Source organism: Thamnophis sirtalis, unplaced genomic scaffold (assembly GCF_051295495.1).
Source record: "Thamnophis sirtalis isolate CommonGarterSnake01/CBP01778 unplaced genomic scaffold, rThaSir2_p1.2 scaffold_1, whole genome shotgun sequence".
NCBI classification, from domain to species: Eukaryota; Metazoa; Chordata; class Lepidosauria; order Squamata; family Natricidae; genus Thamnophis; species Thamnophis sirtalis.
Window position 1 is genome coordinate 89,770,385 of NW_028261381.1, and position 72,089 is coordinate 89,842,473.

The 72,089-nt window shown below is 38.7% G+C and overlaps 2 protein-coding genes across 3 annotated transcripts; both read right to left on the reverse strand.

The window, feature by feature from the left end:
- Positions 1-407: 407 nt before the first annotated feature.
- ARL14EP (ARF like GTPase 14 effector protein) lies at positions 408-12,018 on the reverse strand. Of its 2 annotated transcripts, none has more exons than XM_014056707.2 (4): positions 11,811-12,018; positions 6,573-7,074; positions 3,995-4,119; positions 408-1,641 (listed from the first exon to the last, which is right to left on the reverse strand). In XM_014056707.2, exons 2-4 carry the CDS (start codon positions 6,993-6,995, stop codon positions 1,413-1,415), a joined length of 777 nt encoding a protein of 258 aa, XP_013912182.1. In that variant the 5' UTR covers positions 6,996-7,074; positions 11,811-12,018; the 3' UTR covers positions 408-1,412. The 2 variants fall into 2 exon arrangements, with proteins under 2 accessions (XP_013912182.1, XP_087574912.1); XM_087718786.1 differs by lacking the exon at positions 11,811-12,018 and adding an exon at positions 11,244-11,749.
- Positions 12,019-69,484: 57,466 nt separating this feature from the next.
- On the reverse strand, positions 69,485-70,844 carry FSHB (follicle stimulating hormone subunit beta). The gene is made up of 2 exons (XM_014056721.2): positions 70,683-70,844; positions 69,485-69,721 (listed from the first exon to the last, which is right to left on the reverse strand). Exons 1-2 carry the CDS (start codon positions 70,842-70,844, stop codon positions 69,485-69,487), a joined length of 399 nt encoding a protein of 132 aa, XP_013912196.1.
- Positions 70,845-72,089: the final 1,245 nt, after the last annotated feature.

Genomic DNA, 72,089 nt, shown 5'->3' on the forward strand with positions numbered 1-72,089 from the left:
GTGCTCTGGGGCCGTTTTTTGGCTGATTTCTGCCCTCCCCAGCCTCCAGGAGCTCTCTGAAAGCCTCCTACAAGCTATGTATGGCCATTTTTGCGAATGGGGTAGAATCTCAGGAGGCAAAAAATGCTGTATTCTGTGTATAAGACGCACCCAGATTTTCAGCCTCTTTTTTGAGGGAAAAAGGTGTGTCTTATACTTTGAAAAATACGGTACTTGATGGAATCCTTATTTTAAATTTTAGTATTTTTGGCCATGACTGTATGCAGAAATTGCATGTTCTAGTAATTGAATAAAATTTTATATAATGGTACCATAATACAATTCCTTAATTATTTAGATCCTCTTTTCTTTCTGAATTAGGCCACATTTAATCACATATAGTAACAGAATAAATAATAAAACAGATATTTTGATGAAAATCAATTCTTTATTAATATCGGCATATTAATAACACTACCTTTTCAGTTTTTAAAAAACAAAATCTAAAGATATTTGGCATGCCTTTAAAAATATCTCTAATACAAACAATATCTTTTCTGATAAATCCTGAACCTCACATTTCTATAACATGCACTATCTGTATCAGACTAAGTGTACAGGCATTTTACCTGAGGTACATGGGCTAATTATCTGAGTAGATTACAAGCATTACCTATTACTTAGAAAGACCATAAATGTCTCATCATACTTATGTTTGTATAATTCCATCAAATACATTGTGTATTTATTAAAGCTAAGGTGACAAGGTGTCACTTTCCAGCCACACATTCTCCATCAATCTATGGATTCAGGTATAAAGTCTCCAAGCAAGATATTCATAACAAAAAATATTGCCAGAGGCTGTAACTTTGGTGACTTCCTTTCCACCAGCAGCAAAATACTGTTGAAGGCATAATATAATTCCTTCTTCACATGGCAACTCTTGTTTGCAAAAAGGTAAAGGTATTCCATCTTCTTGAAAATCTTAGTCTGACCTCTGTGTTTTCTGTTTATCATGCAACAACCTTCTCAAGTCACCCATTTCCCACAAGTAATACTGCTTATGCTGCTAGTACTTAAAATATCAATACCATGGTCCAGAACAAGAAAATACCAATACCATGGTCCAGAACAAGAAAATACTCAAAAAGATTTCCTATAAAGGGCACAATAATGATCTGGAGAAAAAAAAGTACCACATGAAGCACACAATAAGTATCAGCCAACGCCCACTCTTATTAGCTTGTCAGTTAAAAAATTCAAAAATACTTAAGACAATCTTCTAATTTTTCTTCTGTACAGATGACACAAATATAAAACTTCCCTTTACCTATTGCTTGTTTGCACAACACTGAATCTTAACTGGAAATATGAACCGATTACATTTTATGAACAACCTTCCTGTGGCTCAGCAATGAAATGCAGAGCCCAGGCTATATCACATGCTTATTACGTATAATTTCCCCCCCTTCTATCTCGATTTGCTCATAAAGCCACTTGCGATCACAACGGCATTCAGGTCCACACTTGCGGGAGCCGCACTTGGAGCAGGCATAGAAACACCCAAGGCAGTCTTCATCAAGGCAGTCACACAGGTCTATCCCGCTGAAAAGCAGAAAGCCTTGGCCGTCATATACCTTGCTCTTTGCTGCTATTAATTGCCTGGAGGGAAAAATACAAGCAATCCACAATTAACAACGATTTGTAATACTAGACACTCTGTTTTAAATAATAGACAATTCAGTTTAAAACTCCTGACAGGTGAATTTCTCTGGTTTGTTGTACTAAGGAGCAGCAGATATAAACTAATATGACATAGAGCTGTCCTTGAAAAGTTTATGGAAACTTCAATTAGTTCAAAATACACTGGCTTGAATGGTTTTATGCAAGTCTAGATTGGTCCCTCTCTTCCAAGAGCTGCATTGGCTCCTGATTTGCTTCCGGGTCTAATTCAAAGTGCTGGTTGTGGCACCTTTAAGCTCTACATGGCCAGGGGCCAGGATGTTTGAAGATCATCTTTTTTCAATTACATGTAGCTTACCCACCGGAGTGGGTAGGCAGTCTGGTCTACCAAGTTGGTTCTTCTAATGGGACAAGAAGAAAGCAGTGGTGACATTCAAAAAATTTCCCTACCGGTTCTGTGGGTGTGGCTTGGTGGCTTGGGGTCATGTGATGGGTGGGCATGGCCAACTTAAAAAAAAATTAAAGCATTTTTTAACTACTGGTTCAGGAGAACCGGTAGTTAAAAAATGCTAAAAAAAGTACCTACCTACCTACACATTCTCCCTCCCTTCCTCCCGTATTTCTTTTTCTCTATTTCTCTCTCTCTCTATCCCTTTATCTACCTACCTATCTACCTTCTCTCCCTCCCTCTCTCCCTACTCTCTCTCTCCCTCCTTCCCTCCCTTTCTCTACATAGACCAATGAAGTATTTTAAGTTTTAACATTCCCCTTAGGCAGGGTTTCGATGTTCTGCAATCCAGACAAAAATAAAACTGAGCTTGGTTTCTTCATTGTCAATTCAAAGTTTTAAAGGGACTTTAAAGTAAAATGGAGAGATTCAACAAGAAAGGTAATACAAATAGGATTTAAATCCAGCTACGGCAACGTGGTGCATTCCAGATACCTTGGTCCACAAATTTCAGTTTCTTGCTACAGTCCATATAGTTAGGGATGATAAGACATAACGTGACAAATTTGGCATTAGCTCTTTATAATATCTGTACATAGTTTGCAAACATACTGTAGAAGAAATCTGGCTCACTTTAATTAGATCATCTTAGATATAAGCATTTTTAGGCCTAAGAAGTTTTATTTAGCTATGCTTGCATTGCTGCCTTACTGAGATAGCTTTGAATTTGAACATTCAGTCTTACAGAACCCAAAGACCCCAAGCAGAAAAAAATATGGGGGGGGAGGTAACTAACTACGATCAGCTAGCATTAATCTAGGATATAAAAAAATCCACTGCCACAAATTTCAAGTACTTCTTCCAGAGCACTTTGATTGCTGCTGTCCTGAAGCTGCTATGAAATATAAAATGTTTTATAAAAACTCAACGGCTAACTAACAGTAATGAAGAAGACTGGAACAATCCAAGGTTTTAGCTGGAAGAAGTCACAAATACCTATCTTCTATGACAAGTACCGTGTTTCCCTGAAAATAAGACAAGGTCTTATTTTCTTTGGACCCCCGAAATAAGTGCTTGGCCTTATTTTCAGGGAGGTCTTATTATTTTTGAGGTGCAGAAGGCCCCTTAACCGCGGCCTGCGGCCCACAGATCAGCTGATTCAGAGATGGCCGGAAGTTCCGTCTGTTTCTGGCATGCTCTTGCCAGCCCTAGCGTTGCTCTTTTTGCAGCTGTCACTAAGAGATGGGGCGCAGTAGCTAGGGTTTGCGGGAGTGGCCTCCGCGAGGCTGTTCCATGTAGATGGCAGGTGCATGTGGGGCATGTTCCCCCCCAAGGATATGGTGGGGAAAGCTGTGCATGCGTTTAAATATTTTAGGGGAGGGCTTATTTTGGGGGGAGGGCTTATTTTAGCACATACACTCAAAAGCCCGATTGGGGTTATTATCTGGGAAGGTCTTATTTTGCGGGAAACAGGGTAGCAAAAAGGAAGGTAATGTGTGCTTCTAATCAGCTTTCTTCTGCTTTCTCAGTAAATAAATCCTATTTTTCTTAGTGCAATCTGTATTGCACCAAAAAGACAAAAACTTCCAAGAAGAATTTATTGTTTTTGTCTCGGGACAATAAAGAAATAAATAAGTAAATAAATAAATTGCACCAAGAACATTTCCCCTAATCTGAGAAAAATCATGGATACCACAACTGCAGTGATTTTCCACTTTTCAAGCAGCTTTATAATAATTGGACAATGCAACTTATTTTATTCCTATGCACAAACATGGGGAAAAATCATGCATTTAAGCAGTTCTAAATTATAATTTATATGTAAGTAGAACAATTTTCCCTGAAAGTGAAAAAGCAAAGGCAATCAATCCATAAACAGTCTACCTGTCTGAATTAACGGATGTACTTTTCATTTGTAGTTTTCTTTTTTCTCTTTTGTTTGCTGCTTCTGGAGGAAATCCAGTATGCCGTCCTGGATTAGCAAACTTCAAGGCTTTAGTTGTACGCCCCTGAATAAATACAGACAATTTCATTTTAAAAAATTCAAAGCATTTCTAATTAAGTGATATCATATTTCAGCTAAGAGACAAACATTGAAGCTGAAGCCAAATATACACTTCTCTTTTTATTTATGGTATCAACTGTGCTCTAAGTTGCTTATGAGATATCTCAATGAACAAAAGTAATAGTAATATTAATAGTCAAAATAAAGCAAAGATAATAAATCGGTCAGGAATATACCCTTAGAGATGCATGTTAATGGAAACAGGAAGAGTTACTTTAATTATCAGGGTAAATTCTTCACTTTCCTTTTTATTTCCCACTAGCTGATAACCTGGCGTTGCACAGGTATTTATTTATCCCAATCCTGTATTAGACAGGAAAAGGAATTAATTATATCTATAGTGTCAAATCAAAGTACCATTTCCATTTTTCTGATGATAATACTTGCATACTGCAAGTAATCTTTATGCGGATCATAGTGGAATCCTTCCAATGCTAAGCTAAAATGTTGCGGAGTCCGTGATCATCTGGATCTATCTCTCATTTCCTGTAGTCGGGCTTCATGCTGCTGTACTGTCTCTGAAATTCTAGAGGTAGCAGCTCTTTCGCACTGCAGCACAAGTCTAATATCCCTCTCCTCGGGAGTTTCTTGTCTAAGCTGTTGTTTCATTTTTTTAGCCTTTGATTGCACTTGGCCAATCGCCTGACATTTCCTTGGAGGTATTGTTAAAGCAATGAAATCTATTATTATGGAATACAATAAAATAAATGTAATAAAAAGACATTTGGGCCTGGACCTGTTACCAGTTGTTGAAGAAAGCTGCCTCAACCACTGTTGTGAGAATTAGAGACCTAATTGCACTGGCCAACAACCTGGGAAAAATTCTACAGGGAACAGTCTTTGAGGTGATTATCTGCATTAGCAGGCACTTTCCCCGACAACTTGCCCTCTCTCCTTGAAGCTGAGGGCCTAGGGTATTTTTTTTAAAGAATCAATCCCCCTTACCAGAGGGATTCTCTCTTGTGGCTTAAAGTGAAGCTATCATCATGGCAACTCCACTGTGCTGTACAATAGAAGCCATTTTAAGGCACAAAAGGCTGTATCCTAACAGAACTTGAATCCAAACTGCACACTATCACTGTCAAAAGTACTGTGATTTGACACTATAGATATAAATCACTCCTTTTCATTTCAGTGGCTCAGGCGTTCCAGAGTCATGCTGGAACACACACACACACACACACACACACACACACACACACACCCTGAGAGGAGCTACAGGTGTCTTACCCCCACAGTATTTTTTTCCAGAGAGTAAGTCATCTGTGTACCAAGTTTGGTTGAAATTGCTCAAGGCGTTCCAGAGTTATGCTGGAACACACACAAACACACACACTCCAAAATAGGAAATAACTGTAGCATGTCTTCATTAACTGTGCAAAGCTGGATACCAAGTTCAGTTTTAAAGATGAAAGTCTTCCATCACGATGCTCCTTATTGCTTGGAACAGAAAGCTTCCTCTATCTATCATTTAAGTGCTCTAAGGAGTATGCAGTTTCAGACTGCAGATAGTAATTCAATTTTCAAATGTTCCCCTTAGTGAAATATACCTTGCAGGAAAAGCATTAAAAAAAGTAGGGAGATGTTAGAATCTCTCTTCATTGTGCTTCTCCCTACCCTGTTTCTTATTTGCAGAGTATTTTACATAGGGGATTTGTAAAAGTGTAGTCTACCATCAGTCTGAAGTAGCACATCCCATTCTAGTATCTTAAATTGTTTTAAATCTCAAGGTATGCAGTGTGTTGATAAAACTTTACTGCTTACACAAATTATATGGTCTCATCCTGACTAATTTGCCTTTAAGTATTATAAAAAAGTTAAGATCATATCATCATACAAACCAGGAAAATATCGCTAACATATTCATGAAGTCACTTTATTAAAACAGCTCTTTAAATTTTGCTTCCTGGTTTAAATAAAACAGAAATTTGTTTGACTGAGTTGAAAGTTATGGGAAAAGCTTATGCATATTGCAGTTTCAAGAGTTGAACAGTTATTTTCTCCCTGTTCCCATGAAATGATTTGGTCTTTTTTCCCCTTAAAAGGATTAGAGCTCATTCATACATACAATCCATACAAAGATTCAACTGAGAAATTGCAATTTTACATGAAAACGCCATTTCTGATGTTTAAACTGTGATGGCATTTTCTTCATACAGTGCTTATCCAGTAAGAGTCATACATTCAGGGACTGTACAGAACTGAGTGTACTCTTGGTATTTTAAGAGAGGGGATTGATGCTATTCTTTTCATACTCTTAAACCTGTCTCCTATGGCACATATATTTAGAGGTACCACTTTTTTTTTCAGTAGGTGGGATTTACTATCACATAACTGCAAAAGTTACAGCTTTAGTCCAGTACTTAGATAGTTGAAAAAATGGTCCCATATACATACGTCTGAATCAAGTCTCCTTCGTTGACGATCTTCAGACTCAACCTCTGCATTTCCATTTATTATCTGTGTACATTTGGGGCAAAGCTTCCAGCCTGGTATAAATTGACGTCCAAACTTGGCACTTAGAAAAGATGAATCATCTATGTCAATTGCATGCAAGTTTTTCCTGGAGAGCTTTTTGTGCATATTGAAAGGATCGCAACATGACTTTTGCAAGTCTTCATACCTATCAAGGTAAACTTTAGCGTGGTGGAAGCAGATTGTATGAGTCTCTGAAAGTGTTATCCCAGTTCTAAGCTGAAGAAGTAACAGATCAGTTGTTGATAAATCTTGCTTAGTCTTGAAGCCAGTTTGAGAAGTAAAGTATGCTTTATGACAATCGCTGCTAGCTTGCAGCTGATTTCCAATTGAACATGGATCCATTTTACTTGATCAGTAAAATATAGTTCAGTATTTAAATTGTATCGTTTGTCGTCTTTTAACAGCTGTTACGAGGATTATCCTGGAGAAAGCAGTGAAGGAAGTAAGATTTGTGATGCATAAGTTTATTTTTAACTAGAGCCAAAACAAAATCAACTCAGAAAAGTGTTCTGTACTCTGATATTTTTTTTAAGGATGAAGTGGAATCATAAAATAGGCATTTTTGCAGGCAATGCCAGTTTCTCGGTTTTCCAGCAATTTGCCTACCATTAAATTTAGGCACGAAAGTACCATGTTGCAACTAGAGTACATTTATATGCCAGCTTTTATCAATTCTGTATATAAAATAACCGCCATTTCATGAATAAGTTTTCATAGATTAAAATAATATTGTAGACTGGTACAAGTAGTTTTAAGAATTGGAAGGAATAACCTAGTTGGGAACTAAAATAGTATTGGTTTCTATTCCAAAATGAAGGATTGCTCTACAATAACAAAATCATTTTTTTTTCCAGAATACTCATTGTGGAAAAGATGCCGAAATAATAATAGATACTTATATTAGGTATTTGACATTAAGAATCTCAAATAATAATAATAGTAATTTAAAAAAACAGGCCAGCTTGTTAAGCCGTTAATAAATTCCAAAAAATGCAAGTGTTTTACTTATGCAGAAAAATCCTGCAACAGATCTGATGGCAAGTTGTAAGACTTTTGTACTCGTTAGATTATTTGATAAAGTTGAAAGTTAACTCAATTAGAACTCTCAGACAAAGTAGGCTAAGGAAAGGACCACCTTTAATTATTTTCCAAGCACATAATTTATGATTCATGTACAGAAGCAGCTTGCAACATGACGCTTTTGTACCTTGGGAATATACATCTTGTCCAAACTGCAGGATCTGCTAGCAAAACGTGCACCAGATTATTTCTTGAGAAATGTATGATGCCACTTCCAATATATGTCTTAACAGTGGAAAGAAGCCTTAAGACATCCGAATTAATATTTCCTAATGGCACTTTAATTAAAGAGTGCAAGGCAGGAGGTTGCAAGAATGACGGCGGAAGCAAAGCCAATGTGAAGAAGCTATTAAGCTGCAAGCAATATAATGAAGAGACTAAATGGTCGACAACAAAATCAGACAAGGAAAAAAACTTGCAACTTGTAGCTTTTTTCCTCAATGAATCAAAAGTCACATGCGTGCCCAGTCCAGATTGACATTTTATCAGATTAGGATTAAATTTTTTTTAGGATCACCAAAATCATGAGTATTTTTTTCAAACACTTGCAGAGGTCAGGATCCAAAAAAATTCACATAATGCATGTTAAGTGCTTCTACATATGAAATTTTCTTTATCCAAGTTTCCTTCCAAATAAAGTGTTCTGGGCTTGCATGGGATGCCCCATAATCTTCCACATCATCATTTCAGAAGGGAGGACAAAGGGCTAGTTGAAGATGTCCCCAAAAGTCCAGATTTGCATGTAGAGACTTGTAAGCAGCAACTGGGATCTTATAATGAGTCTCACTATTTAGCCTAATTGTCTTGTCTTCATGAATTATTTATTTTAGAATCTGAAACAAAAATTCATATGAGGACCCGTGTCTTGGAATAGTTTAACTCTTTGCCTTTTTTTCACACAGTATTATACTTTACATCCTCTATTCTGCTCCAAGTTAGTTATCACTCCAAAAGACATAGATTTCAGTTTGACATCAAATATTTGACTGTGTTCTATAAACACAGGTGTACTTTTACAACTCAACTTTTTGTTTGTATTTTTTTTGTTTGCTGTTATGTAAACAAACATTATGACCCCCCCTTCACATTTCTTGTATTGTTTAATTATTTTAGCCAAGAGATCTAAGGTCCTGCTCATAATTTAAACTCTTTCGTAACAGAAAAGAGATACATAAAATTACATCAGCTCCGAAACTCAACTTAAAATGACAAGAATAAGGTTTTTAATTATTGTTGGTATAAAATATTGCCAATAATGAGTGTTGAAACATACAAAGCTTCAGTTTTGCTTTGCTGTGATTAAAAAATTTAGGTGATGTATGAGTGGGCAAATTTTAGAAAGAGCAGAAGATGTCAAGGATAATGCACTAATTTTATGCAGAAGTGAATCATTGAAAATAAATAGCTGATACTGCATGATAAGGGGGTAGGTAATGTTAGAAAGGAGGCAAGAACAACTGCTGATAATTACATTCAAAAAGTAACAGAAAGAAAAGCCAAGACATGGAAAGAAAAGAAAACAAAAGGAATAACTTCAACATATTTGCTATTATCAAAGCATGCATATTATTCTTAAAAACTTTAACTGTCTCTGTAGTTGACTGATTATTCAGTGTCTGAGATTCTTAATAGTATGTGAACTGGATTGTCTTGAATGAAGAATCTGTTCGCACAATACTGGAAGTGTTCAGCTTTGTCAACACATCGGGGCATTTTAATTAGCATTTCAGCACCATGTAACTCAAGAGTGAGGAATGTGAAGCATTCCATTACTGAACCACAATTCCCAGCATCCTTTGTCACTGCTGTAATGAAAATTATAGTTCTGTAATGGAACTGAAGCTACTCAATGCTATGTCCAGCAGTGTCTGGAGGAATGCAAGTTATATTTCTCTGAATTATCTGATGCTAAAGCAGTCACAGAAATAATTCAATCATGTTGGTATATGTGAGCATCTTTATAAATGTTGACTTGCTGAAGTGCTAGAGAAAGGACCCTAACAAAAGCTTCTATTTCCAGAAATCTGTTATGCTACAATTCAAATTATTCTTAATCAACTGACCAAGCAGCAAATAATTTAAAATTTGCTGCAACAGTTTCTAAGTGTGAGAACTGGTTGTAAGTTAGGTTTTTTTTTTTAGCATTGATATAACTTTGAATGGCACTAAATAAATGGCTGTAGTTGAGGACTTTCTGTTTCTATAAAAAGAGACACTCTGCATATCCTCATAATCACTTTGAATATATTTTGCTGGTAGTAAATTCTATATTTATGCAGTCCAGCTGAAATACCCAAAAATCCTGCTAAAGAGTGGGAGAGAAAGTGAAGGCTAACAATGGACAAATCCAGCAAATGTTTTTGTAACAGAAATCACATTGGGGGGGGGGAGAGGAAAAAAGAAACCCAGCATCCCTAATAGTAATCCTAGGTATTACATATCAATTTGAACTTAATCTGGAAACAGTCTGTTGCAGCATATGCACTATGTAAAATATATAGAGCAAAGCAAAGCAAGCCATGGCTGAGCTTGTGTAACAATTTGTAGAAAGGCAGAAAGTATACAAATCACATTTTGTAAAAGTTATTAACAGATTATGTACTTTATTGCTCAAACATTGCAATGACAGTCATTGCTATTTTGAATGATCAAAGAACTGGTCCTGATTTTGCATCAGCACTTGCTAAGAAAGAAAATATAGTATGAATGGGGGAGAAAAGGCCCTCAGAACCAAAAACTTGATTCCCTAATTTATCAATTGACATAAACCATACACTGAAAAAAAGATGCAGCCAATCAAACCTCACACATAACATATTTTAAAGTGTATCTAACAATGTAATGCATAAAGTGGCACATTGTTTCCATTGCATAAAATCAAATGATAAAGCTAATTAAATCAGATTATAGCAATTTTAGTTACTTAGTTATTTAGATTTACATGCAACCACCTTTTTCCACTTTAAGAGTTAAAGGTACATACATTTGAAAATACCTTTATTTTTTAAACTAGGGAGACACAAGATTGCCATACCTGAAATATATACTATTACATAAAATAACATAAATCCAGAATCAGACAAAAATCTAAACACATACATAGAGCAAGACCTTATCCAATGTATGATTTAGTATCTGAAATTATTAAATGGGTCTATGCCTCATGGGCATTTATAGTAAGTTGAAATATAATCCACACCATTTTTTACTATTTTTGTTTGTAGGCAAATATGTATATAAACATTTCACTCTCTCTTACGCACACAGGAAATGTCAGGGTGTTAACTTTGGCAACAATTCAACTGTAATGCTGGTTAGAAGTCTCTATAAGCAGCTGTTCCCCTCTCAACTGTAGCCTCAGATCAGGCTACAGTGACTTCCTTAGATATGATTGATAAAATTCTTCTGTATGACATAAAACATTTCCATAAGTGACTGACTTAGCCAAGTTTTTAAAAAGCCATATAAGCTCATCCAATGTTGTCTATCCATTTTTGTTTTCAAGCTTACCTCATGAGAGTGGGTGTGTCAAGACCAGAAGAGAGAAAATTCCTATACAGGTAGTTCTCGACTTACAACCATAATTGACCCCAAAATTTCTGTTGTTAAGTGAAACCTTTGTTAAGTAAGTTTTGCCCTATTTTACAACCTTCCTTGCCATAGTGGTTAAGTTGCAGTTGATAAGTCAGTAACCTGGTTGTTAAGTGAATCTCCCTTCCCAAATGATTTTGCTTGCGAGAAGGTCGAAAAAGGTGATCACATGACCTTGGGACACAGCAATGATCATAAACACGAAACCATTTGCCAAGCATCTGAATATTGATCACACGATGATTGGGAGATGCTGGAAAGGTGGTAACTGTGAAAAACGGTCACAAGTCACATTTTTCCTCCCCGTTGTAACTTTGTGCCAGGCTTTCTCCATCCACATCGGCCTTCCGGACATGGACCTCGACTCCCATAATCCAGCGAGACGGGGATCATGGAAGTGCGAGTGCAATGAACCGGGGTTGGGCAGCCTAAACTGCGTTCCGTGGAGGGCAACTCCGCTCACACAGCCTCCCCGCGGCTCCTCACCTTGCTGTGGGCTTTCCTTCGTCCGAGCCCCGCTGCCGCTGCTGCAGACACCAATCCCGCGTCGCCCGCCTCGGCCACGGCTGCCATGAAGCCGACCGCTTCCTCGTCGTAGGGCGAGAACAGCTGCGAGGCGCAGGAGCAAGGACGGCAAATCTATTGGCCCACTCGCCGCACTTCCGGCTCCGATGGCTTCGTAGAGACCCACGGCAGGAAGAGCAAAGCCGGCGTTGGGACCGGTCGTTCCTGCATCTGCTTCCCTCGCACGATTCCCACCCACCCCAAGATCGTCCTACTTTCTGTTCCGGGTTGTTGAGACAGAACCCGTAGCCCCCCCCCCCAAAAAAAAAATTTACAGGCAGAAGTTCAACAGAATAAGCCAGTGACTGTTGTACGAGGAGAAACCGATGCGGAGGGTTGCGTCTTTTCGATCACCGAGGACTGAGGGTTAAATCTGGCTAAATCAGTTTCGCCCTGATAGAGAACCTTCACGCCCTCTAAAAAAGGATTAGTGCATCAAACCGTGTATTTATTTATGCACATGCCTTATTTGCACCCTTCTGTGTCACCTTTATTTCGTATAATTCTCCCCCCCCCCCGTCGCATTTGTCACTTTTGCTTTCGATAATTTGTGTAATGCCCTTCCCCATACATAAAAGGCAGGAGCAGGGCCGCCGAGAGGATTTAAATGCTGGAACAAGACTAATGTGGGCGCCTCACCTACACATGGACACACGTTTCTGTTTTTCCTTGCATGTTTGAGCTCCAGATTTTTGAGATGACATTTCATAACCATTCATAAACTGAAATGAAATATAAAATATATTCCTAAATGAAATGAAAGTAAACTTGCACATTTAAATAAGTAATGAAATTAAAGTTCAATAAATTACATAAATAGCACTTCACTGAGTTTCACATTAATAAAGGTTGTCAAACAAGGCTGCAAGGTGGTTTTGCTATACATACGAAGTATAGAGTATGAAGTATATATATCCAATATTGTTTTTCTTTTTAAAAATATTTTTTTTGTAATTTTTTTTAAAAAATTCCCCTTCATGGACTGCCTTTGAACTCCATGGGCCTTGGAACAATGTACTGGCTATACCCTCTTCTCCTCAGACCTGGACATAAGTACCTGAAGAAGAGCTACAAATTACAAAAAAAAAAGAAAGAAAAAAAAGTTATTTCTAGACTAGAGGAATTCACAAATTGCATCAATAATGCAACTGATTTTTTAAAATAACTTTCTTTGCATAGCACCTGAAGAGCATATATCATTTATTTACAAGAAAGTAGACCCACATAGGATCTGGACTAAAGAAGGGCTTGTTTGTGGATGTACCATACCAGGATTCTAATTATATAAAGATTCTGACTTTGTGAAGCCTGTGTATAAACATTGCTCCCATAGCTGCCTTAGAATAGAATAGAATAGAATAGAATAGATCTGGAAGGGAGCTCCTCAAGCAGAGATCCTATACTGTTTCAGACAAGTGGCTGTCTAGTCTCTTCTCTTGCCTTTGATACACTGGACAACTCAACTCAGTAAATGAATTGGCAAAGGAAGTTTCTATTGGATGCATTCTGTTTTCTATAGCTGTGCCAAAATTCAAGATAATTCTAAATAAGTAGATGTTTCATAATTTTAAATTACAATAGTTTTAATAAAGTATTATTAAATGAATGTATAACTAAATACAGGTCAAGGATAATTCTATATCATATTACAATGAATTGTAAAGTCACAGTATGAAATAGGGAGTTGTAGACTAAGTCATTCAATTGTGGTTGTAAGCTGAGGACTATTATAACCCAGAATTTTCTTGCATCACATATGAGCTCTGTAATGAAATGTACAGGGCTGGATTCCCAGGAGAGAAAGGTGCATTCCAAAGGAATTCAGTTCAGATAGTTTGTGTGAGAGAAAGAGGGTAAAGACAGGACCTTCATAATAGTTCTCAGAATATATGCTTGATGTAGATAATAAGAGTGCTTCAGTTTGGCAAGATTTTGTCTATAGGCAAGGAACAATAAAGGAACCTACATGGAAACATCACCATGTGTCTTTCTTGTTTTTTTTGGGGGGGGGGGAGGGCTGACATTCTCAGCTTGAAAGTTCAGTTTCAATTGTTTTTAAAGGCATAGAAAACTCACATAGCAGTCCAAAGCAAAATATTGGCAGACCACTCAGAAGCTGCAGATGGTTCAATATGCAATAGCAGTAAAAGGCACTTTCCAGAATGCCTGTGCGTCACCACTGCTAGATGAGCAGCATTGGTTGTCAGTCAGTTTCTGAGTAGAATTCAAGGTGCTAGTCATCACTTATAAAGCTTTGTGTGGCATAGTATCTGAGGACCCACTTGTCTCTGTTGTCTAAATGTTTTTATATACTCATATTTGTCTGTTCGTGATATACATATACATACATATACATATACATATACATACATATACATATACATATACATATACATATACATATACATATACATATACATATACATATACATATACATATACATATACATATACATATACATATACATATACATATACATATATATAACTATATATAGTTACAACCTCCGGTATGCCCAAATATGGGAGGAAGTTCACTACTTCCATTCTCTGTCCATCGGCTCGTCACAAGAGACCATCCAGACAGAAACCCAATATTTTTACTGTTGCCTTTTTTACATTTTGTGTTGTATTTGTGCTGATAAATAAATAAAGGGAGACTAGTATAGATCTATTTCAAGCTATTTAGCTCTCATCAGCTAGCCATACCCTTACTGGGATTCGAACCTGTGCTATATTGCATCTTAGGCAGATGTGTTTACCATTAAGCCACAGAGTTCGACTCCTTATCAGCTAAGCCAGGGTGATAGGTATCTATTTAGAGTTACAACCCTACATTTATCCTTAACCCTTATTTATCAGCACAAATACAACAGGGCTATTACTCCTGAGGACGTGGACAAGGCCATGAGAGCTGTAGGAGCCTCCAAATGTGTGCTGGACCCGTGCCCCTCCTGGCTGGTTGTCAACAGCAGGGAGGTGACACGGGGCTGGATCCAGGCGGTTGTTGCCGCCTCCTTACGGGAGGGGGTCTTTCCCCCCGCTTTAAAGGCGGCGGTGGTGAGACCCCTCCTGAAGAAACCATCTTTGGATCCAGCCGTTCTAAACAACTATCGTCCAGTCTCCAACCTCCCCTTTGTGGGGAAGGTTGTTGAGAAGGTGGTGGCCTTTCAGCTCCAGCAGTCCTTGGAGGAACCCAGTTATCTTGATCCATTCCAGTCAGGCTTCAGGCCTGGCTACAGCACAGAAACCGCTTTGGTCGCATTGACCGATGATCTCTGGAGAGCCAGGGATGGAGGCCACGCCTCCATCCTGGTACTCCTTGACCTTTCTGTGGCTTTCGATACCATCAACCATGGTATCCTTCTGCGACGACTGCGGGAGGTGGGGGTGGGAGGCACTGTTTTACGGTGGTTCTCCTCTTACCTCTCGGACAGGTCACAGTCGGTGTTAGTTGGAGGGCAGAGATCGACCCCAAGGCCCCTAACATATGGGGTGCCGCAGTGTTCGGTCCTGTCCCCCCTTCTTTTTAACATCTACATGAAACCGCTGGGCGAGATCATTCGACGGCACGGGATAAAATACCATCAATACGCGGACGATACACAGTTGTATCTGTCCGCCCCGTGCCAACTCAATGAAGCGATGGACGTGATGAGCCAGGGCCTTGAAGCCGTTAGAGACTGAATGGGGGTTAACAAGCTTGTACTCAATCCAGATAAAACCGAGTGGCTGCTGTGCTTCCCTCCCACTAATTGGTCAAGTGTTCCATCCCTCAGGCTGGGGGGTCAAATATTACGCCCCTCAGATAGGGTCCGCAACTTGGGAGTCCTCCTGGACCCACAGCTGACTTTTGACCACCATTTGTCGGCTGTGACCAGGGGGGCATTTGCCCAGGTTCGCCTGGTGCACCAGTTGCGGCCCTACCTGAACTGGGAGGCTCTCACAACAGTGACTCGTGCCCTTGTGACCTCTAGGCTGGAATACTGCAATGTGCTCTACATGGGGCTGCCCTTGAAGAGTATTCGGCGACTTCAGCTGGTCCAGAATGCGGCCACGCGAGCGATCGTGGGTGCACCTCGTTTCACCCACGTAACACCTATCCTGGCTGTCCCGACAGGCCTGGGGCTAAAGATTTTAACCCCACTCGAATTGTATGACTGTTGTGTTTTTAATGATGTATTGTTTTCTCATGTTTGTGACTTGTTTGTCCTCCCTCCCCTTGAGTTGTGAGCCGCCCTGAGTCCCCCCAGGGAAAAGGGCGGCATACAAATAAAGCATCTCAATCTCAATCTCAATCTCAACACAAAATGTAACAAAGGCAACAGTAAAAATATTGGGTTTCTGTCTGGATGGTCTCTTGTGACGAGCCAATGGACAGAGAATGGAAGTAGTGAACTTCCTCCCATATTTGAGCATACCAGGGGTTGTAACTCTAAATAGATACCTATCACCCTGGCTTAGCTGATAAGGAGTCAAACTCTGTGGCTTAATGGTTAACACATCTGCCTAAGATGCAATGTAGCACAGGTTCGAATCCCAGTAAGGGTTTTAGCTGATGAGAGCTAAATGGCTTGAAATAGATCTATACTAGTCTCCCTTTATTTATTTATCAGCACAAATACAACATTATATATATATATATATATATATATATATATATATATATATATATATATATATATATATATATATATATATATATATATATATATATATATATATATCACAGAAGTTTTGTATATATAACACAGAAGTTTGTGCTCTTCTTATTGAATTGTATCTAATTGGTTTCAGTCCAGAATTTCAGCTTTTCCAATTCACTCTGATTATTGAAACCATGCTATTTAAGAATTGGTCCCCACATACTTTGAATTGATGAAAGAAATGTTCTTCTGGGTTTGGCTCCAAGTGGGGAAAAAGACACTGGAGACATGGAGGCTGCTTGGAAAGATGGTTTATTGGTGGATAGGACCACATGGCTTGAGCCTTGAACAGAAAAAGTGATCACATGCTTCAATGTTGGTGGAGAAGAAGAGAAGGGCTGAGGGAGGGGCTTGCTAGGCTTTTTATAACCTGTTCAGTCTCACCTCTCTGTTTCCTGTTCCTGTGTAAGAAATGTATTCTGATTGGTTGTCAGACTCACATGGGCCCATGCAGGGGCAACTCTCTAGGCTGTGTTTTGAATCCAGGTTTGGTTGAGTTCTCAGATGCCATGTGGTGAGTTGTGGCCAATATTATCATGCTTTTATCCCATCCCCCTGGAGCTGAAGTGGAAAAGTCTTTATTGTGTAAAGTGGACTAGTTTGGCCTTCTTAATGGCCCATTGACAAAGTGGGGATGGGCAGGAAGCTATTCTGTCTTTTAAAACATGTTTCTTTCTTTTCACATCCAGAGAAATATTCTGCCTTTTCAATATTTCCTAGGATATTTCATTTTTCTGGGAGAGGGCTGGGTGATAACTTCCTACAGAATGATTGGCAGATTTGTTAACTCTGGTAAATTATCAAAACAGAGATGCAGGAATGATATTTCTATAATATTCTGTGTATGATATTTTCATATAAAACCATTCAGTTGAGCAGCTAGGCATGAAGTTGTGTATCATTTTCTAAACACAATTCCTACCTAAAAGCAGAGTTTAGTACTGTGGAAAAGCCAGCAGAGGGCACACAAAGTCTTAATTTGGATTTCTTTGCCCAAGGAATAATCTTTAAAAAGCATCATGAAATACGTGTGTGTGTGTGTGTGTGTGTGTAGTGAAGATTGGTTCATATTTCATGTGAAAACTGGGCTGACTTCATGTAATAAATGGGAAATTGAAGATATAAAGGGAAATTTAATATTTAAATATATAATGATTTTATATTTTATGTATATGTATGTCCCTTTACACACCCACAAATAAATTGTAGGCATTTCTCTGTATTAAAGCCATTTTAGGCTTTTGCAGAATCTGCATTTATGTATAGTCTAGTCCAGGGGTGTCAAACTGGTGGCCCACGGACTGGATGCCTCACATGCAGGTCACGCTTCGCAAATGGAAAAACCGTCATAATATGTCACGTGACAACAATGTAATGCCCCAAGTTTGACACCCTAGTCAATGGTCTAGTCAATGTCAAGGGTTATTTTAGATATATCCTTAAGAAAAGATTATCTGTGAAAAACCGTTCAAATATTTCATCTCCTCAATTTTTTTTCTTACTTAAAGTAAGGGTAAAGGTTCCCCTCATACATATGTACTAGTCGTTCCCAACTCTAGGGGGTGATGCTCATCTTCATTTCAAAGCCGAAGAGCCAGCGCTGTCCGAAGACATCTCTGTGGTCATGTGGCCGGCATGACTAAATGTCGAAGGTGCACAGAATGCTGTTACCTTCCAACCAAAGGTAGTCCCTATTTTTCTACTTGCATTTTTATATGCTTTCAAACTGCTAGGTTGGCAGATCCTGGGACAAGTAATGGGAGCTCACACTGTTATGCAGTGCTAGGGATTCAAACCGCTGATCTGCTGACTTTTCTGATCAACAAGCTCAGGAGTCCTCCGGGATTGGGTGGCCTATAAATTTAATAAATAGAATAGAATAGAATCTTAGCCACTGAGCCACTGTGTCGCTCACCTTCTTTACTTAAACATGTGATAATATTAACACACCCAGTAATAATTCTTACTATTTAAGGAAACTGATGAAATAACTCTTCATTTTGAAATGCCTCAAAATGTTAATTATTTTTTTCTTGGGTGCCACAGGTCTCATTATCTAATATAAGGACTAAGATCTAGGAGAGCTACTTTATTACTTGAAGATTGCAGTATTCTCTCCTTCATATGGTGGTCTTTACCACTGAAAGGGAAATGTAAGTATTCCTTAACTTTGCTTTCCTATTATTCAGTATCCTGCTTGTAAAGTAGGCCCACAACTGTTGCAATAAACATTTCTCTTTCTCTTCAGTGCTGTGTACTTTTGAATTTTCCACCATACTTTTTGCTTGTTCCATACAAGGAATGGAAAAAAGAGACAGGGCACTTTGAGTGAGTTACTTAGAGATGATCAGTCCTAACTTTTTAATTATCTCTTTCTAGGGCTTTGTATGAAATTAAAAAAGCAGCTGTGTTTGCCAATCATGGAAGGAAATTATTTAATTAATTAGGACATAATAAGTAAATGAAGACTCAATCATTTAGGCCAAAAGTATTTTAAAAGGTTAAATTATGACAAAAGTTTATTTAATAAACTTTGGTCCAGTTGCCACGATTTCACCTTTTTCTATAATTATTTAGAACACTTGTATAATATGGTCACCCAACTCAAGCGGTATTCTGGGAAGCAAACCAACATGATAAAGAAAAGTAACACATGCTATTAAACAGATGTTAGAACTAAAGTCTACAACACCTCACTCTTTGTGTATGCTATTCATCCTGTTCCAGGTGTCCAGCGAATGTTCCAGGTCTTTTTAAGGTCTGTAGAGATCAGAATAAGCTTGAAGGAGGCATTAGCATTAGGCAGTGTTAAAATATTATGGTCCCTACTCTTTCAAAACAGCTGACTAGGCCTGCTTTCCATCAATTCTGTATTTCTAGCTTTTTTCAGATTGAGTCCTGACTCTGCATCCTTAAAAACTCTGTAGAGTCATGAAGCAAAATTAAATCAATGAAAAATATTTTAGATTAATATATTAAATTGGTCAAGCAATGATCTCCTATGATTAAATGCAGAGAAAGTAACGAGTTACTATGCTAAAAGTAAAGGAATATGAAACTGATTAATATGATTAGCTTAAAATACAGTAAATGTTCTTTCTAATAACTTAGCAGACTTTTGTTACTTAATATTGAATAATGAGGCTTTATAATTTGTTTATGTATAAGAGATGAGATACAGGAAGAAGAGATCTTAAGTTGAAATGTTAGAGTGATATAAGTTATTGAAATTATTTGTACTTGTCTTGATAAAGAAGAATGGGAAAGTCGTTTCATTTTTCATATATTTTATGAAAAATATTATAACAAATAGATAACATTTCCCTTTATTTACAAGCAATGCATTTCCTGGAATAACCTGTTTGTGGTACTCTTTCCTTTTCTATGTCATGCTTGTTTTCCTTTTTATGGTGTTCCAGAATCAATGCTCTGGAAAGCATTCCTTTGTCACAGAAGCAGAATAGTTAGGAGTGAAAAATAAAATTAGTTATGAAACAGAAAGAAACATGATAAAGAGCCATTGTGAAGGGGGGGGGCATAAAATTAAATAAATAATAAAGCAATCATAATTTAGTTAAAGTTAAGCAACTATATGTTCGGTAATCTTGTATTTATCAGATCCCAAATATAGAATGTTGATTTGATTTATTCTAGTTTTTAAACAATTAATTTCAGTGATAGAAAATTTAGCAAACACAATGTAAATTTATACATACTTTGAATGAGCCAAATAAACCAAGCAAAATTGTTAGCAGGTGGGTAACAGCCAGCCTCCTGCCCCCTGTGCAACAGAGTTAATGTGGAACATGAAAGCAGCTGACACCCTGTACTTATGCTGAATAAATTAGCAATGCCATTACTTTGATGGACAGCTTCAGTTAAGCGCTTAAGACAGCCTCAGATCGGTTGAGGAAAATAGCTCTGATAGATATGGGTATCCACAGAAGGATAAAAAAAATCAAGATGCAGGCTTCAATCATGCCATAAAAACACTGTCCTTTGCATGGTTGAGACCGTCATCATAATTTACAGACCCCACCTATATCAGTTGTTTAGAATTTAAAAAACTGAAACGGTATTTAACTAAGCTAAAATTGTCTAAAGGTAAAGATATTGTAAAACGAGGATATACAATATTTCCGACTGATGTGCAAATCAAAGAATAATGAGAAAAAATCTTTGAGGTGTGGAAGAAAAGAGAACACTAAAGTCACGAAGACAGAGAACTAGACCTGGCTGAAGGTGCTATTTACAAGAATGATTAGAGGAGGCAGAATTGTGTCATGTAGAAGAGTTTCTGGCTATGAGGTCTGGAGTGGTGGACTCTTCCAGGGACGTGTCTGTCAATTCCAGAAAAAGACTCTGCCATTTAGAATCTAGTTACTGTACAAAACGGAGGAGAAAATGAAATAGAACTGAGATGGCCTTCCTACATCTGTTTGGGAGACGATGGAGATTATTAAAAGTGGGGCCATGATGGAGAGCCTGGAAGTAAAGAAGTTCTAAACTAGATTGGTTGAATTTGTACCAATATATCTTAATTGCAAAATCTGCCCATGTGACTCCTATGGTTTAGATATGGGCTTATCAACTAGGAGTAGTGGACATAGGGCAGGAATGACAATTCCATGAGAGATGGGAAATGAAAGTGTAGATCACTTCCTTGGAATAAGACAAGGAAGGTAACATATCTGACATTCATTTTTCTCATTTTATCCCATTACAACAATCCTACTGGGTAGATTGTTTTGTGAGAGAGATTGGTCCAAAGTTACCTAGTAAGCATCTATGGCTGAGTGTGGATTTGAACTTGTATGTTCGCAGTACTAGTCAAACATCTTAAATCACAATATTTCAATAAATTTATAGCATTTCTGAATAAATACTATTTGCCAATAGCACATTTTTCATCCTTTCATGCTTTCAGAAGAGCAGAAAGTCAAAACTGATTAAATTTATTCAGAGGAGAAGTGACTGAAAATACACTGAGAAATTCCAGGACTCAGTTGCTTTTTTATTAATTTTCTGGATGGAACACTTCAATTTTCGTATAAATACTCATGGATGATTTGCAATAGACTACTGAATTTTTTAAGTCACTTGTAATGATAATCGTATGTTAATCATTCTGTATTTATAACATTAAAATATTGCCCATTGATTCAGGTAGAAGAGAAGAATGTTCGTGAAAGGCTTAATTTTGTGCATAATTAATCTCCAGAAGCTATTTGTGTCCACTGTCCAGTATCTTTAGCCAGCATAGGTTTTGAAATCCACTACATACTAGGGTGGATGTGGAGGTGTGTTGTTTCACAATTCAGCGTGCTGTGTTGCACCATAGTACAGTAATCTGTGTCTAAGAGATATGTTAGGAGTCTCTGAGTGCAGCTGATAAGGAAATAATCTGGAAATGTGTTTTCCATGTAATATCACAGCCGTATAGGTTACACATTTTTTAAAGGGATCCAGTTAATATTTCACAGACAAGAAGGCAGGCAGCACAAAAATCTTGCTACCTACCAATGGAAAGTGTAGGCATGTACAGCAGGCACTAGATACAGTCCTTTTTCATGTTTATGTGTACAAAATTTGTACTCTCTAAATACACCACCAATGAAATGCTCATAACAAGCATATGAGACAGTGAGCTTTTCAGCATAAGCAGCTTTTGCAAACCTTAAAGGCAATGCATTATCCATCTGGATGGTGGGAAGACATGTCCCTGTCCTACCAATTAAATCTCTACTTCCTGAACCTTTTGGAAAAGAATAAAACAAAGTGCACATTGTGCAATACTACCAGCTGTCTCTAGACTTCCTCTATAAGGAATCAGTGTTGTTATTTGCTGTTAATTTTGGCATGCATAAACTTACCAGTGTCAAGCCGATAGATGCTTTAGGTACAAATGGAAGCAAAGCAGCTCAGCTGTTAATATTAACAAGCACACACAAAAAGATTTGCTACTATACAAATACCTGTTGCCTAAAGATAAAATGTATTGTCTGTGTTTTAACATAGAGCATTGATTGCAAACATTTGCTGGTACCGTATACCAATTTGTGACATTCTGGTAAGATTTTTACTTCTATAGTTGTCAAGATACTTTTATAAACAAGTTCTGTGGCAAAGAACCTACTACTCTATGATGTGATATTAATGAACTATTGCATGATGATGTAATAACAGTGAAGGTGTAGTCATACTTTTTCTCCTGGTCAGTTGCTGTTCAGATTATAGCTGGTGACTTTGATTTGGGAGAAAAATATAGAGATTAATTTCTAGTGAATTTGGAAATGGATGCTTCATCATGGCCAGCAGTTTCTAATCACATTGTGACACGAACAAGACATTATATTGATTGCATTAACTATTCTGCACAGGGCAATTGTGAGTTTACAACAGCTTTTTTGTGATAAATCATCTCAAAAGGCAAAGTAATGGGTCTGTGATAAAAGTGTTGCATGACTGGGTTCTGGGATTATCAAAACAAACTTCAAGTTTTCTGATTTTGTGAAATGCTGTAGATCATTTCCGGAATGTGCAGTTGACCTGCAGGAAATTAGTCTGGATACCTGCCAGGCTTGTGCTCTGCCGGTAGGAGCTGAGAAATGTTTGATTGGCAGCTTAAATTTAAAAAGGTAAAAAGCTGAAAATGTTGAAATGGTGTGATCAGAGAATAGTGGGCAACTATCTAACCACTGTACCACCAATGTACTTTTTTATGATATGAATCAAATCTAATCTGTCCCTACATCTGGCAATTAAGCAGTTATTTAAAATATCACAAATCTTCTGTCCTCCACAAATAATTGAATATACAGGAGCATCTTTGAACCTATCACAAAGCAAGTTCAATTACTACAAAGTGTTGGGGATAATATCAGTGTTTACTGAGAATAAAATGTTATGCCAGTGATTGAGCCAGAATAAAGAAATTAAGAGCAACAATCCAATCAGAAACTGCCTCATCTTAAAAAATAAGTGAAGATTATCAGGATGATTCTGAAAATCATGGAAACCTCTCAGTATCTGCCAACGTAGAAGCAAGATCTGTCACATTAAGAGACAACGGTCTTATCAAAACAGAAGGTGCAAGAAGTTAAAGCTACAGTGAGATTATCTTGCTCTGTTACCTATTACTGAGAGCAAGGTAGACATTTCAAGGAGTTAGGGTGAAACTTAATAGCAGCTCCCAAGAATTTCTTGCAATAATGACATAGTTGATGCCTTCCCTCCATATTTGTTTTACAAAACAAACAAACAAGTTGAAAAGGGACAGATTTATCATACAACATGTATAAAAGTTTAGAAAGGATATATATTTTAAAAAAATAATTAAGAATAATTAGCAATGGCAAAGTGTTAGGGAAAAGAATGACTTCAGTAATTGCATTCCAAATAAATCATTGCAACTTTAAAAAAAAAGAGGTTGAAAAAGAAAAAAAAACATTTAAAAGATAATGGAGAGACAGTTTGGTATTCAGTTAAGACACCAGCTAGAAAGTAGGAGATTGTGAGTTCCAGTCCTATCATAGCCACAAGACCATCTGAGGAGCATTGAGGGAGTATCTCTCTCTCTCTCTCTCTCTCTCTCTCTCTCTCTCCCTCTCTCTCTCAATCTCCCTCCCTCTCTCTCTTTCTCTCTCTTAGTCCTAGGAAGGAGTCCCTGGGAAAATTGCAGGAACTTACCTGGCCCCGGAGGAGGAGGAGGAGGAGAAGGAGGAGGAGGAGGAGGAGGAGGAGGAGGAGGAGGAGGAGGAGGAAGAGTAGTAGTAGTAGTAGTAGTGGTAGTGGTGGTGGTGGTGGTGGTGAAGGAGGAGGCAGAGGAGGAGGAAGGTAAGGAAGAAGAATAAATAGTTCTTCTGATGCCTTTATAAATACAGCGGCAGTTAAATTATCGAAATGTGCAAAATGGTTTCAAGCTAAATCATCATATGTATGAAATGTTGTGCTTTGATCTCCCTGGCAGTGAGCTACCATCATTTCCAGGGTTGTTACTGGAGGGATCTGACCTCAAAGCAAGCGATCCACTCTGCTAGCTGTGAAAAGTTGAAATGGACCACCAAAGAAAAGCCTTATTTCAGCCAACTCTATATGAAACCAAGATGCATGTAAATGGTCACTTATTGGGGGAAATGGGCAGTATATAATGGGGCTGTTTCTGAAGCTAAATATCCCCTTTCCCAGGATCAGGTGGCATTTGTGATGCCAAGAATTATACAAGACATTTCAGTGGAGCTTCCTTTTTCTTTTCAAGGTGTAGCGACTGTTGTGTGGCTGTCTTCTTTTAATCTTTTATCTTCTTTTAATGTAAGGAGATTTCATGTCACAGGACATTAACTGGGAAAGCAGAGACTATTAACTATGTCTTCTCGCTTAACTGCATAAATATTCGAAAGCATTTTTTTCTGACAAATTGCAAGAGAAACAATGGGCAGGAGTGAAAACTCTGAAAAACATTTAACCTCATTTGTAGGGGAAGAATGTTCCCTAGATGTAATAATTAACATTAAAATGTTGTTGTTACTGTCAGAAAAGTGACTAGATAAAAATGTCACCTTCCCACTCAATATATATCTGCCCCCATGTGCATTTGAGTCATCATCTCATTTGACTGAGAAAAACAGTTTAACTCTTTAAGTACTAGGGTTTTACACTCTGAGAAAGAAGGGACTTGAAGGTTCTGCCTTTTTATCTTACACATAGGTAGAATGAATCATCTCTCTCTCTCTTTCTCTCTCTCTCTCCCCCTCCCTCCCTCCCTCTCTCTCTCTCTTATCTGAAATATTTTCCCCATCTTAGTGTACTGAAAAATCAAAAAACACACAAAGATGAGCATAAGTTAATGATGAAAAAATTGACTGGGTCAGAAATATTTAACATTTAACAGGATAGGGTTTGAGAAAATTTGCAAAGAGGATGAAGATAAATGAAAAGGAGGAACTTAGTTTTAACTTGGTAGCTGCTTTATTTTGACAATTTTTTTTTAAAAAATAACTGTTCTTGCTATAGAATTCTGTGTAATAGTCTGGGTGGCTTAGCATATTACCATGAGAATTCTAAACATTCTATGAACCCATGGCATTATTGACTGAAAATCTCCCTCATCTATTTGTGCATGTCTGTCTGTCTATGTGGTGTAGCTGTTAAGGCACTCATCTGGAAGGCGTGAGTCATTAGTCATGGAAGCTGATCATGTGATTTTCAGCCTGTTATTCTCTCCTAAACCTAGAATGGGACCTAAAAACACTCTTGTAAATTGTGGGTACTATTTCTCCAATAGACTTATGGAAATGCTGTCCTTATGTTTTCATGTAGAAAGTGTGTGTAATACACAAACACACACTAAAATTGGTTTTTATGTGATTCCTATAAACATACTGCTGTGAATGTGGTAGTAATATAGCAAAGCAATCTATTTTCAATTTTTTACACACAATGTTGTAGAAGTTTCATTGAATTTAATTTTCTAATAATACTTTTTACTATATAAAGGAACATTTTAATATTTCTTTGGATTAATATTTTTGCATATTCAGTTGCAAGTACATATATTATAATGCTTGTTATTCATTATAAAATACAGGGTTTTGTCCTATTATTTTAAGGCAACATTGTGATCAAGGTTCCAAGTTGTAGTTTTTAAACATTTTAGAGATACTTGTCCCTATGAAGTTTGCTTTTATAAAATTTTGAAATGTTCAAATGTTACATTTTTAGATATTGCTTTCATAGCTATTTGTTTCTGTGCTCACTGACAAGCAGTGGTGGGTTTCAATTTTTTTTGGAACCTTCTGTAGGTGTGGCCTGCTTTGTGGGACTGGCTTGCCGGCCATGTAACCAGGTGGGAGTGGCTGGCCATGTGACCGGGTGGGAGTGGCTTGCTGACCATGTGACTGGGTGGGAGTGGCTTGGGAGTCATGTGACTGGATGGGAATGGCTTGGCAGTCATGTGACCGGGTGGGAGTGGCCAAGATGATGTCACTGAATTCCTTGCCCCAATGGATGATCTACAAAAAGATATAAAAAAGAAACTTTATTATTTTGTGTACTTACTACTTAAATAAGATTAAAATAAGTACACACAACAATACAAGAACTACTTACAGAAGGAAGATGACTGTCCTTGCCAGTCTTCAATATCACTGACTCCAATGAATGGCCTGCACAAAGAAGAGACACAGAAATGAACTCTTTCATTGCATGCACTGCATTAGGATGAAACCACCACACAAAATAATAGAAAAGGAAGATTACTGTCCTTTTGTGTGTTGAAGTCACCCACTGACCACCTTGCTCCAATGAATGGCCTGCACAAAGAGATAAAGAAAGGAAGACTTTAATTGCTTGCACTACTATATTAAGGATGAAACAAGCACACAAAGCAATAAAACAGCTACCTATATAGGAAAGATGACTGTCCTAGCAGTCATACTCTGTTGCCTCTTCATCCTGTTAAATAATACTAACTGCAGAAGAAATAAAACAATATTGGACTTGATTGTGGTTGTAAGCTGAGGACTACACTACAGGTAACAGAAGGGACCTCTGTTTTCACCCAACAATGTACAGTCTTTTCAGGAAGGATGTCCCCCAACAAACAGGAACAATATAGTTTTTCATTTAAGAAGTTAGATCAAGAATGAATATCATAGGTAGATTCACAGAGCAATACAGATTTCTTTTTCTGAAATTTATTCCTCAGTTCAAAAAACAGGAATATATGAATTAGGTTCATTACTTAGGACAGACCAAGTATTTAAGAGTTAGTGGTGTCATGGTTAGAAGCAATGGTAAAGCAAGATATGGATTTAAAACCAGTAATATTTGGTTGGGCATTTCAAAGGGAATACAATACATATTTAATTTTTTATTTTACACAGCTGCTGGAATTGTGTTTGCACAACAGTGGAAAAACAAATATATGAAAATGAATAAATATTAGAATGTGCAGGAATGAATAAATTGACAATTAAAATCAAGAAGGCTTCGAATACTTTTTCACGTGAGATTTGTTTTATCAATTGCTAATTAACAGAAACAGAAATTAGAAATCTAAAAGTATGGAAGAAAACACCAATTATGTAAGGAAAGGTCACTAAAATGTATAAGGAAATATTATTAGCACTTGATCATTATTAATGTGTAGATAACTGCGGGACATTACAGACACACACAAACTACGACAGTGCCAGGAAAACATCAAAAAATAACAATTTCCCCCCAAAAGACTGCAGATGAAACCAGTTTTTTCCCCAACCCTAAGGACAGGAAAGACAAATAAACCTAGTTAAAAGTATTCCACACACAATAAATTAAAACACTAGCTTCCCGCTGCATACGCTAGCTTCCTGCTGCCGCTGCGCCCCTTTCGGCCACGTGGCGTATGCCAGCCCGTGGCTTTTGCGACGGAAGGCCTGAAGGCCTTCCCACGCAAAAGCTGTAAGCTGGTATATGCTAGCTTCCCCCCGCCGCCACCCACCCTTGTGCTTAGTTGCTTACCTGAGGGAAGCAGCAAGCTGCTGGAAGGCGAAGTGAAGGGAGGACCCAATCAGCAAGCACAATGTGATAGGTGCTCGGGAATGCTAAAGACTCTCGTTGGCCATTGGTGCCATGCTTTTAAATGGGTGTTAGAGGTGGGCGGGTCTACTCCAGCCAGCTCACTGATTGGCTAGATGCCAACCAAACAGTGAGCGGCGGGCTAGGCTAGTTTAGTGTGAATGGGCGGAGGAGCGAGCGAGCTGTGATGGAATGGGCGGGGCAAGTGAGCAACAGGGCCGGGGCAGGCATTCCGGAACTTATTTCTGGGTCCTTTTCTAACCGGTACGGTAGATTTGACAAACCTCTTTAACCAAACCGGTTAGAACCAGCAGGAACCCACCTCTGCTGACAAGACTAAATACAACTATGATAAAATGCATGGAAGCCATCCAGTTAAAATAATCCTAGATAGATGTTTAATAGGAAAAACAGCTGGAACACAGTTATTGATGAACAGGATATTTAGATTGAATGGCCCATATTTCACAACTATGGACTCTTACATGGAACAAGAAGAGTAATGCTTGAATTATTACATTAGACCATAAAGGTGGACAGGATCAGAGGTAGATTCCTATTGGTTCAGATCGGTTCGGTAGTGGTTTGGTGGCCCGGGCCACTTGAACCGGCAGCAACCCAGGCCTACCATGCCTGAACTGGTTCTCCTACAGGGTCACCATCTTGATTTTTGGTTCTGCGCACGCGCAGAAGAATTATAATGGCATACATTTATTTTCTTTTTTTAATGTTTTGCACAAGCGCAGACCTATTGTTGTGCAAATGAGTTTATGTGTGGAGCATTGTCTGGCATGCACGTGAGCACAAAATTTTTGCATGTGCCAAACTGGCAGTAATACTGGGAGCAACCCACCCTTGGACAGGATGACCTGGTTTCGGAAATGTTAGGCTACCAAATGATTTATTTGCAATAATTTTCAAATCTAGCGACTGTGGTTGATAAACCATATCCCTTTCTTGGGAAGGCTTCCAGTAGTATCATAAGCAAACCATGATGAGACAGCAATGATAAGGTGCAAATGGTGATTTGTAACCCAATGCCACCATTATATCTCCTTCCTAAATTCCTGACACAAGTGCAGCATAATAAACAAAGATATTGATGTTTTGTGAAAAGAAATAAGGAAAATACTATGGTGTTGAAAATAGTTATATTTTTAAAAGGATCAGAGAACCCTGGAGGAACTGAATACTATAAAAGACCTAAATACTTGTTTTTGATGACAAATTTAATTATTTCTGCCCTCAGCTTTCTGTAAATGGATGTATGTTAAGCCCAGACTGCCTTTCTTACTAATTAGCAGTTATGCCTGGAATCTTCAACTGCTTAATATTAATTGCTTTCAAATTTTCTAACCTCTATAATTTGCTTATAATTAAGCATTTTGCTTATTTATAGATAGTAATCTATAATAAATAAGTTTCTATTTTTTTAAATATTCTGCATACTTTTTATGTTTTAATTTACAACACCTCATAATCTGACACAAGCAAAATGTTTGGGTATCATAAACTCTTTTACAATCCTATTAATGCCAGGAGTCCTTAATTCATTTTCTTCCTGAAGTTATATTTCTAAAAAGGATTCAAAGCATTGAAGTACATTGAAGGAGAGTGCAAAAGTTGGCTTGAAACTCAACATTAAGAAACTGAGTTCAGGGCGTCCGGCCCTCTCAATTCCTAGCAAATAGATGGGGAAGAAATGGAGGTAGTGACAGATTTCGTTTTCCTGGGCTCCAAGATCACCACAGATGGGGACTGCAGCCAAGAGATTAAGACACTTCCTCCTGGGGAGGAAAGCTATAGCAAATCTAGATAGCATACTAAAAAACAGACACATCAACCTGCCAACAAAAGTGTGTATAGTCAAGGCTATGGTTTCCCCAGTTGCAATGTATGGCTGTGAAAGTTGGATCATAAGAAAGGCTGAATGCCAAAGAATTGAGGCCTTTGAACTATAATGCTGGAGAAGACTTCTGCGAGTCCCTTGGGCTGCAAGGCGATCAAATCGGTCAGTCCTGGAGAAGATCAACCCTGACTGCTCTTCAGAAGGCCAGATCCTGAAGATGAAACTCAAATACTTTGACCACCTAATGAGAAGAAAGGACTCACTGGAGAAGAGCCCAATGCTGGGAAAGATTGAGGGCAAAAGAAGAAGGGGACAACAGAGAATGAGCTGGCTGGCTGGAGTCACTGAAGCAGTAGGTGTGTGCTTAAATGGACTCCATAGGATGGTAAAGGACAGGAAGCCCTGGAGGAACATTGTCCATGGGGTCCTGATGGGTCGGACATGACTTCTCAACTAACAACAAAACTCTTTTACAATCCTATCAATGCCAAGAGTCCTTAATTCATTTTCTTTCTGAAGATAGATTTCTAAAAAGGATTCAAAGCATTGAAGTACTATTGGTTTCTTAGCCTGAAAATATATGGAATAGGAGATAAATATTACCTGGCTGAAAAATAAATGAATTTTGTATGTATTTTCTGAGCACATCCATATAAATGGCTTGCTTTTTAAAATTTAGAGGCTGGATTGGAAAGAGAAGACTATTGAGTACTTATCTCTTTCACTCTTTTCACTTGAAGGATTGCAAAGAGGCAGTTAAAGAGAAAATATTCCCCAATTTATTTCATCATGCCAACAACCCTGTTCAGCTAAGATATTGTATGATTCACTCAAAGGAGACCATTCAGTGAATGTCATTATTGAGCAAGATTATGACCTGATATTTTTTATGGCAACTAATACTACGTTAGTTTAATGCAAAGTACTGTATCACTTACTATAATAATAATAATGTAGCCATAGGCTTAATTTAAGTAAGGAGTTTGTATGCTTAAATCAAGGACTCAGTAAACAAGTCCTTTTCTTCATGTTAATCATTTCCTTCAAGAGTTATACCTTTACTCTCACATTATCCCATATAAAGTTGATTGTGTCTAGATTGTGTCTAGTCTTTAATGGGCTAGGATTATATATTGGACCATTGATTTAAAAAGAGATCCAAACATAGACTTAGTTAACAAAATGAGAGAAGAAATGTTCCTAGGGTAACCTCTTAACTGCATATCCAATCCAAAGAAATGCTTTCGAGGAGGGTTTTTATGCACAGTTAGTTGGAGACAAGAAACCTTTTCCTAATGAACAAAATGTCTTGCTGTTGTTAATTTATTGCATTGATAATTTTGTTAGGAGACAATTAACAATACTTCTTAAGGCTTTAGAAAGTAAAAAAAAATGATGCTTCAAAGATAGATAGAAATAGAAATAAAATCTTCCTTGGCTCAAGTTTAGTTCCTGGAGATTACATGATAGTTTTTATGTTATTTCCAGTAACAATACAGAAGTTGTTTGCCATTCTTTCTCCAGATTTTTTTTTCTAAACAATTTCTCTGTGTACTCTACAATCCTGGGATTTCCTAAGAACTTCCTGCTTTGGACCAGACTGGCATTGCCTAATTTTCTTTCCCCATCAGTACCCTATTGTACTGGAGCCAATTCTAGTTCTGTTGTGGTTTCATGCTTAAAAGGAAGCAACCTCTCTATTACTTTACTTACTAAGATCAACAACTGCCTGGAGTCATTACAATTGGATCTTTTGATCTACTTTGTTAAGAACTTTTAAATGTGTGCACCTTAATGTAACTCCCAATTTCATCCTTTATTATATTATCTGTTATGCAACTTTTACCCAACATGGTCCAGGGCTTTAATTCCCCGTGGCTTCCTGCATACAGCAACTGATCTTTCCAAACCTGTCAGCCTTAGGCAGAGAATTGATTTGACATTTATTTGAACAGTGGACATTTTCTACCTAGCCAAAATAAATGATTTATATGGATTACTTTATGAGACCTTGGGACTTTATTTGAGCTTGTTTAGATGCGGTAGTGTTTTGGAAATGAAAAGTGATACAGGGGAAACCCTGAAGGTATATGAGTTGGTGTACATCACATCTCAGATTGTAAACTATGAACCAAGAAGCTTATACCACTAGCATAAGTGGCTTTAGGAAATCCCCTGGCCTTGGCGTCCACAATGTGGAAATAATTATTCTGATCATTTTAAAAAGCTTTTATAACTAATGCAGCAACAGCAAATGTGCTATGTAATAATTGATACGATCTAAGAGTGCTTGCGTCAGGTAACCTCCTTGGAAAATGCTTGATGTTTTTAGCTCTCCTATTTACAGTTTTTAACCCTTTTAATCCCATCCATTTCCTCTCTGTTATGGACTTTAGAATAGAATAGAATAGAATAGAATAGAGTTGGAAGGGATCTTGGAGGTCTTCTAGTCCAACTCCCTGCTTAGGCGGAAAACCTTACACCGCTTCAGACAAATGGTTATCCAACATCATCTTAAAAACTTCCAGTGTTGGAGCATTCACATCTTCTGGAGGCAAGTTGTTCCACTGATTAATTGTTCTAACGGTCAGGAAATTTATCCTTAGTTCTAAGTTGCTTAGAACTCCTTGATTAGTTTCCACCCATTGCTTCTTGTCCTACCCTCAGATGCTTTGGCGAATAGCCTGACTCCCTCTTCTTTGTGGCAGCCCCTGAGATATTGGAACACTGCTATCATATCTCCCCTAGTCCTTCTTTTCATTAGACATAGCCAGACCCTGCAACCGTTCTTCATACATTTTAGCCTCTAATCCCCTAATCATTTTTGTTGCTCTTCTCTGCAGTCTTTCTAGAGTCTTAACATCTTTTTTACATAGTGGTGACTAAAACTGGATGCAGTATTCCAAGTGCTGGCCCACTTTCATCCAAAGCTTGTGAGTTTTTGCTTGCTGATTATCATAACAGTCAGACATAATTAGCTTCTGGGCTGATTCTTCTTAGAATTTATGGTACCAGTTTCCAGATTCTTCTCATTTTTTTGAGAGACAGACTGTTCTAACTGAACATTACCATTGGAAAGACAATTGCTTTAACTATTCTGAACTTTGCCATTATAAAATTCACTTTTTCTTCATGGCTTGTCTAGGTTCATCACTGCTTTCTTCCCAAGGACTGATCTATTTGAATTTCCAACATACTCTCCATTGTTACCTGTGCTTGAACCCAAGAAAAATTTTTATGGACCTAATTATATTAAGTTCAGGTTGACCAAACATGCTGATTGACATAAACTTTCTTTTCATCATTTTAACATTAATCCAGATGTTCACTTTCTGTGTTCATTTTAATGACTTCTCCTAAGTCTTTTTGACTTTGTGCTAATGAAATGGCATCATCTGTTTATTGCAAATTAGTAGTGTTTTCAGCTTTTGTTTCTTCCAAGGCTACCCATGTTTTTAATATATTTGCTGTGTAAATATAATAGAAATGGTAAAAATATGCATCTTCCCACATTTTAAAATCATTTTTCCTCCAAATTAAGTACTTACAACATTTTTTCACTATGAAAAATCTTCATAATAGTCAGATACTGTGACAATACAGTATCTGTTAGCCTTAAGAGCCGAGGTGACGCAGTGGTTAGGGTGCAGTACTGCAGGCCACTTCAGCTGACTGTTATCTGCAGTTCAGCGGTTCTAATCTCACCGTCTCAAGGTTGACTCAGCCTTCCATCCTTCCGAGGTGGGTGAAATGAGGACCCAGACTGTGGGGGCAATATGGTGACTCTGTAAACTGCTTAGAGAGGGCTGAAAGCCCTATGAAGCCGTATATAAGTCTAACTGCTATTGCTATTGCTATTAATATTTTTTTTATTCTGGTATGCTATTTACAATCAAGGCCCTTGCTGCAGATAATGATGTAAAGGCAACCCAGTTCTTATGCTGTCTTGATTTTGTACATTGTGCATTCTTTGTGAGCTATCTGATCTCATGTCTCTGCCTTTTTTGAAACGGTTGGAAGTGCTCTGTTTAACAGCTGTTCTATTGCATGCCATACCTCTGGAATCAATTCCTGTGTGTATGTTCTCTCTGCAAGTGCTTTTGCCATTTTATAACATGATTTGTTAAAAGTTTCAGTATAGTACTTCTGTCTTTCTTTAATCTCATTTGCCTTTATTAAATGTCTTCCATGATTATTCTTGCCTGAGTCTCACAGGCATTTTTTATTTTGGCTGTATGTTTATGACATCAAAACTTGCTGGCACACCTCTATTTATCTTTTTATGTTTAATTTGTATATTTAAAAGCAAAATTTAATTATCTGTCCATAGGCTCCACCCGAAAGGGTTCTGGCTTCTCCACCAATTGTTTTTAGTGTGTATTACTTTGATTAAGGTTATCTCTGTAGTGTGATCACCAAGAGGGAATCTGCTTTTATATTGTTGCAACATGCATTGACAAGGGGAGGGGAAGCTCTTCCTGTTTTATTATTTTGCATTATTGCATTTATCCAATCTAATTTATCTGGTAATTCTTCAATTTCTCCAGGTTTTGCATTTTAATCACTCATTTGTAGTACTATGGCCTTTCATTCTTCCTGTACTTTTCTTTTAAGTAATATTTTTAATTTGCATTAATATGCATAGTATATTCCTTTATACTATTTTACAGTGCTGTTTTCCTGGTCTTTAAATCTAACTGAGTAGGATTTGCAACTGAGCTTTCTTTCTGTTACGTCCCTATGTGTCCCGCCCCTCCTGTCAATCAGGCATGGTGTTAGCTGATTGGACTATTTACAGTTGCATTCAGGCAGGAGATTTGGCATGTTGTTATTGGTTAATGCTCTGACAGCTGGGAGTATAAAAGATCTGTCAGAGCGCAATTTGTTATCTTTGTTCTGGTTGCTGTTTGCAACTAAACCTGTTGCATGAACGCAGGTCTCCTCATTACCTCAGACGCTAAGTACATTTTACCTGGTGATGAGGATGGGATACTGAGGAAAAGGTCCCCCCTCAAATAATAGTGTCAATCCTATAATTCTTTAAAATACTTGAATTTAGCTATATTATGGTGACTACTGCCCCGTTCGCTGCCTTCATGCCTGAGAGAGAATCTTGGGAGTCATTTATTGAAAGGTTCAAATGCTTCCTGTTCGCAAATGACTTTAAAGATATATCAGATGAACGACGTCCGGGGTATTTTCTTAATTCTTGTGGGCCTGAGATGTTTGCTACTGCCTGAGCTCTAGCCACACCAGCCCAAGTTTTTACTGGACCTTGGGACACTCTCTTAGCAAAGCTAAAAGGCCACTATGCTCCAAAACCTTCCCATTTCGCAAGGCAGTACACTTTCCGCCAGTGTATTCAAGGGGAGACAGAGACGGTGAGCCAATATGTGGCTTTAAGAAATGCTGCCATCCATTGCAAATTCCCCAATCTGGATGACGCGCTGTTAAAGCAGTTAATTTGCGGCGTAAAAGACCCCGTTTACAATGACACTTACTGGCTCATTCTGACTTAAATCTATCAATAGCCATGGATGAAGCAAGAGCAGCCGAACAGTCAGATCGATCGGTTGCTGAGATTAAAAGAGATCAATCCTTCCATAACCACTGTTGCCTCTTCTGTGGTGAATCAACAAGAAGTAGAAGGGAATGAAGATCTATGGCTACCTGAAGAAGTGAACCAGATAAACCGCTACAAGGAGAAGAATCCCCGCTGATTTACCTCAGGCAGGTTGCCTCAGATGCAGAGACAATCACTTACACTCAACCTGCAGTTTCAAGACAACGGTGTGCCGGTATTGCGGCAAAATGTGGCACCTGGCCTATGTGTGTAGGGCTACCCAGCCCTCTTCTGATGCTGCTGCTAAACCTTTCAATTGTACAAGTGGCAGACCTGTTAATCGCTGGGCATTTCGAGTCTCAGATGACTACTATGCTATTGACCCAAAGAGGGAAGAAGATGAAGCCATCAACCCAGCATCAGCCACTAGGGGGAGCCGGAAGAAGAAATACATCACCGTCCAAATTGAGGGGGCCTCTTGCGAGATGGAGATCGACACTGGCTCTGCAAAATTCATTATCGCATGGCACACCCTCGAGTGCCTGATACCGAGGTTTCTGGAAGGGTGACTAGCGAAATGCAATTACATCTTAAAAGATAATCAAAATAATCCATTTCCTCCTAAAGGAAGTGGAAAATTTTGTGTGGAACGTGGCCAATTTAAAAGGAAACCACCTTTGGTCATAGTGGCAAATCCTTTAGCCACTTTATTAGGGCTAGATTGGTTCAAAGCATTAGTGTTAGAGATAACAGGAGTCCACACTATGATGGATTCTGGTGAATTTGAGGAGCTCACCAAAGAATATTGTGAGCTATTTAATGATTCTTTAGGGACTTATAAGGGGTGTCCAATTTCTTTTAATTTAGATCTAAGCATAACGCCAATCCGTCTTAAGGCGAGAAGAGTCCCTTTTGCATTACAAGCTAAAGTAGATGCAGAGCTTGACAAATTGATATAGAAAGGAGTATTAGAGCCCGTTGATTATTCTAGGTGGGAGACCCCTATAGTAATACCGATCAAGTTGGATGGATCCATTAGGATCTGCGCTGACTATAAGGCAACAATCAATAAAGCCCTGCAAGCGCACCCTTATCCGGTTCCTGTGGTGCAGCATCTGCTGCACTCCCTTGGCAAAGGGAACATTTTCACTAAGCTTGACCTAGCTCAATCTTATCAGCAGTTGATGGTGGACGATGCAACCGCGGACACTCAAACAATCGTCACTCATCGTGGAGTGTTTCATTGCCGCAGGCTCCAATTTGGAGTCTGCGTGGCACCCGGCATTTTCCATAGTATTATGGAAAGGACTCTGCATGGGATTCCCAGGGTTTTACCCTACTTTGATGATGTACTTATAGCTGCCAATACCAAGCAAGAACTGCTTCAAAAGTTAAGAGCCGTTCTTCAGCGTTTTAGGGAGAAGGGGTTAAAGTTAAAAAAATCCAAATGTCATTTCAGAGTATCATCTGTAGAGTTCTTAGGGTTCCATATCAATGCTCCTGGCATCCATCCCTCTCAGGCCAAATTAGAAGCCATAAAAAATGCTCCGGCTCCCACTAACAGAGCTGAATTACAAGCTTTTCTGGGTTTCAGGCATGGTGTTAGCTGATTGGACTATTTACAGTTGCATTCAGGTGGGAGATTTGGCGTGTTGTTATTGGTTAACGCTCTGACAGCTGGGAGTATAAAAGAGCTGTCAGAGCACAATTTGTTGTCTTTGTTCTGGTTGCTGTTTGAAAGTAAACCTGTTGCATGAACACAGGTCTCCTCATTACTTCAGACGCTACGTACATTTTACTTTCTTTAAGAACATATTCTTCTTTGCCAAAGATCTGATAATAAACTAGATGATTTTTTAAAAATTCAATTGTTAGCGGTCATTGATCTGCTGGTTAGTGCTGTTTGGTGCTGGAATTAAAAAGCCAAAATAAGAGCAAAATCAATGAAACATTTGGAAAGTCTGCCTCCTAAAGCAACTTACTTCTCTTTCAAATAGCACCTGCCATCATTTCTGATTGTTGCGATGGTCTAAAAGCCAACCACCTTGGATATAACAAAATGCACATTTGTAAAGTTAACGTTTGTCTGCCTGAATTTCATAAGAAGGGCTGTGATCTATGCTTTTCCTCCGAAATCAATGATTAACACTATTAGCTTCTGGAGTTCTGTATTTCTTCCTTTTTATTTTTGACAGGGGAGAATGAATGAAGTCTAAGCACCAAGTTTTTCTTCTCTTCTTCAGTTCTTCAGAAGTATAAGGTATTGGCACCAATTATTTGTACTAGACTGGATGTACAATCTATCATTGCATGCTTGCTTGCGTCTTTGGATTAAGTCCAGGGACATCTGTAGCGGCCACAAGAGCCTGTTTGAAATTGTGTTCCATTTTTACCTGCGTTGTAAATGCAATGCGTGTAGACAGAAGCAGGGCTTTGATTATATAGTTGCAGCTGCCAACTTGGGTTTTTTTGGACCCCTGTCAAGAGACTTCTCATTCAGGCTACTGTTTTTAAGTGCTACAGAAGGTAAAAATGTAGAAGGAGAGAGAGGGAGACAGAGAAGGAAGGGGAGGTGGAGGAAGATGAGGAGGAGGAGGAGGAGGAAGAAGAGGATAATGACAAGAACAAGGCATGCTACATTTTGTGATGACAGAAAATTGTTGTAATTATTTCCCAATTACTATTAACTTTACAGAAGGAAGCTAATTTACAGGAAAGTCAGTCAAGCAAATTTAGACTGAAATTATATTATCACACACTCACCCCATATATACTGGGTTTGGCATTTTTGCCCACTTATTAAGTCCTTCTCAAGGATCTGGCACAGGCAGATGTTATTGTTTAATAATATTAAAGGTATTGTTATTATTATTGAGCCAAGGTGGCACAGTGGTTAAATGCAGCACTGCAGGCTACTGCTAGATCAGCAGGTCAGCGGTTCAAATCTCACCGGCTCAGGGTTGACTCAGCCTTCCATCCTTCCGAGGTGGGTAAAATGAGGACCCAGATTGTTGGGGGCAATATGCTGACTCTCTGTAAACCGCTTAGAGAGGCCTGAAAAGGCCTATGAAGCGGTATATAAGTCTACTGCTATTATATGCACAAAAAAGTGAAATCACAGTTGCCAGTTCTTTAGCTAGCATCATATGCATCAAGTTCTTTCCAAATACTAAGAATGTCATAAGGTATCAACATAGTGTATCTGTAGATCCAAGCTGTGTGGCCTTTTGTAATTGAGAGGAAGATTTTGTTGATGGTGTAGAGAGGTATCGTCACAGGATACAAGCTGCTCCAAATAAAACTTCCTTTTGCAATTGGCTGATGGTGATTTTGTCAATGCGATGCTCCAATTGCACCCAAGGTACCTATTACTGTTGGTACTACATTTGCTTTCTTTTGCCACAGTTGTCTTACGTTGGCAGATCTTTGTGTTTTGTGACCCCACCCCCAGTTCTTTCCATTCTATTCTGCTGTCTCCTGGTACTACCACATCCACTAATTAGACTTTTTCTTGTCTTTTTTTATCAGAATTTGCTAACACTGGATGTTATATGGCGGGTGTTTTTCTGGTTGAATTTTAAAATCCTCAGATTACTTTAGTATCTTCATTTTATATTTCTTTCTCTATTTTATGCCCCCCCCCCCAGTTCTTGCTAGCAGGCAAATGGTATTTCTTGCAGATCTTTCGAAGAGCCGAGGTGGCGCAGTGGTTAGAGTGCAGTACTGCAGGCCACTTCAGCTGACTGTTATCTGCAGTTCAGCGGTTCAAATCTCACCGGCTCAGGGTTGACTCAGCCTTCCATCCTTCCGAGGTGGGTAAAATGAGGACCCAGATTGTTGGGGGCAATATGCTGACTCTCTCTGAAGCGGTATATAAGTCTTACTGCTATTGCTTTCAATACACCATTGTTGCTACTTTGTCAAGCTGTTGCTTATAGTCAATCTGGGCAATCTTCTTGCAGCAACTAAGTGATTCACGGTCTCCTCATGGCATCTGCTGTCCTTTGCTGTCTCCTCAATTCTGATGTTGTGTGCATTTGTTCTAAAGGCTTAGTCTTGGGCTATTATATGCTAGGACTTTGGGTTTTTTCCCCCAAGTGAATTGCCTGTAAAATCACGGATTTATTACCAAAAAAATGTAATATTAGATTTTAGTGGCATAAAGGAAAATTACACATCAAATTTCAGCCCAAAATCTTTTGGAAGCAATATGTTTTCAAATCTGTGAGTTATCACATGTCATATACTATAACACTTATTGTCAGAAAAGCAGAATTGTAACAAATGATAAAAGATGATGAATGATGGAGGAAGCCAAAACTTTTAAAATATAAAAACAGTGTTCTATGGCCACTCTAGAGACACAGAATGCATAGCCAATGAAAACATAGGAACATAGTATTTTTCTGAGAAAGGTGCATCAAGGTAAGCTGTTTTTTTTTCTGATTCTGTCCACCACAACTGTTCTGAGGAGATCCACAGAGACTGCCCACTTCTTTTTCACATGTTTTTTTAAATCCTTAAGAAGAACTTGTGCTGTTTTGTTTCTGAAAAACCTTCACATTAATCTGTTTGCAAATTTCATATGCTTTTTATGATGACGCATTGTGGAGGGGAAAATACACGGTCACAACACCGTTTGCTTTTGTTTGCTTTTGAGCAAACAACCTCATGCTAAATGCAAAAGAAGTATAGTAAAAGGAGTAGAGAAATAGTGGCAAGCAAGACAAATTGGAGGGAAAAAATCTATTTAAATTTAGTTTACATCACCATGATTTGTTATAGCTTCCCATACCTTTCTACTGTTGAAAACCATTATTGCTTCTTCCAAATCCAAGTACTTATCCATTCATTGTCTTTTTTTTCTTTAAATTGTTTATTTCTCTCTCTTCTAAGGCTGCTATCAACTCCATTCAAGTATGACATACCAAAACAAAACAAAAGCACCCAGCGAAGAAACTATTTTTTAGTCTTTATAGAGAGGGATGAGATTCCATTTATTTTCATTGCTTAGTATTTATCTCTTTTATAACAGAAGTGCATTTTGCTACATGATGTACAGTTCTGCTATTAAAATGAAGCACTGAGTAGAAATTAGTTCACCAGAAAATGATAAGTTGAAGGCAAAACAGAAATAATAATAAAAAAAGAAAACAGATCAATAATATCCCTTGATACCAATACGAGGTGTGAGAAAAAAAAATAATTCAATGCAACTCGAGTTAGGTATTAACACAGAACATTTTCCACAGCTATGAAGTTTTTTTCTTCATTTTTTTTCCTTTAATGATGCTTTAAAATTCAACTGAAGTACAGCAGGCAGACAGGAGTTGGACAGATCACTAAGCTAGCACACACGTCCCTGGGTTCATCTCAGCCCAAGAGCAAAAGAACACAGTGTGGGAACAGGATGATAGGTGGAAATTCTCAAACTACTTGAAAAGCAAGCATAAAGCAACTGCTCAAACTCCACTTGCTAGAGAAATGATAAAAATGCCAACAGCTTCTGCTTGTGGCATAGAAAAGTGTGTAGAGGAGGCAAAGCAGGTTGCCAAAGGAAACGCTGGAATTCAGAGATGGCTCACACAGGACTGATTGTCAGGGTTTGTGGCATCCTTAGCCTGTGTTATGACCCCGAGGCTGGACACATAAGCAACATAGGTGAAGCATAGGCTTATTGCCCTTTATTGAACCAACCTTTCCCCAAAGTCCCCATAGTTTCCTTTCAGTTCATGAGCAAGGCTCTAACGCGCACACACACTCAAGCAGTTTCTGGATACGAGAAGTACCAAGGGAGCGGCACAGCTCTGAGAGTAAAACAGGCTAGGAATCTTAGCCATGTGTGTCTTCGTAGCACAGGGAGTTCACTGGGAATGCGGCATAAGCCAGAATAGTTGCTGTGAACCTGCCAATGGCAAGGTTAGACAAGGCAAGGCAAAGCAAGACAAAGCAAGGCAGTCACAGCAAGGCTTCTCAAAGTGTGGTAAGTGCAATACTTGTTCCTGACAAAAGCCCCTCCCCACAGCATCTCCCTATTCTCCAGGTGAGCCTTGTGATGCAGGGCAGGGCTCGTTCCTTCCGAATACTTGGTCTCCCTGCACTGACTCTACTTTCTCTGCATTCTCCATGCTCGTGGATTGGGCAGGAGAGGAAGTTGCTCATTTCTGAAGCTCCAACACTGCTTCCCCCTCACTCAATCATCCTACACCCTCTCTTCCTCTCTGGTAACCCTTCTGAGTCCCAAGAGACCTGAGCGTGCCTCGTCCTGATCCTGTGGTTCAGTGGTGGGATTCAAATAATTTAACAACCAGTTCTCTGCCCTAATGACCAGCTGGGTAGGCAGTGGTTGGTGGTCATGTGACTGAGTGGGTGTGGCCAACTCAACATCACTCACTGTTTACCTTAGCTGTTACAATGTAATAAGGGTTAACCAGAGAGGCAGTTTCTGTAAGCAGGGCAATAAAGATGAGGCTAGAAACAACACCAGAATGTTTCCTTCCTGTCTTCCTTACAGGATTAGCCCTGTAAAGTGGAAAAAAACAAAAGGAGATTTCTTCCAACCACCAGTTCTCTGAACTGCTCAGAAAGTTAACAACCAGTTCTCCCAAATAGGTGCGAACTGGCTGAATCCCACCACTGCTGTGGTTGTTCCTCCTGGGTCAGAGAGACTGAGCTTTCCTCCTTCATCGGCCCTGGCTCCTCCTCCTCCTCCGAACTGGGCTCTGATGAGGCAATGCCAGCATGTATGTACGAATTTTTGCAGAGACAGCAGTGTACATAAAATGTTAATCCTTTGATATGGACCATTGTGATGTCTTGAGGAATGCGAGGCAATAAGGAACATTCTTCTGGGCTTTTTGTAAGAATCCAGTTTGTTGTCGTAGGAATATTAATCAATGGTTTATGTTTTCAGATTGGGAATAGAGAGGAAGGAAGCAAAGTTGTAACTGGGCTCTTGTTACAATCCATATCTCCATGATGATGAACCTATGGCACGTGTGCCCGAAGTAGAACATGGAGCCATGTCACCTAGCATGCATGGCATCATCCATTCCTCTTCTGGGTTTCTGGTGCACATGCAAGCGTGACAATCAACTGGCATTCGTGTGCCAGAAACTTGAAGAGTTGGTTTTCTGTTTTCCTGCTTGAGCATGTGTACTGGCTAGCTGATAGTCACACGCACATACACACCACTAACCAGAAGTCTGGCTGGCTAAGCGCCCACTGGAAACCAGAAGTGGTTTTCTGGTGCGCGCATACCTGTTCCTCTTCCAGGTCGCGTGCCAGATGAGTGTGCACACTCCCTTTTCAGCACTCAATGCCAAATATGTTCACCCTCACTGGTATATCTGAATTGGCTCCTCTGGTCTTCCTTTAGATTAAAAAAAGAGGAAAAATAATAATTGATAAATATATGTTGGAAATCATCAATAGTTTTAACCTCAAAGAGTAAGGAAATATCCCACATATTTTCATAGATATATAATGCATGTTTTTTTAATGTATTGATTTTATTGGTCAGTTTTCTTACATAAGTAAGAAATAACCTCGTGTAGTGATAGCAGACCTTTTTTTCCCTGGGTGCTAAAAGTGCATCCATGTGCTGACAGCCATAATCCAATATCCCCCACAGACCCCCCCCCTTGTGCATGCCTGCATGAGCCCATTTTGGTGCTAGAAGGTCTCCCTGAAGCCTCCTTGGACAAAAAACGGGGCATGGGGCGCACACCCATCCATGCATCCATGCACTTCCCACAGCAGAGACCCCAAAATCTGCTGGCCAGCAGGAGGCGCATGCGCATGCACAGTGGAACTGACCTGGGTGATGGCTCGCATGCCCACAGAGATGGCTCCGTGTGCCACCTGTGGCACTCATGCCATAGGTTCGCCATCATGGGCCTAGTGATTTCCAGAGTTGCATGTATAAATCCAAAACAATACAGTAAGTATAAAACCAACATATAATAAAATCAGGCTAAAACTAGTAGGAACGAGTTAAAAATAATACAGCATTCTATAAGCAAAGAAACAGTAGCTTCATACAAAGTAAATATGTCCTGCTTGACCATTTTGTCTTGACCACAAGCAACCTTGTTTCTTAATAAGAACTGTGGTGGCACAGTGGTTAAAGTGCATTATTACAGGGAAACTCTGACACAGCCTGGAGTTTGATCCTGACCAGCTCAAGGTTGACTCACCTTTCCAACCTTACATGGTTGGTAAAATGAGGACTTAGGTCGTTGGGTGCAATATGCTGACATTGTAAACTGCTCAGAGAGTGCTATAAAGTGCTATGGGGCAGTATATAAGCCTAAATGCTATTGCTATAAAGGTACCACACTCTAAAATGCAATATTCCTATGATTACCTTATTCTATGAAGCCCTGGACAGATCTGCATAAATCAAACTTCTATTAATTGTGGATAGTCCTGATGTCAACTGTGACATTGTGGTCTACGTAGAGTGCTGTTTGATAGGAATCACTTGCAATATTCAGGGGGCAGTTGAGTTTGGCATGACATTTTAAAAAATAAATGGAGAAAATACTTGATATTTTTCCCCACAACATAATATTTCCTTTTCGATAACAATTATATGTAGTTGTGGTGGGGAAAAAAGGACCAAAATGTTGAATTTTGCCAATTATGTATTACTGTGTGAGGAAAATGAGTTTAATTAACACTTGGCATTCTACTGGAGGTGGATGGGTGAGTGGGAGAGAGTTTTTTAAAAAAATCAAAATAGCTGTTGAATAGTAAGCTTTATACATTGAGTTCAAATCCCAGATTGGTTCAAAGCAGAGAATCTTATAAATGGAAAATTGTTAAATACAATACATTTTAGAATCTAAAGCCCTGGAAATATATATTTTAGTGCGCGTGCTCTCTCTCCCTCCCTCCCTCGCTCCCTCCCTTCATCATCCATCCATCCATCCATCCATCCATCCATCCATCCATCCATCCATCCATCCATTCATCCATCTCCATCTCCATCTCCATCTCCATCTCCATCTTCATCTCCATCTCCCTATCTTTCTTTCTTTCTTTCTTTCTTTCTTTCTTTCTTTCTTTCTTTCTTTCTTTCTTTCTTTCTTTCTTTCTTTCTTTCTTTCTTTCTTTCTTTCTTTCTGTCATCTCTCTCTTCTCAATGTATCTCCCTCCTTCCCCCTTTCTCTCCATATATACATATTAACCACTGATGGCTCAGTGATTAAAACTGCTGAGCTTGTGACAGCCTGGGTTCAAGACCCGAATGCTGTGTAATGGGGGGACCTTCCGTTACCAGCAACTGCCCACTTAGCAGTTCAAAAACATGCACATGTGAATAGATAAATAGGTATCACTTCAGTGGGAAGGTTCATCTGCAGCATGAAGAGCCAGCACTGAGGCTCTACAGCATGAACAGCATTCCGTGCACTTCAGTGTTTAATCATGCTGATCACATGACCACAAAAGTGTCTTTGGACAAGGTTGGCTTCCTCGGCTAAGAAACAGAGATGAACACTTCAGATCTAGGGTTGAGGTCTGATGACCAATTTGCCCAACTGTTGTTTTGAGGAAAGGGGAAATGAAAAATATTCATCAATAGTTTTAAATCAAAACACGCTAACATATTGATTGAATTGTCAAGGGAGTTTTGAGGAGATATTCTAGATATTCTGCAGAATGATTTGTTCCCTCCCTGGTCTTTTAGACTGATCATTGATGCTGTAATTGAATACATCCATTTTGCTGTTGGCCAACATCTCCAGAGACCTAGTGACCACAGCATGATCATTTAAACCTGGTCTTTTGTGCCTCAAATGAAAACTCTGTCTTGATCTTTTTCAGTAATCCACTTGTTTCTAAGCACATTACCCAGGCTTAATATGATTCACATAATCCATGGCCTTTCTATAATAATGAAGCCCATAGTGACTTATTTTTAGTCATTTTTGGGTTTTATGCATGCATTAGTAATAAAGACTTGTAAATTTGGCATCTCCTTTTCCACACTGGGCTCAAGTTTGCATTGCATATTCATAAGCATTATTGTACTTGTGAAATTGTGGATATTGTGCAATAGTTTTCACACTCTTTTAAGTGTTCTATTTTTTTTTTAGTAAGGCATGTAGGCTGACCTACATATAAATTTTGGGATACTGTGCCATTCTCCGAAATATAGTTAGAATTTTTATTGATGATTCTTCTGTTATTTGCCGTATTTTTGCAGCTACTGTATTTCATCAGTTCTTATAGCTTTCTGATTCAGTAATGTCTGGAGGGCTGATCTAACTTCATCTTCTAATAGAATCCTTGTGAGTAGGGATATATTATAAGGTATCTTGGATGTTGGCACCTTTATTGTACAGAATTTCACTATATGTGAACCCAGGTATTTTTTCATGGTACCTATCCAAAGATACAAACTGAAGTTCTTAAAAGTTCAACATTTTTTAAACAGGTATACAACCTGAGACTGCAGGGTTGTGGGGTCCTCCCTTCAAAACCCAGATTGCTATGTCACCAACAGATTATATATTTTTTTATTACACAAAGGGATAATTATTCAAAACTATGCCTGTATTAAGTTTTGGAAGAGATGCTTCGGAATGGGCAAGAATGGGATAAGATAGCTGCTGGTCCTTTGCTAAGACAGATGCTGCATTTGCAACCGTACTTATATCCATCCAAAAACCGATTGCAACATTAGTCTTATAAGTCAGACTCCTCAGGCAGAAAATGAATCTTTTAAGACTAGCTTGAATAGAGAGACTCACAAGGAGTCAATATAGCAAGTCTGTGGCCTTATGGATACCTGCAGGGTTGTGTCAGAACTGGCATTCACTTTTCCTTTCCAATTTCCCTTAGTAGCAGGATAGGAAAGCACAGAATTTATCTAAGAATGTGAAAAAGGACCTTTACGGGAAGGGATGTCATGGTGAGGAAGGGATGATTAATTTTATATATAAATTACCTGCGATGCAAGCTGCCTCTCTCCTTCCACATGTATAAATATACACAGACTCTGGGAAACAATCTCCTGCCTTACAGAGACTAAGCTCTTTGCATGGTTATCAACATCAATAAATATTTTCTGTAGAAGTCTTACTGACTTCCAGTCAGTGGTGGATTCCTACTGGTTCGAACTAATTGGCGCCATTGGTGCCACCATCTTGTGTTTTAGTTCTGTGCATGCGCAAAACAATTTTAATTGTATTGTGCATGCGCGCACAGTACGCATCAAGCATGCACTAGTGACGTGCGGTGAGGTTTATGGCTGGTGAGGCAAGTGGGCAAAAGCTGCCCTATGTCGGACAAAGTGGCGGGGCTTTGGTGGGGCTTTCGGAAAGCCCCGGTGCTGTGTCCGAGGCCATCTCACCTACGGGACTCTGGGTGATTTGCAACAGCATAAGAAACATACCAATACACGTGAATGAAAGCATAACGTAAAAACGGTGCTGGAGGGGTTATAGCAGAGGTAAACCATGTGACTTCCCTTCCTTTCTCCGAGAACACCTGGCAAAGGACAACTTGCACCATTTTCATGGAGTCGGTCTAATCCGGGACTGGAGGTGGGAGGGGGGGAATGGCAGAAAACCAGCCTTCTCAAATGCGGAGGATCTTTCTTCCCCCCTCTCCCCTCAGGTCTTGCGCCCTACTGGCTACAACTTGGCATACAAACAGCGGAGTTTCCTGGCTCGCTTTGCACATGCACAGGCTCTGCAAGGCGGCCGGAACCCCCAACCTAGTAGTGACTATTTATTCGTATGAATGCTTGTTTCTATTCTGCCCTCGCCCACCAACTCTTTGGCAGCTTTCTCCTTATTTCTGCCTCTGGGTGGGTGAAGGCTTTGGGGTCTTCTGCACTTTCCCCCATCTCCTTTATGACCAGGTTCAAGAAGGGCTCCCGGATGTTTTTGGGAATGGGGCCCATTTGTGTGAAAACATCAAAGAGGCGTCTGGGGACTGGGAGGGGCCCCGGGCCATGGGGGGTGGTGTCGCAGCCTCCTTTGGGAAAGCCAAGGTCATTTTGGAGAGCTGAGAAGGCGGGGACAGAGAGGGAGGACAATAAAACCCATCATCCTGCCGATGCAGAGCAGTCCAAGGCCGATTCAAGCAAATGCACCGATAGGTTTAAGAACAGACCCACCGAAAGTCAATGGGAAGGGATGGGAAGCCAGTTCCACAGGGGCAAAAGATTGTTCCATGGTAGGAACAATTTTCTTGGGGCACCCGCGCTCCGCCGCCTCACCCCCCGTCTCCTTCGACCCCACCGCTTTGTCCAACAGGCCAGGAGTCTCACATTTATGTCCGCCATAAATGCAAGATGCCTAGTCTGTTGGACACTGTGGCGAGAACGTCCCTGATGCTGCTGCGCTCCGCCGCCTCACCCCCCCACCTCCTTCCACCCCACCGCTGTGTCTAACAGGCCAGGCGTCTCGCGTTTATGGTGACATAAATGTGAGATGCCTGGCCTGTTGGACACAGTGGCGAGAACACCACTGCCATGTTCCGCCGCCTCGCCTCCCCATCTCCTTTGACCCCACCGCTGTGTCTAACAGGCCAGGTATATCGTGTTTATGGTGGACATAAACGCGAGATGCCTGGCCTGTTGGACACAGCAGCGAGAATGTCCCTGCCGCTGCCACACTCCGCCACCTCGCCCCCTGCCTCCTCCGACCCCACCGCTGTGAAGAAAGAAACACACGCATGCACGCGCACACACACACACAAATTCCTCACAATAAAAAATTACAAAATAAATTACAATAATTTTGAATCCCCTCTCCCTCTGTCTGATCCATATACCTTTTCCAGCTGTGGATTTCAACTCTCCTCTTGTCCCCCCCGCCATGATGAAAATGTAAAACATTAAATAAAAAAGCAACTTAGGCACGATTTGCTGCTCTCAGACCAGGAGGCGGTGCCTCCTTTGCATAAGGAATTTTTTGCCTTTTAACCCTTGCTTAACTCTGAGCAAGGGTTAAAAGACAAAAAATTCCTTATGCAAAGGAGGCCCATAGTTCTCTCGCCTCCCCCTGCAGTTAGCACTAAGCAGACTCAGAGTCACTGTGACTCTGGAGTCTGGCAGCAACTACCTTAGTCTTTTTAATTATTTTAATTATTCTTTTCTTTTCCTCATGACACTGGTGAGGCCCCGCCTCCCCTGCCTCCCCTGACTGCACGTCCCTGACATGCACACAAGTGAACCGGCAGTAGTGCTGCCTGGAACCCAACTCTGCTTCTGGTATTCTGTGTTTAATTCTGTGATTTGGCTTTTTGCTAACTGAGAATGGTGGAAGCATGATCCATCAAAGATTAGAGATAGGTACTAGTTGAGGAACAAATTGAAAGGAAGAAAAGGCCTTCAAAGGACCGTATCAATTCCTTATTTCAGTTGCCCAAGAATGTTTTGGACCCATTTTGACAGTTAAGATGCTCACCCATATTCTGGATAAAGTTTAGGCTTAGGGAAGACTGTCTGAAGGTACTGTATTCTTCTGGAATTGTGATTGAGCTAAATCGTGTTTTTGATCGTGAAATGTACTGCAGATTCCCCCCCCACCTCCCAGTTAATGTTTCCAACACCTATTTATCACATCTACACAACATCTCCTTCTGTCATTATTTATCAGATAGATGCAATACAGTAGTAGTTCTCTAGGCAGCAAAACAGACAAGTTCTCACCTCATACTGTGTTTCTTCTCATTAGTGTTGCGGGAAAAAAAATCCCTAAGGATCTTGCTTCAAAATATGGTAGAGCTACATAATTCTTTGCAAAGAATAAATGTGTGAGATTGTAGTATTTTACTTAACTTTATTTTAGGATGCACAGGCTCACCAACATAGCACTCACAATAATACAAAAAGTTAATGAATAGAGGAAGAAGTGCTAACTTGTTACTCTGCACTTCAAAGAGTGTGAATAGATCTTTTCCCAACCAGGCGTTAAACATAATTTAGTGACACAGTAATTGCATTGCTGGATGCAAATAGATGCATAATTTACAAAATATGTGCAAATATTTTCTTCTAATTGGTGAAAAAAACTGATTTCTTCAGTAATGAAGAATATTTTATTCATGTAAAAAACATGCTCCCTCATAAATGTGGATATTGAGTGTGAATAACTGGTCAACTATCATGGTTGTCTATTTGTCCAATATACCCAACAGAGCAATAGTTAAAGTGCTACCTGACCAGAGGTGGGTTCCTACCAGTTTGCACCTATTCAGTAGAACCGATTTGTCAAATCTATCGAACCGATTAGAAGAGGTTCCACCAGTGGACCCGGAAAGCAGGCCACACCTACAGAAGAGGTTCCAAAATTTTTTGAAACCCACCACTGGCACTTGTAACTTGATAGCTTTAAGACTTGCATGCTTCAATGCCAGAGTTTCTGAATAGCTACTTGGACCGACCTAAGTACTAATTCATAATTTCATATCTGGTCACATGGGCAGCAAGCCACTCCCATCCGGTCACATGGGTGGCAAGCCACTCCCACAAAGGAGGCCACACTCACAGAGTAGGTTCCAACAATTTTTGAAACCCACCACTGTACCTGACCCTTCTATGCATTTGGCTTAGATTTCTGAAGACTGTCTCTTGATTTACATTATTGGCTTTTAAGCATACTTAATTTCTTTGTCTCTGAATCCTTTATACCTGTAGTTTTCATGCTAATGTTCTAAGCCTGAAAAGTATTAGATTTCCTATTGTATGTCTTCCATTTTTCATAATCCCCCCTTTCATTTCTAGATACTTTGCTTTTCTTCTCCATCAGTGAAGTCCAATCTTGCCAAGTTCATAAGGAACAGTAACAAACATATTGGCAATCAAACTATTCGATTTGAGAGACCGCCTCCTGCCAATTACCTCCCAAAGACTGATTCGATCACACAGGCTCGGCCTTCTCAGGGTTCCATCTGCCAGCCAATGTCGGCTGGCGACCCCCCGGGGGAGAGCCTTCTCTGTTGCTGCTCCGGCCCTCTGGAATGAGCTCCCTGTGGAGATCTGGACCCTTACTACCCTCCTGGCCTTCCGTAAAGCTATTAAGTCCTGGCTGTTCCGGCAGGCTGGGGGCTGTTGAAGTATCCAGCCCCGCCTCAATTGTGACTGTTGTGTATTTTAATATTGTTTGTATTGTCTTATTTATCCCCTCCCCTGTTTTATTGTGAGCTGCCCGGAGTCCTTCGGGAGTGGGCGGCATACAAAACCAATAAACGAAACGAAATGAAACAAAACGAAACGAGACTATTCTCTAAATCAAGGGTGTCAAACTCAAGGGCTGGAGCAGGATCTGGCCCCGGGGGTATTTAGATATGGCCCGCAGGGTTGCCCTGGACATAGTGAAGGACTGGCCCTTTTGGGACAACCATGACCTGGATGACTGAGAATCTCCATATACAGTCATCACCAAGAGTTGAGGCTGACATGAAAGAGACTTTACTTAGCTTCACTTTATTCAAGGCTTAATGCTCACTAAGGAAAATATAACGAGGAATTGGTGTCAATTGGAATAAAGGGTCAAAATGTTTTTTCAATCTTACCTTGTAATTGATGTTTAAATACACAATCACACACACATATTTTGGAATTCTAATCTCTGGATACATTGTACAGCCTTGAGCAAGTCATTTGATTTCTTTCTGTCTCACTTTGAGGTAGTGAATCTGGCAGGGTAGCATGGGTATGACTAAGAAGAGATCTGCCTCTCCCTTCATTCTCAGGATACATCATGCCTGGCAGATCATCCAGCACATTGCATGTTATTAACATCATGGCTTGATAACCTGCAGCAATATGATGGAAAGCCTAATTCAAGAGCTGACACCCATTCTAACCTTGAAAATGTTGTGAATATTTAATAATTCAGCCATCTGCTAGATTGGATTATTTAAAGAAAACTCCTCTTTGGTGTTTACAACCCTTTTATCCTTAAATTGCAGGGCCAAATTCCATCTACCGTAGGTCCTGGCAAACCAATAAATCTGAGTCAGTTCTCCAAACCCATTACTACCAGATGTATAACATCTGCATTTCCAAACCTTCATGTTATAGATCATTAGATAAGTAAACTAATTGCTATAAAAAAAATGACAGATAGCATTAGTTATACCTGTTTTAATTGTGGAATGAGGAATTAGAATGTCTAATTTTGGGGAATCAGTGGGCCAAGAGGTTAAAAAAAGAAATATATATATTTTATAATTTTAGAAAAAAATAATTCATGAGAAAAGATTATTTTGCAGTTATAGGATCTGTGAAAGAATGTTTAAAACAAGGAAGGCCATTTCTGTATATTTGAATGAGAAGATGAAGCAACATGTTTCTGTTTAGTCTACATTTAATGATAAGGTTAAGGGTTGAATGATATATTACTACCATCACTTATTATATGGATCTTTCTGTTAATTTGTCTATTTTAATCACCATAATGGATCTTCTTTCTTTTCCATAAAGTCACCTTTTTTTCTTGTGCATACTGTAGGGGTGTTATTGCTTTTTTCAATTTCACTGTTAAACATTTTTTTAAAAAAATCAGGATATGTAATGATGAGTGTTCGTAAAAAAAAATCAAAATAGAAGTTGCATCCAAGTAGCTGAAGCCCCACTACTTTGTACATGAGTTTGATATCAACGTAAAAACAAAAAACATGCCATGTTGATTTTATTTTTTCTTACCACTGCCTCCCTTTTGCAGATGCTGCTGATATCAAATTCCTTGATTCCTTCTCCAAGGAATTGAGCCATCTGAGGCCAGGCCTCCTTAAGAGGACAAATGGGCTGAAACTGCAGTTATAATCACAAAGGTGTTGCTGAGTCTTTTAGAAACTAAGCATGGCTGCTTTAGTACATACCTCCTTACAAATGAGAAAGATAGCATTCCATGTCCTAGAAACACTGTTTCAATAGGGTTTCACGGCTTAGACAGGGGTGTCAAACTGGTGACTTGCAGCCAGATGTATCACACATAGGTAGGGTGACCAGACATCCCGCATTTGGCGGGACAGCCATGCCTTTTCATAATTTTTCCCGCATCCCGGGGCATTCTCAAAATATCCCGTTTTAATTTTGGCGCCTTCTCGCTCGCTCCCCTGACCATCCGCTGCCGCTCACATGGGCTGGGTGTAGCGAGTGAGTGGCCGGATGGGCGGGGAGCGAGTGAGCCGCTCATTCGTTCCCCCACCCATCCGCTGCCGCTCGCATGGGCTGGGTACTGTAGCGAGTGAGCGAGCGGATGGGCGGGGAGCGAGTGAGCCGCTCATTCATTCCCCCGCCCATCCACTGCCGCTCGCATGGGCAGGGTGTAGCGAGTGAGCGAGCGGATGGGCGGGTGAGTGGCTAGCTTTCCAGCCCCACTTCCACCCGGACAAGCCATGGGAAAGCCTCCGCCTCTCCGAAAAGAGCCACCTGTGTGTGTGGCCCTCGGTGGGGTCTGGAAGCGGAGCCTTTCCCCAAAGCATCCTTCGCGCACTTCGGGGGCCGGCGGGCGAGGCGAGTTCAGCGGCCGGAGACTCCCCCACAGGACCACCATTCCCAAGGCAAGAAAACACTGCGCAGCACTTTTTAACTCCCGTGCAGCCGCAGTGATTTGTTGTGATGAGCACGGGGCGACTGGACTGACGGTAAGCCCCCGCCACCACCGGACTAACTGCTGCTGCCTCCTCCTCCTCTAACAGCACCGCCAGATTTGCTGCCCGGCGCTGGGGCTGAGGTGAAGCCGCCAAAGCTCCCGCCATGCTTTTGAGGAGCCTTGAGGCCACGGGAGCCAGTAGGAAGGTGGCGGAGGGGCGAGAGCAGGAAAAAAGGCCCAATGGCTCCTCAAAAGCATGGTGGAGCAGGAGGGGGCAGGGCAGGGGTAACGCTGTGCCCAGCTCAGGTGCTCCGAGCGGAGGGGGAGGAAGCACTGCTGCTGCCATGGGCAGGAGCTTTGGCGGCTTCACCTCAGCGCCAGGCGGCAAAAATTTTAATCAAGAACACCCCCCGCCCCGCCCTGCCCCACCCCACCCGCCAATGGTGTCTCGCTTTACCAATTTTAAAATCTGGTTACTTTACACATAGGCCATGCCCACTCTGGCAAAAAACATCATGATACACCATGTGACATCACGTGACACAATCAAGTTTGACACTTGTAGCTTAGAAAAACCAATTTGACTTTGCCTAATCAGCTGGGTTTACAGACCATGGAGCTCTGGGCTGTTAGGGGCATCCTCTGAAACAAATGACCTATAGCCTTAGCTCCAGAAGGACTGTGGGGTAAGGAAGCCAAGAAGCATGTTGACTAGCCAGCTCGAAAATACCAGGAAAATGCTATGGATTTCTGACATTTCTTTCCCTTTCTGATATTTCACAAACTTTTGGAAGCTCTGTCTACCACTATTTCTCAAGACCCAGATCCATGCAGTGAAAGATACTAGTTCTCTTTTTTCTACCTCTATCATCGGATCTATTTCTGATTTATTTTTATAGAAAGTCTGGCTTTGCAGTCTCCCCTTTGTTCTTTTTCTGTCAGGATTCAGTACTCCAATGCTGAAAATACATGCATTTCTCCTTCCTGCTGCTTTTCCAAAGCTCATATTTTTTCCGACTTCTGTATCTATATATTGAATCCACTCTATCTCTTTGGAATATAATAGAATATAATTCTTTATTGATCACATTTGATCGGATGCACAAGGAATTTGTCTTCAGTACATAAACTCAAAGTGTGTATATAAACAGTAAGTAATAGGTCAGAGGTCATAATCATAGTTACAATCATTAATCATAAGTTAAAAACAACAACCGATAAATCATAAGAATACCATTGTGTGGTATTTCAACATTATATTCCAGGCCTGTGCATTGTAATTGCCTCAGTACTCTTAAATGGTAATTACTCAGTGGTTGCTACTTTCTCTCCCCATTTTTACATTTTTGCTATTAATCCCTCTCCCATTATTGATACTTTGTCTTTTAGTAATATCATTGACATGTTTTCATCGTGTTGTCCTTCAGTAAACTTGAATCCTTTTTCTACAAGGATATGTGTTTTCATATTTTTTGAGCTCCATACTGGTTCTGAAATGTTTACTTTTTAATGAAAAGATTTCAATTGCATGCTGGTCCCTGCTGGATAGTCCCTATGTAATAATTTTATCTTGATTAAAAGAAATTATATAGGACTTGAAAGGTATTCTCTTAACAGAATTTGAAATGGTATTATGTACAAATGATGAACATGTAATTTCTTAAATGATCAATCTTAGGTTGAGATTGAAAATGGAAAAAGAACAAGTTAAAGAAAGCATCATAAAATGGGATTTAGTTATAATATACAGATACTGTAGATCAATAGGAAAGAATGTGTTTAAACAGACTGAAATTCACATTGTGTTATAACATAAAGATAATTTTTATGAAATGATGTACCATCGATATATGTCACCAGAGGGATTATCTAAGGTGTATAACAATACCTCTAATTGTAGGTGGAAATGTGAAAACATGGTCATTTTACTATGCATGGTGGACTTGTAAACAATCTTAACTGGGGCTTATTTTTTGGGTAGGGCTTATATTATGAGCTTCCTGAAAAAAATCATGCTATGGATCTTATTTTCGGGGAAACACGGTATATGTATTACATATGATGATGCAGATAATTTTTTAAAAAATAACATTCAGATAAAACCAGGATTTTTCTTGCTAGGATTTATGGATAGTCAATTAGCGTATACTAATGAATGATAGGTTTCCTATATGATAACTGCAATAAAGCGATATGATGGAATGTTCACCTGGAGAAACATCGGGTGTGCTTGGAATATTGACAACACAGAGCTTTTGCAGAAAGAGGCCTATATTAAGAGACTGTGCAGTCCTGAGCTGGATGGGGAAGGGGCAAAGAGGTTCAGGATAGCCACAACCTAGAATCTCTCAGGATGCATGTAGTAGGTTAGGAGGTCATAGCTTTAGTTTGGCAAGATTCTGTCCATTAGGTCTAAGCAAATATAAGATTGGAGTCAATTGTATCTTGCTGTATCATCTTTGGGGCTAGGGTCTGATAGGTTATTGTTCTGTCCCCCCTTCTCCGCTTGTTAACAAATGGCAGGCAAACAAACTTAAAAGGAACTTTCTTTATCAGTTCTCGACTCAGACTGGCTTTGAGCCCAAAAATAACATAAATACAGTCTCTGACAAGATAACGGAATGAAAAACAAATCTTTCTTACAGCAACACAAGTTGAACAAAACAAAAGCAAAACACTTCTTCCAAAGTCTTCAAGAATCAGGGTTACAGAAATCAAAGCACTTTTCCAAATGTGTCTTCTTGAATCAGGGTTACAGGAAACACAAAGCACTTATCCAAGTGTATCTTACATAAACCAAGACTGATGATCAAGCAATGTTGTACGAACCAAGGAACGCACGAAGGAATGTTGACTCCTGCAACTAGGGCGTGGCAGCATCTGTCCTTTTATCTCCCAAACCCCACTAACGAGCCCAGCTGCATCGTTAATCTTGCATTCCGAAAAGACTCACAGAAGACTGCTGCTGAATCACAACAGGTTATTATATGCACAAGGTGGAAAAATACAGAAACATCCACAGTAGAGGAGTTGGCCATGAAGATGGTAGAACTTAAAGAAATGATTTAATTAATTCCTGATAAGCAAAGAAATAGCAACTACTTTGATAAAAGATTGGATAATTTGCATGTATTTTGCTGAAAATGTATAAAAATTAACTGGTGATTTCTGGATTTAAAAGGGTTGCATATGGGAAGAAGAAAAATATGTGATGCAATTTTGAAAGGAGGAGGTGATAGCAAATATGTCTATAAGTACTATTAAAAAGATTGGAATTCATTATTTTTCTCATGGTATTGTTTTCAATTTTCTTTTTCTTTCTTTCCTACTTCTATAATTTTTCAGGTTTATCTTTTAACTTTGCAAAAAGTTATTTAATAAAAATTATATATATAAAGAAAGCATCTTCTTCTTAGGAGATACCATGGAAGAATTAGCTTACAAATTCAGGACCAACTTCTATTACATGTTGTTAATTTTTGGCTGTATCATGATCCTGTTTCTTTGTTATGTTGGCTTCAACAATATTTCTTCTGTTAGGTTGATCCAGAGGTGGTATTTAGCAGGTTCTGACCAGTTCTGGAGAACCGGTAGTGGAAATTTTGAGTAATTCGGAGAACTGGTAAATACCACCTCTGACTGGCCCCACCCCCATCTATTCTCTGCCTCCTGGATCCCAGCTGATCAGGAGGGAATGGGGATTTTGCAGTAACCTTTCACTGGAGTGGGGAGGAAATGGAGATTTTACAGTATCCTTCTCCTGCCACGCCCACCGAGCCACACCCACAAAACCAGTAGTAAAAAAAAATTGAATCCGACCACTGGGTTGATCCCATCTAGCTCTTCTGTAGGCTTGATATAAATGCTAGTAATGTCTCATAATAGAATCATATATACACGTTTACTTCACAGTCCCACGGAAGTAAACAAAATTTATTTCCAGATACATTTCAGATTGCAGCTTAAATTATTAAAATGCTACATATATTTCAGGATCAAGTCATTCTTGAATACTAATGTTTTCCACTCCTACCTCTGTAAAGCAGCGCCTGGAGTTAATTACATTCTTATAGAGTTTATTGTATTGAAGGTTTGCCCAAATGCTATACCTCTCTAATCAGCTATAATCGGTGGGCGAGTGGAACACAATAGGATGGATTCTACGCTTGGCTGGAGATGTAATTGACCAATTTTTCTTCTCTATATGCATTGCCTTCTGAAACTGCCAGCCAGTTAACTAGCCGGTGATATAATGCAGATGTAAGTACACCATTGCTTTTTAAAGAAAGGCTTCTGCTCTCTGCTTTGCTGAGAAATAATGAACATGAGTGAAATTCAGTGATTTTGACAGCAAGTTATACAAAACAAATTCATTAGAGTAAAATGTTTGACATACAATTTTCCCCCAAATGCATTGAATGCCCCAAAATGTACACTCTTTTTTACAGATGAGATTGAAATGATAGGTGTAAAGCATACCATATTTTTCAGAGTATAAAATGCACTGGAGTACAAGACACAACAAGGTATTGAAGAGGAAATTTTTTTAAAAAATTGCACTCTGCAAACCTCCCAAAAACGGCTCGTTTTTCGCAAAAACAGGCCCATTTTTTCCCAAAAAAAGGTATGAATAGCCCTTAGGAGGCTTGTAGAGTGCTCTTGGGGAGTGGGGTGGGGCCAAAAATGGGCCATTTTTCGCTCATTTCTGCCCTCCCCAGCCCCCAAGAGCTCTCTCAAAGCCTTTTAAAAGCTATGCACGGCCATTTTGGTGAAGGGGCGGAGTTTCAGGAGGCAAAAAATGCTGTATTCAGTCTATAAGACGCACCCAGATTTTCAGCCTCTTTTTTGAGAGAAAAAGGTGCATCTTGTACTCTGAAAAATACAGTATATTTAATCTGTAACTAATTTATTTAATGTTTAAGTTTATATTACTTTTTGTAAATTTATGCTTAATTTTGAAATATAAGGTTTTTGAAATTGATTTGATGATTTTGATCATTCAGATAAAAACTTTAAAAAAGGAATTTTCATGTTCTTATTTGCATTTTTATGTACTACTAGTTGAAAATAACTCCTAGCTGCATGACTCAATGTTTATTCATTCATTTTATGCCACTTAATACCTGTAGCTGCTTGAGAAATTCTCAAAGTATCAATAAAACGTAAAGTCATAGTAAAATATAATGTAAACCTTCAAGCCCCCTTCAAAATAGCCAAGCAACTAAATAACTAATAGCTTAAAAATAAACCCAAAGTAATATCTGCAATGGAAAGATATTAAGTACATACATATTTATTTATTAGATTTTTATTCTGCCTTTATTATTCTATTGGTAACTCAAACCTTTGAAAGGAAGTAAAAATAAAATTTCCCCTCACAAATACTTCTTAGAACTATGAGATTCAAAGGTGGCCACTTATGTATTATTCTTGTTGGCTTTATAAATATTCCACAAGTTTATATGAATGTAGTGAGATCACTTTTGGCAATTCCTGGAGATAGGCTTGTATGATCTTATGATATAGGACAGGAATGTCAAACTTGTGGCCAGTGAGCCAGCTATGTCATATGCTGGCTACACCCACCTCCATTTTAGCGAAGGGGAGAAAGGTCATGATTCGTCACGTGATGACATGTCATCGCGGGTTTGACACCCCTGATATAGGGCTTAGTATCAGCAGAATACTAATGATACCTAGGGTGATCTGGGTCTCTGGTTGTCCATGCCACCAAAGTTCTGTCTCAGTCTCTGGAAGATAGGGAAAAAACAGGATCAAGCTCAACTCTAGCCTGACTGAGAATATGGGTTTTGGAATCTTGGATCTTTAGTTTTGGGAGGGGATGCCCAGCATCAATCTGTCAGTGTTCCAAATATCATGCAGAATTAAATCAGAGTCTAAGGCAGAGCTATCCTTAAAGTTCCAATTTAATAAGACAGACATGTTGGCATCATGCTATGGATCCCAATACTGGAAATGACATCAGAATTCCACCCAGTTAAAAGTTCATGATCTTGTCCCCACACCCACAATCCATCACATGGTCCAATCTTCTTCTTCCACGCTGGCATCCACACCCAGCTGCTTCCAGTCAGGTGTCAAAGTATGGAGACAAAGGATGACCTTGGCTTCTAGTAAAGAATGAAAACAATACATTCCACAATCCTACTTTTTCTATTCCCCCCTCCCATCGACTCTACTAATGAAACAGCATAATGAAATAAGAGAAAGTGTGGCAGGCCAAAATTCTAAAAGGAATATAATTGCAGGCCTGACACAATCAGTATGGATGTGTAATCTGAAGGTTTGTCTGAACTTTTTGCTTTTGCTTGAGAAGCAGGTGATAGCTGTGGCCAAGAAGGCCTTTGCAAATTCCTCTTGTGCATCACCAACTTATTTTGTGAACAACTAATTATTAATGCTTTTGCGATTTGGGCTGTTTTTTGGAATCCTGTATTATAAGTAACAGGGACAAAGTGACTCAGTGGCTAAGATGCTAAGATTGTCAATCAGAAAGGTCGGCAGTTTGGCGGTTTGAATCCCTAGCATCACGTAATGGAGTGCGTTCCCATTACTTGTCCCAGCTTCTGCAAACCTAGCAGTTCAAAAGCAAGTAAAAAATGCAAGTAGAAAAATAGGAACCACCTTTGTTGGGAAGGTAACAGCATTCTGTGTGCCTTTGGTGTTTAGTCATGCCAGCCACATAACCATGGAGATGTCTTTGGATAGCGCTGGCTCCTTGGTTTTGAAACGGAGATGAGCACCACCCCCAAGAGTTGGGATTGACTAGCCCATGTGTGCGAGGGGAACCTTTACTTTATTATCTATAACAATCTGTCAAGAATATCTGTCTTCTCTGATTCTTTAACATTATTCTTTTACTTTAACATGTAGGGGGGAGGGCAAAAACTTTGTCCTTCTTTGTTTCTGTCTGGAAATTCAGTATTTGTGTTTTAAGATATTCCGTTCTAAATTACTTTTCCTTAAATAGAATTCGAGAAATCCTATTCTTTGACTAGAAATGTGTGAAGGTCTGAGAAACTATTGTGTTACCATATATACTTCCTAATTGTAATGACAGATTCTTGTGGGGAATCCATCTGCTTCTTTCATTTCTGTTCTCTTGGGATAATTCTGCACTTCCAGATAAAGGGCTCTGCTTTTGTAATGAATTCATAATTAAGAGAGGTGGTAGGTGGGATTTCATAAGTTTTATGTTGTAGATTTTTAACACTGTAAGCCATCCAGAGTCACCCTGTGTAAGCTGAGTAGCCATATAAATTTGATAAATAAATAAATAAATAAACAAACCAATAAATAGATATGTTTTAAAGAGAAGATTAAAAAACTAACAAACACTACTGCAGAATAAAGAACATAAGGAAAAGATATAGAAAAAGATGAAAGTACAGAAATAAAAGATAAAAAGTAATAGGAATTCTCGAGAAGGAGGAGCCAACATCGCGACAATATGGTTGTGCGATCTTGATGCTCTGAGACTGCAGCCAATACTTTTGCTGCTGGGTGGTCCAAACGGATCTAAACCATCCTGAAGAAAGGGTGAACAGGAACAATACATCTTGCTGATCTCGGGGATATTGCAAAATCCCTGAAAGAAGCAAGAGAAGTTCTTCAAGCCAGTGGCAAAAAATCCAGCCAAGGTTGACAAAGTCAGGGCGGCTCCAAAACGGAAGGATATGGGAAGTGAAAGTGTTTCTAGCTGGTGAGGAACTTTTACTATTTTAAAAAAGAGACTGTCTATAAAAACTTAAAAATTAATTTAAATTGAAGAATACAAGAGTCAAGTGGTGGAATTAAATTTGGAATGGTTTTGGACAGTGGTTATCCTACTTTTTAAATGCTATGTTCATGGATGGAATTTATGCAAGCCTTTTGAAACGGATGGATTACGTTTTTTTCTTCTACATTTTCTTTATGATTCACTGTAATCTATAGACTAAAGTTTTCCTCTTTCATTGCTGTGGGTATTTTTCTAATTCATTTAAAGATTGGACTCCTTTTTCTAACTTGAAATACAAAAAAGATACAAAAGGAAACTTTTTAACAGTGTTACCGCTGCTTGGAGGCTGGGAGGTTTTTGTTCTTTCATGGATTGTTTTTGACTTGACATCACAAAGTTTTACTGCTTGGCAACAGAGAGTGATAAGAAGGGAAGCACACAGATGGCCCTTTGAAGTAGAAATAACATCCTTTTTGAATCTATGCTTTAATCTTATTAACCTTCCAAGGTAGAGCAGCTGTGTTTGTTAGAATGGCACAACTTCAAAAGAAAATAGAAGTCTCAAATTTGCAAAAGATACTTTCAGAAATACAGAAATTATCACACACACACACACACACACACACACATGTATATATGTATATATGAAAGGATAGAGGAAAAACTGGAATACTTAGAGCACATAACAATAAAATATGATGAAAAAATTGAGGATGTTTATCAAATGCAGGACGGGGTGATTGAAACTCAAAAAAACGAAATGGAAAATGAATATAAAGAGATTAAACCTGCTGATATTGATGGTAATTGGTTTGTTCCTGAAAATGGAAAGAATGGAATACCGAAACATCAGGGAACATCAGGTTGAGGTTTTAGAGAATGAGAAAGTCAAGATCTTGTGAGACTTCTGAATTCAGACTGACAGGCACTTGGCCCACAACACACCTGACATAACAATAGCTGAAAAGAAAAAAGTATAGTTCATTGACATTGCAATACCTGGAGATGCACAAATTGAAGATAAACAGCAAGAAAAAATCACAAAGTAGCGGGACTTGCAAATTGAAGTTGAGTGACTATGGAAAAAGAAATCGTGTGTTGTCCCAATTGTAATTGGAGCCCTCGAGCAATACCCAAAGGGCTATCTCGCTATTTGGAAATTTTAAATTTATCAGACTTGGAACAGCTTATATCCTCCAACGTTACGTTAACAGTTCCTAGGTCCTTGGTTAGGACTCGAGCTGTTGAGCTACCAACCAACCCCAAAGGCCGTGAATCTCACCAAAGATTAACGTAATAATAACAACAACAACAACAACAACAACAACAACAACAACAATAATTAAGTTAAATACAATTAAAGTTTTGATTATTAGGGGGGAAATGTTATGATACAGGATATAGTCAAATAAAGGAGTGATAAGAATAACAATGCATATATAGATATGGGCATAACACAAGAAAACTGGATGTAAACTTTAAACAGTGATTTGGAAAGGAAGATTAGAAAACTTTGTCATTAAATATTATGGATGTTTAGCTAGAACAGGACATAAGGATTTAGTGTTAGTGGAGAATTTTAGAAATAGTAATTGAAAGGCCAGTATGTAGTTATGTATTTAACTTCGGTATATTTTATGATGAAGGACGTTTAAACAATTATAGTCAGATGAAAATGGAGATATAATGATGGTGACATGTATAAATATTTGAGTTAAAATATTTAAGTCAATATGAATTATGTTTGTTGACTGTAGAAGAGATGCACAAATGTTTTTTTTGTAACCAACTGATACATTTTCTATTGCATGTAAAGAAGGATGATGCATTTGTTTTAAATTAAAAATTAAAAAATGTTTATTAAAAAAAGTAATAGGAATTCTCTGTGTCCGATGAAACCACTACTGCCAGTTTCATCTCTCTCCCTCTCCCTATCTCTCTCTCTCCCCTCCCCCCTCTCTCACACGCACACATTTAATATTATCTTAATATTTTTTGGAAAATCTCCATAGGTATTCATCGATTTAGTTTGTTCTCAATACTCCCAATACCCAATACTCTCAATCAATCTCTATATCCAGGTCAGACTAGCATAATATATGCCACTTAGTCTGTCTAATGAAATGTATAATGATATTAATAAATTAATAATTGAAGTTCATCTAAAAAACCATTTTTATAAACCTTCAATAATGGAGGAATGGGTTTCAATAATGGGTTTCAAATTTTTTTAGAACCTCTTCTGTAGGTGTGGCCTGCTTTGTGGGAGTGGCCTGTCAGCCATGTGACCGGGTGGGAGTGACCAACTTTTAAAATGTGGTGAAACTCACTTAACAACGCTCTTGCTTAGCAACCAAAATATTGGCTCAGAAACTCTGGCATTTGAAGCACGCAAGTTTTAAAGCTGTCAAGTTACAGGACCCTTGCACCCCTAACCCTTTAGAAAAAAACCCCAGGGGTGTTCTAACTTGACATCTTTTAGACTTGTGGACTTCAACTCCCAGAATTCTTCCTCTCGCTCTTCATCTTGATGATGTGCGGACGAAAGGGGCGAAGGAGCTGGAACCGGTTCTAAACTACATTGTAGATTTGTGGAACCTCTTCTATAGAAGAGGTTAGAACTGGCAGGAACCCACCCCTGGAACAATCATACCAACAATAAAAACCAGCATATATCTTATACCATTCAATAAGTGGGCCATCATGATGGGGATTTTTTTTCCTGCTTTTGTAGTATTATGAAATGTTGTTATCTGAAGGTGAAGTCACAGCTAGAAAAAAGGCTTTATTATGTATCCTGTTTGGAACAGCTGCGTTATTTAAAAATGATTACTGGTAATTTTATCCTCAGTAACCTCTGATTCAGTGTAATAAAATCGAGTATTAAAATTAGCAACTTACTGATTTATTAGATCATGCACTTTGCTTTCAGCATCCTTAATAGTACACATTATTTTATTATTTGCTGTTACAGTCAAGATGCCTGTAATTTGCTTCCAGTCTCAGGAATTTTGCTTTATATACTGGTAGTTCATGAATATTCTAGATTGAGTATGTAGAAGAAATGAAAATCCAATTTAATGATCTTTTGGGACATCCAGGACATTGCTTATGTCTTTATTCTATCTTCTAACACATCCTAAGAGCCTTTTTTTGGACCATTAATAATTTTTCAGCACTTTATTGAAGCATATTATTCCATATATATGCACAATAATCAATGAAGTGGGAAATAAGAGTTGTCATGGCCCAATCTGAAGAAATTTGGTGCAGTTTTCTGTTATCCAAAAATGTTACTAGTCACAATCCAATTATAAATAATGAAAGATATCACATAAAATCTTTTTATATCATTATCTTAAACTGCCCTGCTTCACCATTTCAAGACTTCAGATACTTTAGAAAATAAGAACAGCTCTTTTAACAAGTCAGATTATTCTAGGCATTTTATACCAAAGTTTCTACTTTGGCTTGCTATAATTTTCTACAAATTCAGGCAGATTTTTCTTATCCTTTGCTACCTGATCCTTTCCTAAACCAAGGATGCCAAGATTTCATCTGGGGAATTCTGTGTAGAATTTCTTAATTTAATGGAGATACTTACTTTTAGTATCATTTAATTATCTATATACATATATAAAAGCCAAATATCACTCACTCAACATGAAATATCCAGAACCATAAGGCCTACAAACTTGAAATTTGGCATGTAAGTTCCTCTTGGCTTCTAAGTGCTTGCTAAGAAAGAATTTTTCAAAATGACCATCAGATCATTAGTATTTCTTATACAGTAATTACCATGCTCTGATGCTAAGGAGTTCTACTCACCCTCCCCACCTGAAAAGAACTCTGTTCCAACTTCCAGTTGCCTCACATTCCGTTACCTCAGTTTAAACTGGCAGACATTGAACTCCTACACTCAGGAGTCATCTGGAGCTCCTTACAGTACTAAACTTCGCTACCATACCAAAATGTGCATGCCTTCCCCTATGGAACTGCTTCTGGACTTAAGGCAGTGGGAGAAATATTCCCTTATGTGTTTCAATCACTGACGACCACTGAGCCACCGGATTGAACTGGAGTAAACCAGATTTCTCCTGCATTGCCCAATCACATAGTTTTGTTGTGAAGCATGGGTATCCAGCTAGTTATGAATAATAGAACTAGGAGCATATCAAGCATAACAAGTAATCATGCCCTTTATCCATGTAGCCAGTAATCCACACTGGGAACTTAGATATAATTCCTTCCTATCCTGTACCCAAAATATCATAGTATAAATCTTAAACCCTTTGCTCATATGCCATTATCTGGCTAGCGACCTTTGTCCTTTCCTAGTTTTCTTTAGAATTTAAAGCTAAAAAAAAAACTTTTTAGAAAATGTCTCGAAACAATTTGTCCAAAGAATGTAGCATGCTACTGCAGAAGTTGAAAAATTCTGCAAACTAATCTTGCATTTATTTGCTCCTTTCCTCTCCCATTCCCAATCTTTTATTGGATTATCTTTGTAACACCTCTTTTTGATGGAAATTTGTGGAAATCTTGTGAATTTTGTGGGTATCTTTTATGCATAAATTGCATTATGGAAAAGGTCGAAATATATCATTGCAATATCTCAGGCAATCGGAATGTAATGATTAGAAAACAGGTTTTCCCCAACTGTTTGTAATAAGACCTTGTGAATACCCTCGTAGTTCAGAACTGATCAGTTAGAAGCTCAACTTTCACTATTTTTTTTTAAAAAAAAGCTAATCCCACCCATTCTTGCAACGTGGGAAGGAGAATCAAATGAAGGTTGTCTGGTGTGGAATTCTCTGTATTGAAGAAGGTTAGGATTAAACCAACAATTTAATTAGGTATGTTATGACTGTTACATGAGGTTCTCATCTGGAGAGCATTAATCATCATTGGCTAAGCCAGCTATAAAATCAAGGCCAAGTTGCCTGGACAAGAAATAAAAAAGAAGATGAAACACCCACAGACAACAGACTGAATTGAATAATCTAATGACAGCCAAGTTCTCAGAAAGAAACATGTGTAATAGTTAACACTTTGCACACTCATCTTCTCTTGACTACATTGTGGGACAAAAATTAAACAGTGAGGAAGGGAGCTAAGGCACATTGCTGGCAGGTGATGGCATATACAGTATAAGACTGGAGGATAACCACCCTGGTAGTATGGTTAATGTTATTATGTCTTACAATAGCATTGCCATGTTGGGTCAGATAAGTGATTAAGTTCTCCATTGTAGATGTATTTTTGATTTCTTTCCAGAAGGAAATAAAAAGGGTGAGACTGTCAGCCTTTCCCTTATGTTTTGGAGTAACAATGGAAAGTGCCTGTGAAGTTTCCAAGAGTTGGCCTAATTAATTTACGAGCCTCCAGACAAAGTTCAAAGAAAACACACTCATTTATTAGGACTAACATCTTGGCACGGACTTCTGTGGAGCTGAAACTAAATCCCACTTAATGGCGTCTGAACTTTACCCTTATGTCCCCTCCCCACTGGTTGAGGTCATTAATCACATTTTCCAACAGGACGTTATAGCAGGGTTCGGGACATGCACATTCACATCTCAGTACAGAAATATGAGACTTTTACTCTGGCCAAAAGTATTCATGGCATCCCCCCCCTTCCTCAAGTTGATAGTAGTCATGGAAACGCTTTAGACATTGACATCTGGCTCCCCTTTATTTAGTGTTATATATTACTCTTTTTCTTTTTAATTCTTGGGTGGGGGAATATTCATAGAAAATCTACTTTTTATGTGTTTATTTATTTTCCATTACAAACAATGCAAAGAAGATGCTTTAATTTTAGGAATCAATATTTTTTTCTCTGTATTGGAACTGTGGCACAAGGCTAGAGAACTTTGACTCTGGTTCTTAACCACATCTGATAATCTGACATGGAGTGTATAATTAAATAGGTAAACTTGTAGGCTGACTTCATCAGAAATCTGTGTGTCCAGGCTTCAGGCTTGGGATCAACTGAGAATCTAAGGGAGGATGGAATATATTGGTCATTGGTATCTGGGAGTCAGTGAGGGCCTTCAGAGACCATGCACTGCAGATAATTGGATGTGAGATATTCTAATTGAAGATAAGATACTCTAATTGAAGAACTAGGGAACTATTGGAATGGCCACTTTTGTATTACTCTCCCTATTGCATCATTCTTTTACAACCTGCTGGTTTCCATTAGTTATGGAAACCTCAAGCCTCTGAGTCCTTGACAATTTCAACCTACTACTAGGTAACATTGAACCTGGAGCACCTTAAGAATTCATGGCCACCAGGGTAATTATGGACCTAACCCAAGTCACTGAAGGCCTGATCATTATCTGTGGTAGCATTTTGGATATGATTTTTGTCTTGCAACTGTTGTGATTGATTTTGTACTGGAGGAGATTACCATCAGTCAGTGGCTGTGAAATCACTTCCCGATTGTTGGCTGTGTTGAATCACAATTGCTGCTCAAAGAGCAACTGGTAATTGTAGCCAAGAGGGCCTTTCTACAAATTCATCTATTGTGCCTATTCCAGGATTTGGAGGGCCCTCAGAGAATCACTCACAAATTACTCACTTCATGAATGGATTACTACAATGTGGAAGTTACAACTGGTCCATAATGCAGTTGTGCAGGCAATGATGGGCATGCCATGATATGCTTATGTGACCTCACATGTGACCTTTGTGAGTGCATTGGTTGACTTCTGGGCAGCAATTGCACTAGCAGACGTATATATCTCATCACAGTGCTTTATAGCACTCTGGTTAATTTATAATATCAGCATATTGTTCCCTCCTCTTACTGACCTCAAAAGGATGGAAGGCTGACTCAATCTTGAGCTGTTTAGGATCAAACTCCAGACTGTAGGCAGAATTTGCCTGCAATACTGCATTCTAACCACTTTGCACCAGAGCTCTTACAATTCAAGGTACTAGAGCCGAGGTGGCGCGGTGGTTAAATGCAGCACTGCAGGCTACTTCAGCTGACTGCTAGATCAGCAGTTCAGCAGTTCAAATCTCACCGGCTCAGGGTTGACTCAGCCTTCCATCCTTCCAAGGTGGGTAAAATGAGGACCCGGATTGTTGTTGGGGGCAATATGCTGACTCTGTAAACCGCTTAGAGAGGGCTGAAAGCCCTATGAAGCGGTATATAAGTCTACTGCTATTGCTATTGCTATTGCTAGTTATCATCTTTAAAGGACTTCCTTGCATATTTTGGTTCATTTAAGTGATCACCTTCTTCAAATGTTTATGCTTGTTCAGTGAAATCAGGCATGTGCTTTGGATGCCTTTAATTACATGGTGACGTCTATTGTGACATAGGAAGTGTGCCTTCTCCATGGGTCTTCTATGTGTGCATCCTCCCCTCCCCTCCACCCTGATCCCATCCTGATGGCAGTCCGGAAATCATTGTAAATGTGGCTGTTCTCCCAGGCCTTAGTGCAGAAGGGCGCTTGATCCTTGTTGGACTTGATGTTATTGTAGAAAGTTTGTCTTCTGGGTGCATGTACTGTTTCCTCTTTTTATTCTTTTTGCTTTTTGTGTAGCATCAGCTGCCCAGAGTCATTTATAGTTTCTTAGGCTCTAAATTGCATTAATACGTAGAATTAAATTTAAAAATCTCTACCTTATCACATTTCTGATTCATTTGTAAGAGAAGTTGGCAAGGTAATGAAACCATATTTCATTTTTTAAGATTGGAGCTTTTTTTTCTGACCTTGAGAGGAAAAACCCAAATAATTAATTTACCCTAGGATGTCCTAGGCATTTGCGATCTGTAACCATAAGAATACATTCTCTGTGATTTCTATAGAAAGTCATAAAAAAGTACAGAGCCCCAGGCAGAAGAGTCTGATCTATCAGGTATCAATTTATGTCATGACAGGTTGGCATTCACCATACAAAAGTAGACACAGGAAAGGGGCAAATTATGAATGAACAAGCCTTGACTTTTTAGAAATGGTTTGTTAGATTCTACAGCAGGAGAAAATTGTTTTAGAACAATGCATGATCAGATGTTTTGCTACTAGCTTTCACATTTTTTTAAAAAAAGAATCACATAAGTTAAGTGCAACAAAACAAAATGTTTATTATTTCAAAGAAATATTTATTTACAGAGACAGATCTAAATATACATTGAATAGGTTATATACCAAGTGTCTGAAACAAATCAATGGACATTTTCAGTGCACATTGAAAAATTCATACAGTCCTTTTACAACTTAATTGTAAGGAACAACTTGCCGTCAGAAGTTGTAAATGCTCCAATACTGGACGTTTTTAAGAAGAGAGTGGATAGTCACTTGTCTGAGATGGTATAGGTTCTTATACTTGAGCATGGGGCTCAAGATCTAAAAGGTCCTATTCTATTCTATTTTATTGGAAGTGGGAGGGAAAAAATTCAGAATTGGAAGAAAGATGGTTCTGCTTAAACTTGGAGGATGTGAGCTTTAAAGACCATTCAACATTGCAGTAACAATTTGGATATAAAGTGGATGGGTTGGCTTAATGCTTTATCATTTCACATATATTCTCTACAGGCTTTTGTTGTTGACAATGTTTTTCACAAAGCAAACATTACATATAACATTTTGAAGCCTCACTCCGTGATCCGAGGCTGGCCGTAGGAACAATAATTTGGCTCCAAGCCTCTCCGGGTGCAGTCGGTAATATCTGTGTCGCAGGTGTTGCAGTGACATCCTGTCGCAACTGGGTAGGAATAAAAGGATTCTGCGTGATCAGCACAACCAGGGATCTTTACAGTCTCATATACTATTGACTTGAATGTGCAGACATTCTGGACATGTTTCTGTGGAAGGATCGTGTTAGCTCGATCCTAATTATGGGAGAAAACAAAAGAAAAGTTATTAGCCTTTCTGAAGTAGCAAACCCCAACATGTTGTTACTGTAGGAACAGATCTAAATCCAACGTTAAGCAAGTTTACCATATTATGAAATATTCACAATTTGTTAAATCAGATGTAAGTCACATTTTAGGGTCTGCAATAAACAATTAAATAAAAATATTTGTTACAAGGCTGTTTGCTCCAGTTCTGTATCTAGGAGGCAACACGGTATGGAAATTGCACCGTAGGAAAACATGCAACTCCTGAAATTGAACAATTAAAATAATAACAAAAATTAAAGCATTTTCCAAAAAAAGCAATACTTTGCTTATTCGTTTATTCCAGTTAGAATCTACATTTTCTTGAAGTTCAGCTATTTCATGCTAGTAAGTCAATAGAATTCAGGAAACTACTGATCTCCATCACTTGTCTCAGATAAGAAATATATTTATATTGGCATGTGATAAATTTATAAGTATTCTTTTTTTATCTTCTGTTTCATAAAATAGATCTTCAACAAGGAATTAGCAGCCCCAGAAGCATTCTAACACTAAGAAATAAGTCATAAATGCTACATCATTCAGAACTACACAAACAAGGAATATCTCTCTAGGCTCTTGGCTGTTAGATTTTTTATTTCAACGTTAATCTCTACCGATTTTCATGAAAATTATTTCCAGAAACTTGAGCTAAGATTTGATGTGACAATTTTGTCCATGCTTGAAATGGCATTCTTTCCGAATAAAATGCATAGAATTGCTCAGGAGATATCTATTCAAAAGGATTTTCCACTGGACTAATATTGCATGGATCTTAAAATCATATCATCATTTTCTGAACTTGACAGAAAACATTGTCAGAATTGTGAAGTATGGCTTATATCTATAGTATTTGAGAAGTAATTTAGTTCTTTTAAGATCCCCTTCCCCCCCAACCTTTCTGTATTCTTACCCTTGTGAAGCAGTAACCAGAGCACCAGGTTGCATTCACCAGGATGCAAAAGCCACATTCTTCCTTCTCCACAGCTATTGTAATGTTGGATAGCTCGCAGGAATGACAATAAATCATTTTCCAGCAAAAAAATAACAAAGCACAGAGAGTGGTTGCCTTCATCCTGTAATTCAAATCCAAGAATTTAGGAACCCTTAAACAGAGGAGTGCACATTTCTAGAATCCTCTAGAAACAGTCAATTACCATGTTTGAGCAGGAAAATTAATTTAGAGTTATAGTTATATAACAAGTGATCCATTCAGTATTTTGTTGATACTGTATGTAGGAAAGAGAAGACCATTTAAGAGCAGAATAATTAAAAATAGTAATAGATGAACAACCTTTTTATTCCTAACATTATTTTTTTAAAGAATATAGTTAGTAAAAGAGACAGAAAATATTATTACTATTAGTATTTTTTTAAAAAGCATACACTTTTATAAAGAGTTTGTCATTTGCCATACAATGTAAATTAAGAATCTGATGAAAAATTACCTGTCCTAGAGTTGCTGGAATTAGTTGCTGCAATTAACTTCTGAAAGCAGAAAGACTCCAATGTCCTTTTTATACAAAATCAGAAGTAACTGACACCTGAAGGATTTACAGGGTATTAGACAGCTGACATTATGTTTAATCCCAGTGAAAGAGCATGAACTTAGAGCCAGACACCAAGAAAAACCTTGTAAAAAGAACACCATGAACATTATTGCTGTCATGCAAATTACCAGTAAAAATAAAGGCTGCCAGAAAACATGACAGGATATATATATATAGATAGATAGATAGATAGATAGATAGATAGATAGATAGATAGATAGATAGATAGATAGATAGATAGATAGATAGATAGATAGATAGATATAGTTATAGTTATAGTTTATAGTTTATAGTTTATAGTTATAGTTATAGTTATAGTTATAGTTATAGTTATAGTTATAGTTATAGTTATAGTTATAGTTATAGTTATAGTTATAGTTATAGTGATAGTGATAGTGATAGTGATAGTGATATAGATATAGATATAGATATAGATATAGATATAGATATAGATATAGATATAGATATAGATATAGATATAGATATAGATATAGATATAGATATAGATATAGATATAGATATAGATATAGATATAGATATAGATGATATAGATATAGATATAGATGATATAGATATAGATATATAATGTAGTTCGAGTATGTGTGTGTAAAAAAATAAAAATAAAAATATTGGGTTTCTGTCTGGATGGTCTCTTGTGACGAGCCGAAGGACAGAGAATGGTGTTATACATATATATATATAATGTAGTTCGAGTACCTTCCCCCAAGGTGGCCTTTGTGATATGTGCCAGGTTCTACGAAGAAAACTGT

Excerpts from the sequence above, each read along its gene's own strand:
- ARL14EP (XM_014056707.2), bottom strand. The coding sequence starts at position 6,995 with ATGGATCCATGTTCAATTGGAAATCAGCTGCAAGCTAGCAGCGATTGT. Across the intron at positions 4,120-6,572 it reads GAAGGAGACTTGATTCAGAC|GGGCGTACAACTAAAGCCTT; the intron begins GTATGTATATGG and ends GTATTTATTCAG. Across the intron at positions 1,642-3,994 it reads ACATCCGTTAATTCAGACAG|GCAATTAATAGCAGCAAAGA; the intron begins GTAGACTGTTTA and ends TTTTCCCTCCAG.
- FSHB (XM_014056721.2), bottom strand. The coding sequence starts at position 70,844 with ATGAAGGCAACCACTCTCTGTGCTTTGTTATTTTTTTGCTGGAAAATG. Across the intron at positions 69,722-70,682 it reads CTGGTTACTGCTTCACAAGG|GATCGAGCTAACACGATCCT; the intron begins GTAAGAATACAG and ends TCCCATAATTAG.